Here is a 72,089-nt window from a genome sequence, read left to right as displayed (position 1 = left end):
CGTAGTTAGCAAGCTGGTACCATAGGGGAACCAACCCATTCTATTCCTTTTCTATCTATCAGCAGAGTGCACTATTTTACAAAAGAGTAAAGTGGGTAGGAGTATTAAACAATATCCCAACATGCCACAGTCATACCGATAGTACGTTGAATCTAATTATGTATATTGGTGCCCACCACTATGTGTTACTAGCACACATTCAGAGACTGACTTGTTTCTTGCTGTTGGACACAGGAGTATTTGATGTCCAGGTACTTGTAAGTCCCGACACAGGGGTCTCCAAAAACGAAATTGGATGCCGGCACAACACACTCGCTCTTCCCACCGCATCTGTGTGTTTCAAAGACAGGTAGAGGTCATGAGTTCCTACAGGTACACACTACAGGTTCCAGTACCCTTCTACCACCTTCCTGGTGGTGGTTAACACAACAACCACAGAGTTTCTACAGGTAAACAGCACAGGTTCCAGTACCTTTCTGCCATCTTGCTGGTGGTGGATTGGCTGAGGCAGTTGGTGTCGGTGAGTTGGTTATCGGGGCGCCCAATGGAACACACATCGTGTTGACGACGACCATAGTTGGCACGCTTGATTTGAATCTTACCTCCATCTGAGGGAGATGGGGAAGAGAGACAATGAAAAGGAGAAAGGTGAGGGACAAAGGAGAGCCAAGTATGGGTCTCTATGGTGTAGGCTAGTGATGCTAATCTACAGTAGAAACTATCATAGGTGGTCAGTGAGTATACTGTTCAGCAGTGTGGACTAGCTTACCACATTGCAGTAAAGCATCAGAGCCTTCACATGTGATGCTGATTGCTGCCAGGACAAATAAACAGGAATTACACACCACTCACATTAGCTTGGTTAAGTAGTATCATCATTATTACATACAGTACCTCCATCCGTTAGTGTACAGCAAGCTGCAGCCAGCACTGAAACAACATCACACAGCTAGTTCAGCAACATCTCACAACATATGCACTTGGACCATGAAGGTAGAATTCCGCATTTGAGTTATACCTACTGGATTATAGTCAAGTTGAGCATTTGGTCTCTTATTCCAAGAATGCAATGTGACAATTATATATATTTTTTGATCAATAGAAATTGAATGTACCTCAAATCATATAACATGTACTTCATTTACTCTCAAATACAAACATTTGGTCATACATATTTAAATTCTAATCTGCATCACATACAGAGTTTGTATACTCACATGTGACCACCGTCAGTCTGAACATGCTCATGATGCCAGGTACAGGAGTGGTAGTAACAGAGAAAATGCAACTGATGATATCTAGACTAAATACACTTGGTATTTATGTTATGTGACATGTCCTAATTAAACCAGGTGTATCTATTTGTCTCCAGGTGCACCTCATTGCAATTAGGGGCCGGCGTTTGCTGGTCTATACCTGGCTATTGGGTCAGTCTAATGGAGTTAGATAGAGGACTCTAGGTGGATAAAATCCATTTTGACATGAACATTGCCATTGAGGGCTTCCAACATTTTAAAGTAGTCATCTAGGTGGGGATCTTTGTTAAGGAAGAATCACACGGGCCACATGCAGTCGCAAAACCTTTGAGCATTGCAGATATAATTTTCATGATTAGAGACAATGTATTTCCTGGTCAGTCCCTGGATGGTAGGCCAGATGCTGCTGGAAGTGGTGTTGGAGGGGCAGTAGGAGGCACTCTTTCCTCTGGTCTAAAAAATATCCCAATTCCCCAGGGCTGTGATTGGGACACTGCTCTGTGTAGGGTGCTGTCATTTGGATGGGATGTTAAAACCTCTACCGCTTCTCTCCATCATTTCCGATTTTTAAAATGTTTTACAGCGAAAACACAATATGTATTTCTATTAGCTAACCACAATAGCCAAACACACAACCGCATATTTTCACCATGTTTCCACCGCATAGGTAGCTTTCACAAAACCGACAAAATAGAGATAAAATTAGTCACTAACCAAGAAACAACTTCATCAGATGACAGTCTTATAACATGTTATACAATACATTTATGTTTTGTTCGAAAATGTGCATATTTGAGGTATAAATCATAGTTTTACAATGCAGCCACCATCAAAAATAGCACCAAAGCAACCAGAATAATTACAGAGAGCAATGTGAAATACATAAATACTCATCATAAAACATTCTTGTGAATCCAGCCAATATTTCCGATTTTTTAAGTGTTTTACAGCGAAAACACAATATAGAATTATCTTCTTTGGGATAGGGGGGCGCTGTTTTCACTTTGTAAAAAATCGTTCCCAAATTAAACTGCCTCGTACTCAATTCTTGCTCGTACAATATGCATATTATTATTACTATTGGATAGAAAACACTCTCTAGTTTCTAAAACCGTTTGAATTATATCTGTGAGTAAAACAGAACTCATTTTGCAGCCAACTTCCTGTCATGAAGTGAGTAATCTGAAATCTGGAGCTCTGTTCCAGGGTCAGTTTATTAATTTGCATGTAATCTATGGGTCTACATGCACTGCATACGCCTTCCCCTAGATGTCAGTAAGCAGTGAGAATTGGAATGGTGTGTCTAGGTAGATCTGAGGCTGTATAAAAGCTCTTGGAAACGGGTGTGCAGTCTTTTCAACGTTCGTCATGACGCAAGACAGACCTCAGGATTGCATTCTGAAAAGCTCTCGTTATAGGCGTTAGATATATCCGGCTCTGATTTTATTCGATATAGGTGTTAAAAACATCATAATGTAGTTATTTTAAACCGAGTTTCGGTATTTCATTTGTGCTGCGTTATAGTGAGTTGAACACGTCTTCGCCACATGGCTAATGTTTGCTGCTAATTCCAAAGTTGAAGACGACAATCTACAACCGAGCAACGATTCTTCTGGACAAAGGACAACCCGCACAAGATTCTGATGGAAGCTCATCAAATAGTAAGAACTATTTATAATGTTAATTCGTTGTTCTGTTGAAAAATGTTAAACTATTATTCCGCCATTAATTTCGGTGCGGTCTCGCTTTAACGCACGCTGTATGTCGTAGTAACGTTAATTTTAAAAATCTAACACTGCGGTTGCATTAAGAACTAATGTATCTTTCATTTGCTGTCCAACCTGTATTTTTTAGTCAAGTTTATGATTAGTTATTGATTAGATTAGGTGCCTCTCCCAAGATTTCTCCCGACATTTTGTTTGCAGCTTGGCTACTATTCTCATTGTATAACCACAATTTGTGCCGCTAAATATGCACATTTTCGAACAAACCATTGTGTTTGTGTAATATGATGTTATAGGACTGTCATCTGATGAAGTTTTGAGAAGGTTAGTGAAAAATTTAATATCTTTTGCTGGTTTATTCGCTATCGCTAACGTGCATGAATCAATGCTGCTGTGTGGTTGGTTATTGTAGTAAGCTAATATAATGCTATATTGTGTTTTCGCTGTAAAACACTTAAAAAATCTGAAATATTGGCTGGATTCACAAGATCTTTGTCTTTCATTTGCTGTACACTATGTATTTTTCATAAATGTTTTATGATGAGTATTTAGGTAATTCACGTTGCTCTCTGTAGTTATTCTAGTTGCTTTGGTGAGAGTTGTGATGGTGGCTGCAATGTAAAACTATGATTTATACCTGAAATATGCACATTTTTCGATCAAAACATATGCTATACAATAAATATGTTATCAGACTGTCATCTGATGAAGTTGTTTCTTGGTTAGTGACTATTTATATCTTTATTTGGTCGAATTTGTGATAGCTACCTATGCAGTAAAAAAATGGTGGAGAAAAAAAAGTTGTGTCTTTTGCTATCGTGGTTAGCTAATAGAAATACATATTGTGTCTTCCCTGTAAAACATTTTAAAAATCAGAAATGATGGCTGGATTCACAAGATGTGTATCTTTCATCTGGTGTCTTGGACTTGTGATTTCATGATATTTAGATGCTAGTATTTACTTGTGGCGCTATGCTAGGCTATGCTAGTCAGCTTTTTTACTGATGAGGGTGCTCCTGGATCCGGGATTGGGACCAACTAGAGGTTAGCGTCCCAGATAAAGCTGTCTGTTTTCTGTTTAAATTCATTGTGTAGGGCTCATTTAATATTTTTTCATATAAATACCAATCATTTCTTCTTCACCGTCAGCCCATTTTAAATATGAACTGCATAGTAATGTAAAAGTTGTATTTTTTAAAGATCCAATACGTAATATTGTACACTTCTCATAATTACGTTTTAGTCCAGAGAGTCCAGAAAAGTTATCTAGATCTTCAATGAGACATTACAGGGATCTAGCTAGCAGACTAAATATAAAACTTGAGTAATCGGCATACATGGACACCTTTGTTTCTAAGCCTTGGATTTCTAATCCTCTAATGTTGTTATTTGATATGATTTAATAGCTGACATTTCGATGGCCATAACGAATAGATATGGTGACAGCGGACACCCTTGTTTAACTTCTTTGGGCTGCAAGCCCGAAGCCGGGCACAATATGACAACAGCCACTTCAAGTGCAGGGCGCGAAATTCAAAATATATTTTTTTGAAATATTTAACTTTCACACATTAACAAGTCCAATACAGCAAATGAAAGATAAACAACTTGTGAATCCAGCCAACATGTCCGATTTTTAAAATGTTTTACAGCGAAAACACCACGTATATTTATGTTAGCTCACCACCAAATACAAAAAAGGACAGACATTTTTCACAGCACAGGTAGCATGCACAAAACCAACCTAACTAACCAAGAACCAACCAAACTAACCAAGAAACAACTTCATCAGATGACAGTCTTATAACATGTTATTCAATAAATCTATGTTTTGTTCGAAAAATGTGCATATTTGAGCTATAAATCAGTTTTACATTGCAGCTACCATCACAGCTACCGTCAGAAATAGCACCGAAGCAGCCAGAGTAATTACAGACACCAACGTGAAATACCTAAATACTCATCATAAAACATTTCTAAAAAATACATGGTGTACAGCAAATGAAAGACAGGCATCTTGTGATTCCAGCCAATATTTCCGATTTCTTAAGTGTTTTACAGCGAAAACACAATATAGCATTATATTAGCGTACCACAATAGCCAGAAACACAAGCCATTTACCAGCAGCAAAAGTTAGCGATCGTAACAAACCAGCAAAAGATATATAATTTTTGACTAACCTTGATAGGCTTCATCAGATGACAGTCCTATAACATCAGGTTATACATACACTTATGTTTTGTTCGAAAATGTGCATATTTAGAGCTGAAATCAGTGGTTATACATTGTGCTAACGTAGCATCTTTTTCCCACAACGTCCGGATATTTTTCTGACACTCACATATTCTGACCAAATAACTATTCATAAACATTACTAAAAAATACATGTTGTATAGGAAATGATAGATACACTAGTTCTTAATGCAATCGCCGTGTTAGAATTCTAAAAATAACTTCATTACGACATGCAGTTTACGTTATGGCGAGAGCGTGCCCAAAATCTGGGCGCAAACTACTAGTTCACATGTTCGACAGATATATGAAACAGCATCATAAAATGGGTCCTACTTTTGATGATCTTCCATCAGAATGTTGTACAAGGGGTCCTTTGTCCAGAAGAATTGTTGTTTGGATTTAGAATGTCCTCTTCTCCAGCCAATTAGCACGGAAAGCTAGCAAAGTGGCGCAAAGCTCTCCTTCCTGAACAAACGCAGACAAAGCACAAACGCAGACAACGTCCCGAAAAAATTTCAATAATCTAATAAAACTATATTGAAAAAACATACTTTACGATGATATTGTCACATGTATCAAATAAAATCAAAGCCGGAGATATTACTCGTCTATAACGACAGGTTTACAGAAGGCAATACCAGGTCCCTTCTCGCACGTTCCAGAAAACAGGAAATTGGGGTCACGTCATGCCAAGAGCTTTTATTCGGACTCAGATCATGTTATACACTCCATTTCTTCTTTCACTGCCTGTTGACATCTAGTGGAAGGCGTATGAAGTGCATGTATACTAATAAATATCAAGCACATTTATAGGCAGGCCCTAGAACAGAGCATCGATTTCAGATTCTCCAATTCCTGTCAGGAAGTTTGCTGCAAAATGAGTTCTGTTTTACTCACAGATATAATTCAAACGGTTTTAGAAACTAGAGAGTGTTTTCTATCCAATAGTAATAATAATATGCATATTGTACGAGCAAGAATTGAGTATGAGGCCGTTTGAAATGGGCACCTTTTATCCAGGCTACTCAATACTGCCCCTGCAGCCCAAAGAGGATATGTCGGACGGTAGCGTCCCACCTGGCCAACATCCAGTGAAAATGCAGAGCACCAAATTCAAATACATTACCATAAAAATTTAACTTTCATGAAATCACACATTCAATATACCAAATTAAAGATACACTTGTTGTGAATCCAGCCAACGTCTCAGATTTTAAAAATGCTTTACGGCGAAAGCAAACAATGCTATTATCTGAGGATAGCACCCAGGCTGATGCATGGTCCTAGGGCTCAGGTCCTCCGAGAGATAGGACACAGGACACCGGGGCACCGGGACACAGGACACCGGATAAGACAGGAGAAGTACTCCAGATATAACCAACTGACCCTAGCCCCCTGACACATAAACTACTGCAGCATAAATACTGGAGGCTGAGACAGGAGGGGTCAGGAGACACTGTGGCCCCATCCGATGATACCCCCGGACAGGGCCAAACAGGAAGGATATAACCCCACCCACTTTGCCAAAGCACAGCCCCCGCACCACTAGAGGGATATCTTCAACCACCAACTTACAATCCTGAGACAAGGCCGAGTATAGCCCACAAAGATCTCCACCACAGCACAAACCAAGGGGGGGGGGCGCCAACCCAGACAGGAAGATCACGTCAGTTATTCAACCCACGCAAGTGACGCACCCCTCCTAGGGACGGCATGAAAGAGCACCTGTAAGCCAGTGACTCAGCCCCTGTAATAGGGTTAGAGGCAGAGAATCCCAGTGGAGAGAGGGGAACCGGCCAGGCAGAGACAGCAAGGGCGGTTCGTTGCTCCAGAGCCTTTCCGTTCACCTTCACACTCCTGGGCCAGACTACACTCAATCATATGACCTACTGAAGAGATAAGTCTTCAGTAAAGACTTAAAGGTTGAGACCGAGTCTGCGTCTCTCACATGGGTAGGCAGACCATTCCATAAAAATGGAGATCTATAGGAGAAAGCCCTGCCTCCAGCTGTTTGCTTAGACATTCTAGGGACAATTAGGAGGCCTGCGTCTTGTGACAGTAGCGTACGTGTAGGTATGTACGGCAGGACCAACTCGGAAAGATAGGTAGGAGCAAGCCCATGTAACGCTTTATAGGTTAACAGTAAAACCTTGAAATCAGCCCTTGCCTTAACAGGAAGCCAGTGTAGGGAAGCTAGCGCTGGAGTAATATGATCAAATTTCTTGGTTCTAGTCAGGATTCTAGCAGCCGTATTTACTACTAACTGAAATGTATTTAGTGCTTTATCCGGGTAGCCGGAAAGTAAAGCATTGCAGTAGTCTAACCTAGAAGTAACAAAAGCATGGATTAATTTTTCAGCATCATTTTTGGACAGAAGATTTATGATTTTTGCTATGTTACGAAGATGGAAAAAAGCTGTCCTTGAAACATTCTTGATATGTTCATCAAAAGAGAGATCAGGGTCCAGAGTAACGCCGAGGTCCTTCACAGTTTTATTTGAGACGACTTTACAACCATCAAGATTAATTGTCAGATTTAACGGAAGATCTCTTTGTTTCTTGGGACCTAGAACAAGCATCTCTGTTTTGTCCGAGTTTAAAAGTAGAAAGTTTTCAGCCATCCACTTCCTTATGTCTGAAACACAGGCTTCTAGCGAGGGCAATATTGGGGCTTCACCATGTTTCATTGAAATGTACAGCTGTGTGTCATCCGCATAGCAGTGAAAGTTAACATTATGTTTTCGAATGACATCCCCAAGAGGTAAAATATATAGTGAAAACAATAGTGGTCCTAAAACGGAACCTTGAGGAACACCGAAATGTACAGTTGATTTGTCAGAGGACAAACCATTCACAGAGACAAACTGCTATCTTTCCGACAGATAAGATCTAAACCAGGCCAGAACTTGTCCGTGTAGACCAATTTGGGTTTCCAATCTCTCCAAAAGAATGTGGTGATCGATGGTATCAAAGGCAGCACTAAGGTCTAGTAGCACGAGGACAGATGCAGAGCCTCGGTCTGACGCCATTAAAAGTTCATTTACCACCTTCACAAGTGCAGTCTCAGTGCTATGATGGGGTCTAAAACCAGACTGAAGCATTTCGTATACATTGTTTGTCTTCAGGAAGGCAGTGAGTTGCTGCGCAACAGCTTTTTCTAAACATTTTGAAAGGAATGGAAGATGCGATATAGGCCGATAGTTTTTTATATTTTCTGGGTCAAGGTTTGGCTTTTTCAAGACTGGCTTTATTACTGCCACTTTTAGTGAGTTTGGTACACATCCGGTGGATAGAGAGCATTTATTATGTTCAACATAGGAGGGCCAAGCACATGAAGCAGCTCTTTCAGTAGTTTAGTTGGAATAGGATCCAGTATGCAGCTTGAAGGTTTAGAGGCCATGATTATTTTCATCATTGTGTCAAGAGATATAGTACTAAAACACTTAAGTGTCTCTCTTGATCCTAGGTCCTGGCTGAGTTGTGCAGACTCAGGACAGCTAAGCTTTGGAGGAATATGCAGATTTAAAGAGGAGTCCATAATTTGCTTTCTAATGATCATGATCTTTTCCTCAAAGAAGTTGATTAATTTATTACTGCTGAAGTGAAAGCCATCCTCACTTGGGGAATGCTGCTTTTTAGTTAGCTTTGCAACAGTATCAAAAATACATTTTGGATTGTTCTTATTTTCCTCAATTAAGTTGGAAAAATAGGATGATCGAGCAGCAGTGAGGGCTCTTCGATACTGCACGGTACTGTCTTTCCAAGCTAGTCGGAAGACTTCCAGTTTGGTGTGGCGCCATTTCCGTTCCAATTTTCTGGAAGGTTGCTTCAGAGCTCGGGTATTTTCTGTATACCAGGGAGCTAGTTTCTTATGACAAATGTTTTTAGTTTTTAGGGGTGCAACTGCACTAGGGTATTGCGCAAGGTTACATTGAGTTCCTCAGTTAGGTGGTTAACTGATTTTTGTCCTCTGACGTCCTTGGGTAGGCAGAAGGAGTCTGGAATGGCATCAAGGAATCTTTGTGTTGTCTGAGAATTTATAGCACAACTTTTGATGCTCCTTGGTTGGGGTCTGAGCAGATTATTTGTTGCGATTGCAAACGTAATAAAATGATGGTCCGATAGTCCAGGATTATGAGGAAAAACATTAAGATCTACAACATTTATTCCATGGGACAAAACTAGGTCCAGAATATGACTGTGGCAGTGAGTAGGTCCAGAGACATGTTGGACAAAACCCACTGAGTCGACGATGGCTCCAAAAGCCTTTTGGAGTGGGTCTGTGGACTTTTCCATATGAATATTAAAATCACCAAAAATTGGAATATTATCTACTATGACTACAAGGTCCGATAGGAATTCAGGGAACTCAGTGAACTCAGTGAGGAACGCTGTATATGGCCCAGGAGGCCTGTAAACAGTAGCTATAAAAAGTGATTGAGTAGGCTGCATAGATTTCATGACTAGAAGCTCAAAAGACGAAAACGTCATTTTTTTTTTTGTAAATTGAAATTTGCTATCGTAAATGTTAGCAACACCTCCGCCTTTGCGGGATGCACGGGGGATATGGTCACTAGTGTAACCAGGAGGTGAGGCCTCATTTAACACAGTAAATTCATCAGGCTTAAGCCATGTTTCAGTCAGGCCAATCACATCAAGATTATGATCAGTGATTAGTTCATTGACTATAACTGCCTTTGAAGTGAGGGATCTAACATTAACTTCTTATGGCTGCAAGGGGCAGTATTGAGTAGCCAGTTAAATTGTGCCCATTTCAAACGGCCTCGTACTCAATTCTTGCTCGTACAATATGCATATTATTATTACTATTGGATAGAAAACACTCTCTAGTTTCTAAAACCGTTTGAATTATTTCTCTGAGTGAAACAGAACTCATTCTGCAGCACTTTTCCTGACCAGGAAGTGGAACGTCTGAAATCGATGCTCTGTTCTTCTTCATGCCTATACATGGGCACAAGACCTATTAGTATACATACACGTCATACACCTTCCTCTGGTTGTCAAGAGGCTGTGAGAGAAGAAATGAGGTGATTATCTCGATCTGAGTTGGAACACATCATCTTGGAATCTCGTGTCCACCATTTTCGGTACTCTGAATAGCGCGAGCTGGACAGTGTGATTGCCTTTTGTTTAGCTTCCGTTATAGGCGACTACAATCTCCGGCTTTGATTTTATTTGATACATGTCACCATATCATCGTAAAGTATGTTTTTTCAATATGGTTTCATCAGATTATTGACATTTTTTCGGGAGTTTTGCTGTGTTCCGTTCTCTTCCGTTTGTTGACATGGAGAGTGTCGTGGCACCCGGCTAACGCGCTTGCTAAATGAAGAGGGAAAGTGTCCGTTCTGAATCCAAACAACGACTGTTCTGGACAAAGGACACCTTGTCCAACATTCTGATGAAAGATCAGCAAAAGTAAGACCCATTTAATGATGTTATTTCATATATCTGCCGTAGTCGCCGGCGCCCAAGTGTTTCTGGCTATTGTGCTAAGCTAATATAACGCTACATTTTGTTTTCGCTGTAAAACAGTTGATAAATCGGAAATATTGTCTGGAATCACAAGATGCCTGTCTTTCAATTGCTGTACACTATGTATTTTTCAGAAATGTTTTATGATGAGTATTTAGTTATTTGGCGTTGGTGTCTGTAATTTTTCTGTCTGCTTTCGGTGCAATTTCTGACTGTAGCTGCAATGTAAACTATGATTTATACCTGAAATATGCACATTTTTCTAACAAAACATATGCTATACAATAAATATGTTATCAGACTGTCATCTGATGAATTTGTTTCTTGGTTAGTGGCTATTTATATCTTTATTTGGTCGAATTTGTGATAGACACTGATGGAGTAAATAACTGGTGGAGTAATGAAAAATGGTGTCTTTTGCTAACGTGGTTAGCTAATAGATTTACATATTGTGTCTTCCCTGTAAAACATTTTAAAAATCGGACATGTTGGCTTGATTCACAAGATGTGTACCTTTCATATGCTGTATTGGACTTGTTAATGTGTGAAAGTTAAATATTTTTAAAAAATATCTTTTGAATTTCGCGCCCTGCACTTTGAGCTGGATGTTGTCATAAGTGTACCGGTGCCGGGCTGCCGCCATAAAAGGTTAACTCTTCTTGACAATTCAAAACTCTCTGAGAAATAGCCGCTATATACTATTTTACACCTGGGGTTGCTATCCAGTACTTTTACCCATTTCTAAGAGAATCACCGAAATTGTAAACATCCAGGCATTTTATATATACATTTGTAGTCCGTTAATGCCTGTAGACCCTGAAGGCCAGGCAGGCCAGGCAGCACGCTGTTAGCTAACCTGCCAGCTTAGTGGAGTCTGCCACTAGCATAGTCAGTGTAGTCAGCTCAGCTATCCCCATTGAGACGGGTGTCTGTGCCTCGACCTAGGTTGGGCAAAACTAAACATGGCGGTGTTCGCCTTAGCAATCTCACTAGGATAAAGACCTCCTCCATTCCTGCCATTATTGAAAGAGATCGTGATACCTCACATCTCAAAATAGGGCTACTTAACCTGTTTGGCGTGCAAGCCCGACGTCGGTACACTTATGACAACAGCCAGCTCAAAGTGCAGGGCGCGAAATTCAAAAGTAATTTTTTTAAAATATTTAACTTTCACACATTAACAAGTCCAATACAGCATATGAAAGGTACACATCTTGTGAATCAAGCCAACATGTCCGATTTTTAAAATGTTTTACAGGGAAGACACAATATGTAAATCTATTAGCTAACCACGTTAGCAAAAGACACCATTTTTCATTACTCCACCAGTTATTTACTCCATCAGTGTCTATCACAAATTCGACCAAATAAAGATATAAATAGCCACTAACCAAGAAACAAATTCATCAGATGACAGTCTGATAACATATTTATTGTATAGCATATGTTTTGTTAGAAAAATGTGCATATTTCAGGTATAAATCATAGTTTACATTGCAGCTACAGTCAGAAATTGCACCGAAAGCAGACAGAAAAATTACAGACACCAACGCCAAATAACTAAATACTCATCATAAAACATTTCTGAAAAATACATAGTGTACAGCAATTGAAAGACAGGCATCTTGTGATTCCAAACAATATTTCCGATTTATTAAATGTTTTACAGCAAAAACAAAATGTAGCGCTATATTTGCGTAGCCACAATAGCCATAAAAACTTGGGCGCCCACGACCAGTTCACATGCACGACAGATATATGAAATAACATCATAAATTGGGTCTTACTTTTGCTGATCTTTCATCAGAATGTTGAACAAGGTGTCCTCTGTCCAGATGAGTCGTTGTTTGGATTCAGAATGGCAAATTTCCCTCTTCACTTAGCATTGGCACTAGCCGAGTGGCACAAATCTCTCCAACGTAAACACAGTCAGAGGACGGAACACGGCAAAACTCCCGAAAAAATGTCAATAATCTGATTAAACTATATTGAAAAAACATACATTACGATGATATGGTCACATGTATCAAAAAAAATCAGAGCCGGGGATAGTTGTCGTCCGTTACGGCAGCAAAACAGAAGTCAATCCCACTTCCTTGTCGCGCGCTTCAGAGTACCGGAAGTGGACGGTCACGTCAAAGAAATAGCTTTTATTCCACCTCAGACCAAGATGAACACAAAATTTCTTCTCTCACATCCTCTTGACACCAAGAGGAAGGCGTATGGAGTGTAAGTAGACTCCTAAGTGTCATGACCATGTATAGGCATCAAGTTGAACAGAGCATATATTTCTGACATTGCACTTCCTGGTCAGGGAAAGTGCTGCCAAATTAGTTCTGTTTCACTCAGAGAAATAATTCCAACGGTTTTAGAAACTAGAGAGTGTTTTCTATCCAAAAAGAATAATAATATCCATATTGTACGAGCAAGAATTGAGTACGAGGCCGTTTGAAATGGGCACGATTTCACTGGCTACTCAACACTTTCCCTTGCAGCCATAAGAAGTTAAACAAGGGTGTACACTGTCACCATATCTATTCGTTATGGCCATCGAAATGCCAGCTATTAAATCATATCAAATAACAACATTAGAGGATTAGAAATCCAAGGCTTAAAAACAAAGGTGTCCATGTATGCCGATTTACTCAAGTTTTATATTTAGTTTGCTAGCTAGATCCCTGTAATGTCTCATTGAAGATCTAGATAACTTTTCTGGACTCTCTGGACTAAAACCTAATTATTAGAAGTGTACAATATTACGGATCTTTAAAAAATACAACTTTTACATTACTATGCAGTTCATATTTAAAATGGGCTGACGGTGAAGTAGAAATGATTGGTATTCATATGAAAAAATATTAAATGAGCCCTACACAATGAATTTAAACAGAAAACAGACAGCTTTATCTGGGACGCTAAACCAGACAAGATACAGTGTGCCTATCTATATTTATCCATTTCTGTATTTGTATTTAAACAGGTAAGTTGTCTGAGAACACATACTCATTTACAGCAACAACCTGGGGAATAGTTACAGGGGAGAAGAGGGGGGATGAATGAGCCAATTCTAAACCGGGGATGATTAGGTGGCCATGATGGTATGAAGGACAGATTGGGAATTTAGCCAGGACACTGTGGTTAACACCCCTACTCTTGCGATCAGTGCCATGGGATCTTTAGTGACCACAGAGAGTCAGGACACCCATGTAACGTCCCATCCAAAAGACGGCACCCTACTGCCTTTGGTCATTGGGATATGTTTTAGACAAGAGGAAAGGGTGCCTCCTACTGACCCTCCAACACCACTTGCAGAAGCATCTGTTCTCCCATCCAGGGACTTACCAGGACCAACCCTGCTTAGCTTAGCTTCAGAAGCAAACCAGCAGTGGGATGATGGGTGGTATGCAGGTCTAGCTGGCTATATAATGAATATGAATTGGGTGTTGTGAGATTATTAAATATAAAAGCACTAAACATCTCTAAAATCTTCACTTTGTCAAAAGATTTATTTGAACCCTAAATGGTCCTCAAGTAAAATACTAAGAAAAGTTAATCCACTGTTTAAATAGCGCTTTTGCCTGTGTACAGATTTTGATGTCTCATTTTTGATTGATTGCAAATGATACCTTTTTCTAAGTATCTTTTTCAAACAAGCATTGCAGAGCTGGCTACAATTTAAATTTCATCCACCTGAAAAGATAGAACAAATATTAATGCTGAATTTAAATGTGCTGGTTGATAAAATACCTGTATTTATGGGAAACAGTTTGAAAAGGGTATTTTGTTATTAAATTATATTGTAAATTGGAATGGGTGAGTTGTCTTTTATAGAGTTATCAGAAATATATGGAAAGGTCTGCTCAGTCCAAGATTATAACCAATTGATTACAGCATTACACCAAAAATGGAGGCAGGTGGCAGCAGAAGGAGGTAGGGAAGTGGTCTGTCTGCCCAATTTAACAGGATCAAAACGTGCAGCGGAATAAAAATAGCATAAATAGGAATGTATACCAGTTTCATTTGAGGACCAGGATGTTATGTGCCATACAGATTGCAAAATTGTTGGGAAGAGATTCCTCTCGATGATTCAAGACTTGTGCTTTTCAGCTAATGCAGATTTCGTAGTGAGAATACAGAATCAATTGACCATTTATTTTAGTATTGCCCTCAAGTAGGTTCTCAGGAATAGTTGAAAATGCAAAACATTGATCTAAAATTGACCCTAGATATACTGTTGGAGATCAATTACTAATACTATTAACGTTTTTCCAACAGTCTGTAGAGTCTATTCAATAGAAATGGTATGTTAATCACAGCATAGTTGAAATATGCTGCGTAGAAATCCAAAGTGTGGCCAGCAGAGACAGGTGGGATGGGCTAAGGGAAGCTGAGGGTTGGGATGTGGAATTGGAGACAAGTGGGGGTGAAGTTGCTGGGCAAAGGATAGAATGAGATGTAAAATACATTCCAGATAAAACCAATACATTTGAATGACACTGAGGGGCTGTGTTGATACAGTTAAGGCTTATGCCATGCAGGTGTTTGTACAAATGAATCCTCAGATGGACATGGTGCCATACATGCACTCAAACATTGTTGGCCTGGCTGTTTTTCATGGTTGTTTCTCTTATTTGGTGGTGCATAGGGCAGGGAATAGAATTATTTTATTTCTCAGGGTGGAATGTGATGGTTGAGGGCCAGCTCTTGGATGGCTGTATCAGTCAGGTCCCCCTTTGACATTGTGGGAGATTTGTCGACGTGCCTGTGACCCTGTGTGTCTCTGGATAAGAAGCTGTTAGACTAATGTGATGTAGTTGGGCAGCTTCTCTGGAAGTATGTTTAGTAAGAGAAGAAATAGTCTAGCTGAATTTACACAGTAACAATTGGTTCATGATCCAACCACTTAACTATCCATGTTTGTAGGGTCTACACATTGTATAAACATTTCTCACCCATCCAGGTCTGCTTTGTGACCAGCTTAGCTGGTGATTAATACAAATTAGGACCATTAAGGCTGCTGATGGCATAAGTACTACCCGTCAGTGATTTGAGAGGCAGGTTCAATTGATTTAAAAATTGTTTGACCATCCAGATCACACCGCCTGAGGTGGTCAGGAAAGAGATCACAATGAGTATTAAACTTGTCTACAACTGCCTAAAGGTGGGCACAGATTACAGACATCAAGACAAAGGCACGTTAGCCCCAGGTACAAATGAGACCGGTGAACACCGTGTAAGAGAGAAAACCGGACACATGGTCAGTAATATTGGTGTGACATTTAGTAATATACAAGAGGCAACCAGTATCGTCTTCCAGCCACGTCATTTAATTCAGACCAACAACCAGTTCAGAAATGGTTTAAGAAATGTTTCAGCACAAAATGCACAGGTTTACATTGGTCACTGAAGTAGATTTGGCGGTTGGAGGAAAACAGCACGACCCGATGTAAATGTCCCAGAAGCCTTGTGCATCTTCAGGTTCCCCAGGAAGATATCCTGCAAGACAAACCATCAGTACCAGCATTCTAGTTCCCAGTCATGTGTGCATGAACATATTCAACACTCACATTCAGTAACAGGTGTAAGCCACATCCAAGTACTTGTAGGTTCCGACACAGGGGTTGCCGAATACGGAGTTGGATACCTTGATGATACACTGGCGCTCTCCGTCACACCTGTGTGAAACAGGTAGAGGTTAACATCACAGCAAATGAGTGCCTACAGGTATATGCACACTAAAGGTTTCAGTACCTTTTTGCCATTGTGCTGGTGGTGGATGGGCTGAGGCAGTTGGTGTTTTTGAGTTGTTTATGTGGGCGCCCAATGGAACACACATCGTGTTGACGACGACCATAGTTGGCACGCTGAATATGGATCTCACCCCGATCTGAGGAAGAGAACGAAGAAAAGGATTACCAAATCTGGTTGTTTGTGTGGGCTAGTGACTAACATACGTCACCACATGAATACACCGTACGGTAGTGTTGACCAGCTTACCACATAGTAGTTGAGAATCAGAGCCTTCACATATGATGCTGCTTACTGCAAGGACAACACAGGAGTTACACCACACAAATTAAGACACACATTTTCCTGGTGAAGTGTTAGTGATGGGCACTAATAGGGAATGTTGATTTCAGGTGCATTTTAAACATGTTGGCATGAACTAAAGTATAGAAAGTTATGCGCGTCATCTTCCACCGTTACCTTGTAGTTTCACTTCCTTTTGAACAGTTGGTAAGCTGGTGAAACAGGTCGACCCGCTACACCAAATCTGTATTTCTATGCAGTTTGTGCTGTGCCATCTGTCAGATTAGCTATAGACCCTACCAATCTGTGGGAGTTGCGCTAGCTAGTTACCGTTCACTGAAACATATTCAGTGGTAAACCAGATGAAGTGTGCACAACCATCAAATAAGCTCGAGACACTTCCCTTCCATGTTCTTGCTGGCTAATTGAGCGAGATATGTACATGTAACAAGGAGCAGCAGCAGCATATGAGACAAGTCGAAAAGGTTACTGCAAAAAGGGTCAATGCAGATGGTCAGGGTAGTCATTCAGCAGTTTTATGGCTTGGGGGAAGTGGAAGCCATTCAGGGTCCTGTTGGTTCCAGACTTGGTGCACCCGTACCATTTGTTATGGAGTAGCAGAGACCAGTATGACTTGGGTGGCTCGAGTCTGTATGTAGGGCCTTCAGACACACGTGGTGTCGAGATCCTGATGGCAAGGAGCCCAGCCTGAGTGATGTACTGGGCCGTACACACTACCCTCTGTAGCACCTTGCAGTCAGATGCCATACCTAGTGGTGATGCAGCCAGTCAAAAAGCTCTCAATGGTGCAGCTGTAGAATTGAGGATCGGAGGGCTGATCCCAAATATTTCTAGCCTCCTGGTTGGGAGGGGCTCGGCCCTCCGTTTCCTGTAGTCCACAATCAGTTCCTTTGTCGTCTTGGCACCACACTTCCAGGTCCCTGACCTCCCTATAGGCTACGCTAACTAAAGTTGTTGCCGGCTACATTTTTCAATAACCACAGCTTGTTGGCTAGCTAGGGTTAGTTAGCAGGTGAGGGTGGTTTACACGTTGAGAAACCCATGCACGTATGAAGCGTTGTGGCCATAAGACGGCATTTAATAAAACGTAGTTAGCAAGCTGGTACCATAGGGGAACCAACCCATTCTATTCCTTTTCTAGCTATCAGCAGAGTGCACTCTTTTACAAAAGAGTAAAGTGGGTAGGAGTATTAAACAATATCCCAACATGCCACAGTCATACCGATAGTACGTTGAATCTAATTATGTATATTGGTGCCCACCACTAAGTGTTATTAGCACACATTCAGAGACTGACTTGTTTCTTGCTGTTGGACACAGGAGTATTTGATGTCCAGGTACTTGTAAGTCCCGACACAGGGGTCTCCAAAAACGAAATTGGATGCCGGCACAACACTCGCTCTTCCCACCGCATCTTTGTGTTTCAAAGACAGGTAGAGGTCATGAGTTCCTTTCTGTCATCTTGCTGGTTAACACTAGTCAAGGAGTTCCTACAGGTAAACACAGGTTCCAGTACCTTTCTGCCATCTTGCTGGTGGTGGATTGGCTGAGGCAGTTGGTGTCGGTGAGTTGGTTATCGGGGCGCCCAATGGAACACACATCGTGTTGACGACGACCATAGTTGGCACGCTTGATTTGAATCTTACCTCCATCTGAGGGAGATGGGGAAGAGACAATGAAAAGGAGAAAGGTGAGGGACAAAGGAGAGCCAAGTCTGGGTCTCTATGGTGTGGGCTAGTGATGCTAATCTACAGTAGAAACTAGCATAGGTGGTCGGTGAGTATACTGTAGGGTTGACTAGCTTACCACATTGCAGTAAAGCATCAGAGCCTTCACATGTGATGCTGATTGCTGCCAGGACAAATAAACAGGAATTACACACCACTCACATTAGCTTGGTTAAGTAGTATCATCATTATTACATACAGTACCTCCATCCGTTAGTGTACAGCAAGCTGCAGCCAGCACTGAAACAACATCACACAGCTAGTTCAGCAACATCTCACAACATATGCACTTGGACCATGAAGCTAGAATTCAGCATTGGTCTCTATACTAATACATTTCAGTTATACTAAGTGTATTATAGTCAAGTTGAGCATTTGGTCTCTTATTCCAGGCACAAAATGTGACATTTGTTATATGACTTTGTTTTGAATATTTTTTTGCCCAATAGGAACTGAATGTCCCTCAAATCATATGACATTCTTCTATTACTAACATTTGATCGTATATATTTAAATTCTAATCTGCATCAGATACAGATTTTGTATACTCACATGTGACCACCGTCAGTCTGAACATGCGCATGATTCCAGGTACAGGAGTGGTAGTAACAGAGAAAATGCAACTGATGATAACAAGACCCAATACACCTGGTATTTATGTTATGTGACATGTCTTATTTAACCCAGGTGTATCTCTTTGTCTCCAGGTGCACCTCATTGCAATTAGGGGCCGGCGTTTGCTGGTCTATACCTGGCTATTGAGTCAGTCTCATGGAGTTAGATAGAGGACTCTAGATGGATGAAATCCATTTTGACATGAACACTGCCATTGAGGGCTTCCAACATTTTAAAGTAGCCATCTAGGTGGTGCTTCTTCGTTAAGGAAGAATTACATGGGCCACGTTCAGTCAAAAAACCTTGGATAATTGCAGATATACATTTCATGAATAGAGACAACGTATTTCCTGAATCTACATGTCGGAGAGACATATTTGTTCAAAATAGCATATTGTTATCTGAACCTTCCAAAAGGTTGCATCCTGCTGAACGCACCCCTTTATTCAATCCGGGTCATCAGGAGGGATCAGCCAATTAATTATACTCTTGAGCAAACATTGCATAACTGTATGTGCAGTAAATTGCCTTGAATTGCCTAAATTACCTCTTAAATTCTCAGGGCTGCTGGACAGGTGCCTTGCCCGTCAACGTGCGAGCCCTTTGGGTGTTGCACTTATCAGGCTTTACCGCCACGGTCCAGAAAGGCTGGTCCGAGTGATTTTGTTAATTTATATGTTCCCAGTTGCCACTCCTGTGAAGGGAGACCGCTGCACTTGAAGGCAGTTTGGTGAACCACAGAACCCCAGTACAGGTACTCTACTGTAAACATTATTAAAGTGAACCGTGTTGAATGACTATGTACATATGGCAGCAGTCTCTACGGTACAGGGTAGAGTACCAGTTGGTATCAGCCCAGTACCCTGCTTTTAACAGTGACTAAGATTGGGCAGGGTTCTGGGCGGAGGCCGGCTAGAGGTTACTATTTCAACGTCCGAATGCCTGGAGTAAGAAACTTCTATCTCCAGTTTCTCAGTCTCTTGGGGTTAACTTTGATGCACCTGTACTATCAACTCCTTCTAGATGGTAGCGGGGAGACAAGGCCATGGCTCGGGTGGCTGAGGCCCTTGATGATCTTCTTGGCCTATCTGTGTGTGCTGGAGTGCTGGAGATGTCTTGGAGGCAGGCAGTGTGCCCCCGTTGATGCGTTGGGCTGTCCGCACCACCATTTGGAGAGCCCTGTGGTTGCAAATTCCGGACCAGGCGTTGATACAGCCCTACATGATCGTCTCAATGGTGCACATGTAGAATTTCATGAGGGCCTTAGAGGACTAGCCACATTTCTTCAGCCTCCTGAAGTTGAAGAGGCGCTGTTGAGCTTTCACCACACTGACTCTGTGAATGGACTATTTCAGCTTTATAGTTATAACTTGAAGCTCTTCATCCTCTCCAGTGCGGTCCTGTTGACATGGATGGGGACTAGCTCAATCTGCTGTCTACAGTAGTCCACGATCATCTCCTTTGTTTTGTTGACATTGAGGGAGAGGTTATTTTCCTGGCATCATTCCGTCAGGGCCCTCAAATCATTCCCGTAGGCTGTCTCGTCATTGTTGGTAATCAGGCCTACCACTGTTGTCAGCAAAATTGACGATTGAGTTGCCACGCAATCATGGGTGAACAGGGAGCACAGGAGGAGGCTGAGCACACACCCGTGTGGGGCCCCAGTCTTGAGGATCAGCGTTGCAGAGGTGTTGTTGACTAACCCGCTGGAGTGCCTTGCAGTTGTGGACGGAGTAATTGCCATACCAGGCCATGATGCATCCGCTCAGGACGCTCTCGATGGTGCAGTAGTAGTATTTAGAGAGGAGGCAGCATGGCAACTTTCTTCAGCCACCTTAGAAGGTAGAGACGCTGTTGTCATGTTGGTCCATGACGAGTCCGCAGTGATGTAGTCGCTGAGAAACTTAAAACTTGTGACTCTCTCTACTGCAGTCCCGTTGATGTGGATCCGGGGTATGTTCCCTCCTCGGCTTCCAAAAGTCAACAATCAAATCCTTTGTTTTGCTAACGTTGAGGGAGAGGTTGTCATGACACCACAATGCCAGTTCACATACCTGCTCCCTACAGACTGACTCGTCATTGTTGGTTATCAGGCCTACAACCGTGGTGTTGTGCAAAGCTACGCAGTCATGGGTGAACAGGGAGCACAGGAGGAGGCTGAGCACACACCCCTGGGGGTCACCTGTGTTGATTCAGTGTCTCCTTAAAGCAGGTGGGTACTGCAGCCAAGGACAGGTACAGGTTGAAGATGTCCGAGAAGATGGCCGCCAGCTGGTCAGCACACACTCTGAGCATGCTGCCAAAGATTCTATCTTGGCCAACGGCTTTGTGAGTACCTTCTCTTGAGAGTTTTTCTTCACGTCTGCCTCGGAGAGTGAAAGCACCTGGTCATTCAGAGCAGCAAGAGTTCTCCATGATGACTTGGTATTGTCTACCTCGAAGCGGACATAGAATGAGTTAAGCTCGTCTGAGAGGGAGGCTTTGGTGGGCATGGCACAGCAGGATTGCCTTTTGCAGTCTGTGATAGTCTGAAGTCCTTGACAAGCGATGCAAGTTTGAGGATAGCACCCCAGCTAACAATCACAGACCATCATATTTCAACCCTCCCGGCGCGACACAAAACGCAGAAATAAAGATATAATTCATGCCTAACCTTTGACGAGCTTCTTCTGTTGGCACTCCAATATGTCCCATAAACATCACAAATGGTCCTTTTGTTCGATTAATTCCGTTGATATATATCCAAAATGTCCATTTATTTGGCGCGTTTGATCCATAAAAACATCAGTTCCAACTTGCACAACGTGACTACAAAATATCTCAACATTTACCTGTAAGCTTTGTCCAAACATTTCAAACTACTTTTGTAATACAACTTTCGGTATTTTTTTACGTAAATAATCGATAAAATTGAAGATGGGATGATCTGTGTTCAACACCGGAGGAAAACAATGTGTAGCATGCCTTCTGGTCACGCACCTCTAACTAACAGTACACTTCACTGGAAACTCATTCTGAACATGGCTACTTCTTCATTTCTCAAAGGAAAAACCTCAACCAATTTCTAAAGACTGTTGCCATCCAGTGGAAGCGATAGGAACTACAGGAAGGTCCCTTAAAAATCTGGATTCCCAATGAAAACACATTGAAAAGAGAGTGACCTCAAAAAATAAAATCTGAATGGTTTGTCCTCGGGGTTTTGCCTGCCAAATAAGTTATGTTATAGTCACAGACATGATTCAAACAGTTTTAGAAACTTCAGAGTGTTTTCTATCCAATAGTAATACTAATAATAATATGTATATATTAGCATCTGGGACCTAGTAGGAGGCAGTTTACTCTGGGCACACATCCAAATGTGAAAATGCTGCCCCCTATCCTAGAGAAGTTAATTAACCTGGAAGCCAGATGTATCAATGTGTCGGAGGAAACGCAATTAAACTGGTGACTTGGGTCAAGTAAAGCCCCACCGGCCGAACCCGGGTCTGTAGTAACGTCTCTAGCACTGAGATGCAGTGCCTTAGACCGCTGTACTTATCACGGATATTTTGCTTGTACATGGTCAAGCAGGCTGGATCCTCTTGTGAAGCAGGATACATGTTGGTGATATTTTTGGAAAACTTGCTAAGGCTGCTTTCCATTTTTAGAGAACAGTAGGAGATAAACTCCAATTGGCAATGAATGGAGAAACGTATAACGCCCCACAAACTTTTGACGAATCACATTCACGTTGTCATAATGCGTCAGACGATTGCTAGGCTAATCATCACGCAATGCCTTCTCAAAGTCGAGAAACCTGCCTATTTTCCTCAAAAGTAGATAATGTCACTATTCCAAAGCAATACGATATTATCAAACATCTCGGATTAAAGTTGCAATTTTGCACTTGTTCACGGAATTCATGCTAAAGTTGGGTTTTTCAGCTAGCGCCCAATTGATTCCCATTCACTCCTTGAAGAGCTCTCCTTGTTCCAGAATAGTCCAGAACGCACTGAGCAGGCCATTGACAACATATGGGCAACATACAAAATGGGCATTAAAACTTCTTATGGCTGCAATCCCGGAAAACGGGATCGATATGACAACAGCCAGTGAAAGTGCAGGGCGCCAAAATCAAACAACAGAAATCTCATAATTAAAATTTCTCAAACATACATGTATCTTATACCATTTTAAAGGTAATCTTGTTGTTAATCCCACCAAAGTGTCCGATTTCAAATAGGCTTTTCAGCGAAAGCACCACAAACGATTATGTTAGGTCACCACCAACGCACAGAAAAATTCAGCCATTTTTCCAGCCAGAGACGAGTCACAAAAAGCACAAATAGAGATAAAATTAATCACTAACCTTTGATGATCTTCATCAGATGACACTCATAGGACTTCATGTTACACAATACATATATGTCTTGTTCGATTAAGTTCACATTTATATCCAAAAACCTCCGTTTACATTGGCGCCATGTTCAGAAATGCCTCCAAAATATCCAGAGAAATTGCAGAGAGCCACGTCAAATAACAGAAATACTCATCATAAACTTTGATGAAAGATACATGTTTTACATAGAATTAAAGATACACTTGTTCTAACGAGTCACAAACCCGGATCCGGGATCCCCCCCATCAAAAAAGCTGACTAGCATAGCCTATTCTAAAGCCACAGGGATATCATATAATAAAATGTTCATGAAATCACAAGTCCAAGACACCAAATGAAAGATACACATCTTGTGAATCCAGCCATCATTTCTGATTTAGCAAAAGACACAACTTTTTTTTCCCACCATTTTTTTCCTGCATAGGTAGCTATCACAAATTCGACCAAATAAAGATATAAATAGTCACTAACCAAGAAACAACTTCATCAGATGACAGTCTGATAAAATATTTATTGTATAGCATATGTTTTGTTCGGAAAATGTGCATATTTCAGGTATAAATCATAGTTTTACATAGTTTTGCAGCCACCATCACAACTCTCACCAAAGCAACTAGAATAACTACAGAGAGCAACGTGAATTACCTAAATACTCATCATAAAACATTTATGAAAAATACACAGCGTACAGCAAATGAAAGACAAAGATCTTGTGAATCCAGCCAATATTTCAGATTCTTTAAGTGTTTTACAGCGAAAACACAATTTAGCATTATATTAGCTTACTACAATAGCCAACCACACAGCAGCATTGATTCATGCACGTTAGCGATAGCGAATAAACCAGGAAAAGATATGACATTTTTCACTAACCTTCTCAAAACTTCATCAGATGACAGTCCTATAACATCATATTACACAATACATATATTGTTTGTTCGAAAATGTGCATATTTAGCGGCACAAATCGTGGTTATACAATGAGAATAGTAGCCAAGCTGCCAACAAAATGTCGGGAGAAATCTTGGGAGAGGCACCTAATCTAATCAATAACTAATCATAAACTTGACTAAAAAATACAGGTTGGACAGCAAATGAAAGATACATTAGTTCTTAATGCAACCGCTGTGTTAGATTTTTCAAATTAACATTACTACGACATACAGCGTGCGTTAATACAATGCCAATGGAGTTTCCCCCTCTCCTCAAAGGTATCTCTGGCACTGTCCCACACATTTTGGCAATACACCAACATTGATCTATCCCTCATTGAAATCAAGTCTAAGTGGTAGATCTGTAGTGCGCTAATACAATGATGAGTGACATTTTTGTACACCAGTGTTCAACAGCTGAAAATAGTACTTTTTGGTCTGAAAATATATTTCACTGCAGTTTAGATGATACAATGATGCGACACTATACTTTTGTCAAACTGAAATTAGGCGAACCAGAATATCAGCAACCAGGAACTGGCGGCGTGATCCACACAGTTAATTTTTTATTTATATTATACCATCATTAATATGTCCCGTGGTACTGCTGTGCTCATTCCAAATCAAACCAATGGCCAATAGGAGACCGAATGCGATCGGATCAACATCTAATTGGCTTTCACATAACTCTTACGGAATGTCCACGTGGATGGGGATATTGAACATGTAATCAAAGTTTACTGGGTGACAATTTATTTATTTAATTTTTTTATAAATTTTACCCCCTTTTCTCCCCAATTTTCGTGGTATCCAATCGCTAGTAATTACTATCTTGTCTCATCGCTACAACTCCCGTACGGGCTCGGGAGAGACGAAGGTCGAAAGCCATGCGTCCTCCGAAGCACAACCCAACCAAGCCGCACTGCTTCTTAACACAGCGCGCCTCCAACCCGGAAGCCAGCCGCACCAATGTGTCGGAGGAAACACCGTGTACCTGGCCCCCTTGGTTAGCGCGCACTGCGCCCGGCCCGCCACAGGAGTCGCTGCAGCGCGATGAGACAAGGATATCCCTACCGGTCAAACCCTCCCTAACCCGGACGACGCTATGCCAATTGTGCGTCGCCCCACGGACCTCCTGGTCGCGGCCGGCTGCGACAGAGCCTGGGCGCGAACCCAGAGACTCTGGTGGCGCAGCTAGCACTGCGATGCAGTGCCCTAGACCACTGCGCCACCCGGGAGGCCCGACAATTTATTTTTAACTGAGACAAAATCATTTATAATTGAATTTTTCCAGTACAACATAAGTTTAGCAAATCCCCTTATTGTTTGGGATACCCCTAAATGTAACTTGAGAGGTTATTCAATTCAATTTTCAACAACAATAAAAAAGCAGTTGCTGGCTAAAGAGACAGGACTAACAAGGGAAATACATTCTCTAATGGTACAGGAAGCAAAAAAAGAACTACAGAGATACAAAATAAATTAGAGGAAAAACAAAAAGAAATGGCAGAACTTATTCTAGAACCATCTATTGTAACCTATTTACAAAAATAAAGTTACCTGTGATTCTCCAAATTATATTGTAAAGGAGGAAGCTAAATGATCAAAAGATGGCGCAGACAGAGATGGTCGCCTCGCTTCAAGTCCTTTGGAAATGATGTAGTAATTTGTGGATGAAATTAGGGCACGAGTTGCCTTCCAGAGAGACATTAGAGATTGTAACATTCTATGTTTCACGGAAACATTGCTCACTCGGGATATGTTGTCAGAGTCGATACAGCCATCGGGTTTCTTCATGCGTCGCGCCGACAGAAAAAAACATCTCTCTGGTAAGTGGAAGGGTGGTGGTTTATGAACATACAGTAACTCAAGTCCTTTTGTTCACTTGACCTAGAAATCCTTACAGTCAAATGCCGACCGCATTATCTCCCAAGACAATTCTCTTTGATTATAGTCACGGCCGTGTATACTCCCCCCTTCCCCCGGAAACCATATATCCTCAGGCTGATTTATTGAAGCTGGGGATGTTAGGAAAGCTATTTTGAGAACAAGACTACCTCAATTTTACCAGCACATTGACTTTCGTACCTGCTCGAGCAAAACACTCGACCACTGTTAATCTAACTTCCGCGATCCATACAAGGCCCTCCCCCGCCCTCCTTTCGGCAAATCCAACCAGGACTCCATCTTGCTCATACCGCCCTATAGGCAGAAACTCAAGCAGGATGTACCCGTGACTAAAACCATTCAACGCTGGTCTGACCGATCGGAATCGACGCTTCAAGATTGTTTTGATCACGTGGACTGGAAAATATTCCGGGAAGCCTCAGACAATAAAATCGATTTATACGCCGACTCTGTGAGTGAATTTATTAAAATGTGCATTGGAGAGGTTGTACCCAGTGTTACTATTAAAACCTACCCCAACCAGAAACTGTGGATAGAAGGCAGCTTTCGCGCAAAACTGAAAGCGCAAACCACCGCATTCAACCATGGAAAGAGGTCGGGGAATAAAGCTGAATATAAACAGTGTAGTTATTCCCTCTGCAAGGCAATCAAACAAGCAGAATGTCAGTATAGGGACAAAATGGAATCGCAATTCAATGGCCCAGACAAGAGACGTATGTGGCAGGGTCTACAGGCAATTACGGACTACAAATGTAGCCATAAAATGCCTGGATGTTTACAATTTCGGTGATTCTCTTAGAAATGGGTAAAAGTACTGGATAGCAACCCCAGGTGTAAAATAGTAAATAGCGGCTACTTCTCAGAGAGTTAACCTCTTTGGGCTGCAGGGGCAGTATTGAGTAGCCTGGATAAAAGGTGCCCATTTCAAACGGCCTCGTACTCAATTCTTGCTCGTACAATATGCATATTATTATTACTATTGGATAGAAAACACTCTCTAGTTTCTAAAACCGTTTGAATTATATCTGTGAGTAAAACAGAACTCATTTTGCAGCAAACTTCCTGACAGGAAGTGGAAAATCTGAAATCGATGCTCTGTTCTAGGGCCTGCCTATAAATGTCCTTGATATTTATTAGAATACATGCACTTCATACGTCTTCCACTAGATGTCGACAGGCAGTGAGAGAAGAAATGGAGTGTATAACTTGATCTGGGGTCGAATAAAAGCTCTTTGTATGACGTGTCACCAGTTTCCTGTTTTGCTGGAGAGCGCGTGAAGGGACCTGGTTTTGCCTTCTGATAAGCTGTCGTTATAGACGACTAATATCTCCGGCTTTGATTTTATTTGATACATGTGACAATATCATCGTAAAGTACGTTTTTTCAATATAGTTTTATTAGATTATTGAAATTTTTTCGGGACGTTAGGCGTGTTGCTTTGTCTGCGTATGTTCAGGAAGGAGAGCTTCGCGCCACTTTGCTAGCTTTCCGTGCTAATTGACTGGAGAAGAGGACATTCTAAATCCAAACAACGATTGTTCTGGACAAAGGACCCCTTGTACAACATTCTGATGGAAGATCGTCAAAAGTAGGACCCATTTTATGATGCTATTTCATATATCTGTCGAATATGTGAAATAGTCGTTTGCGCCCAGATTTTGGGTACTCTCTCGCTATAACTAAGCTGGATGTCGTAATGAAGTTATTTTTAGAATTCTAACACGGCGATTGCATTAAGAACTAGTGTATCTATCATTTCCTATACAACATGTATTTTTTAGTAACGTTTATGTATAGTTATTTGGTCAGAATAGTTGACTGTCATAAAAATATCCGCACATTCTGGGAAAAAGATGCTACGTTAGCACAATGTACAACCACTGATTTCAGCTCTAAATATGCACATTTTCGAACAAAACATAAGTGTATGTATAACCTGATGTTATAGGACTGTCATCTGATGAAGCTTATCAAGGTTAGTCAAAAATTATATATCTTTTGCTGGTTTGTTACGATCGCTAACATTTGCTGCTGGTAAATGGCTTGTGTTTCTGGCTATTGTGGTAAGCTAATATAATGCTATATTGTGTTTTCGCTGTAAAACACTTAAGAAATCGGAAATATTGGCTGGAATCACAAGATGCCTGTCTTTCATTTGCTGTACACCATGTATTTTTCAGAAATGTTTTATGATGAGTATTTAGGTATTTGATGTTGGTGTCTGTAATTACTCTGGCTGCTTCGGTGCTATTTCTGACGGTAGCTGTGATGGTAGCTGCAATGTAAAACTGATTTATAGCTCAAATATGCAAATTTTTCGAAGAAAACATAGATTTATTGAATAACATGTTATAAGACTGTCATCTGATGAAGTTGTTTCTTGGTTAGTTTGGTTGGTTCTTGGTTAGTTAGGTTGGTTTTGTGCATGCTACCTGTGCTGTGAAAAATGTCTGTCCTTTTTTGTATTTGGTGGTGAGCTAACATACGTGGTGTTTTCGCTGTAAAACATTTTAAAAATCGGACATGTTGGCTGGATTCACAAGATGTTTATCTTTCATATGCTGTATTGGACTTGTTAATGTGTGAAAGTTAAATATTTCTAAAAAATATATTTAGAATTTCCGCCCTGCACTTGAAGTGGCTGTTGTCATATTGTCCCGGCTTCGGGCTTGCAGCCCAAAGAAGTTAACTTCTTGACAATAGGGGGTGCTGTTAGCACTTTGTAATAATTTCGTTCCCAAATTAAACTGCCTCGTACTCAATTCTTGCTCGTACAATATGCATATCATTATTACTATTGGATAGAAAACACTCTCTAGTTTCTAAAACCGTTTGAATTATATCTGTGAGTGAAACAGAACTGGACTTAGAGCAATTTTCCTATGTGGATGTGAGAATGTAGAATTCTGCAAGCTGCTCTGAGATCTGTTTATAAATCTGCCTGTCTTCTATTGGTTGAGATGCACTGCATACGCCTTCCCCTGGATGTTAGCGAATAGTGAGACTTGAAATGGAGTCTACGTAGATCTGAAAGGTTATAAATAGCTTGGCAAGGAAGTGTCTGGTCTTTTCCCTCTTCGCTCTGACGCACGGAGGACCTTGGCATATCGTACTAGAACCTTCGGTTATAGCTCTTAGAAATATCCGGCTGTGTTTTTATTCGATATAGGCGTTAAAGACATCATAATGTTGTTATTTTAAACCGAATTATATCAGTTTATGTCAGTATATTGTGATTTTCGGGTATTTCTTTTTGTGGCGTTCTAGTGAGTTGGGTATCTCTGGCTCACATGCTAATGTTTACTGCTAATTGCAACGTTGAAGACGACATTCTACAACCGAGCAACGATTATTTTGGACAAAGGACACCTTTCCCAAGATTCTGATGGGAGTTCATCAAAAAGTAAGAACTATTTATGCTGTTAATTCGTTGTTCTGTTGAAAAATGTAAAATGCATAAGCCGCCATTAATTTCAGTGCAGCCTCGCTTTAACGCACGCTGTATGTTGTAGTAACGTTAATTTTAAAAATGTAACACAGCGATTGCATTAAGAAATAATTTATCTTTCATTTGCTGTCCAACCTGTATTTTTTAGTCAAGTTTATGATTATTTATCGATTAGAATAGGTGCCTCTCCCAAGATTTCTCCCGACATTTTGTTGGCAGCTTGGCTACCTTTCTCATTGTATAACCACGATTTGTGCCGCTAAATATGCACATTTTCGAACAAACTCTATATGCATTGTGTAATATGATGTTATAGGACTGTCATCTGAAGAATTCTGAGCAGGTCAGTGAAAATATTTATATATTTTGGTGGTTTATACGTTATCGCTATTTTTGGCTTGAATCAATGCTGTTGTGGTTTGCTATTGTGGTAAGCTAATATAACGCTATATTGTGTTTTCGCTGTAAAACACTTAAAAAATCTGAAATATTGGCTGGATTCACAAGATGTTTGTCTTTCATTTGCTGTACGCTGTGTATTTTTCAGAAATGTTTTATGATGAGTATTTAGGTAATTCACGTTGCTCTCTGTAGTTATTCTAGTCGCTTTGGTGAGAGTTGTGATGGTGGCTGCAATGGTAAACTATGATTTATACCTGAAATATGCACATTTTTCGAACAAAACATATGCTATACAATAAATATGTTATCAGACTGTCATCTGATGAAGTTGTTTCTTGGTTAGTGGCTATTTATATCTTTATTTGGTCGAATTTGTGATAGCTACTGATGCAGTAAAAAAATGGTGGAGTAAAAAAAGTGGTGTCTTTTGCTAACGTGGTTAGCTAATAGATTTACATATTGTGTCTTCCCTGTAAAACATTTTAAATATCAGAAATGATGGCTGGATTCACAAGATGTGTATCTTTCATCTGGTGTCTTGGACTTGTGATTTAATGATATTTAGATGCTAGTATTTACTTGTGACGCTATGCTAGGCTATGCTAGTCAGCTTTTTTACTGATGGGGGTGCTCCCGGATCCGGGTTTGGGAGGAATTAGAGGTTAAACAAGGGTGTCCGCTGTCACCATATCTATTCGTTATGGCCATCGAAATGTCAGCTATTAAATCATATCAAATAACAACATTAGAGGATTAGAAATCCAAGGCTTAAAAACAAAGGTGTCCATGTATGCCGATTACTCAAGTTTTATATTTAGTCTGCTAGCTAGATCCCTGTAATGTCTCATTGAAGATCTAGATAACTTTTCTGGACTCTCTGGACTTAAACCTAATTATGAGAAGTGTACAATATTACGTATTGGATCTTTAAAAAATACAACTTTTACATTACTATGCAGTTCATATTTAAAATGGGCTGACGGTGAAGTAGAAATGATTGGTATTCATATGAAAAAATATTAAATGGGCCCTACACAATGAATTTAAACAGAAAACAGACAGCTTTATCTGGGACGCTAAACCAGACAAGATACAGTGTGCCTATCTATATTTATCCATTTGTATATTTGTATTTAAACAGGTAAGTTGTCTGAGAACACATACTCATTTACAGCAACAACCTGGGGAATAGTTACAGGGGAGAAGAGGGGGGATGAATGAGCCAATTCTAAACCGGGGATGATTAGGTGGCCATGATGGTATGAAGGAAAGATTGGGAATTTAACCAGGACACTGTGGTTAACACCCCTACTCTTGCGATCAGTGCCATGGGATCTTTAGTGACCACAGAGAGTCAGGACACCCATGTAACGTCCCATCCAAAAGACGGCACCCTACTGCCTTTGGTCATTGGGATATGTTTTAGACAAGAGGAAAGGGTGCCTCCTACTGACCCTCCAACACCACTTCCAGAAGCATCTGTTCTCCCATCCAGGGACTTACCAGGACCAACCCTGCTTAGCTTAGCTTCAGAAGCAAACCAGCAGTGGGATGATGGGTGGTATGCAGGCCTAGCTGGCTATATAATGAATATGAATTGGGTGTTGTGATATTATTAAATATAAAAGCACTAAACATCTCTAAAATCTTCACTTTGTCAAAAGATTTATTTGAACCCTAAATGGTTCTCAAGTAAAATACTAAGAAAAGTTAATCCACTGTTTAAATAGCGCTTTTGCCTGTGTACAGATTTTGATGTCTCATTTTTGATTGATTGCAAATGATACCTTTTTCTAAGTATCTTTTTCAAACAAGCATTGCAGAGCTGGCTACAATTTACATTTCATCCACCTGAAAAGATAGAACAAATATTAATGCTGAATTTAAATGTGCTGGTTGATAAAATACCTGTATTTATGGGAAACAGTTTGAAAAGGGTATTTCGCTATTAAATTATATTGTAAATTGGAATGGGTGAGTTGTCTTTTATAGAGTTATCAGAAATATATGGAAAGGTCTGCTCAGTCCAAGATTATAACCAATTGATTACAGCATTACACCAAAAATGGAGGCAGGTGGCAGCAGAACGAGGTAGGGAAGTGGTCTGTCTGCCCAATTTAACAGGATCAAAACTTGCAGCGGAATAAAAATAGCATAAGAATGTATACCAGTTTCATTTGAGGACCAGGATGTTGATATGTGCCATACAGATTGCAAAATTGTTGGGAAGAGATTCCTCTCGATGATTCAAGACTTGTGCTTTTCAGCTAATGCAGATTTCGTAGTGAGAATACAGAATCAATTGACCATTTATTTTAGTATTGCCCTCAAGTAGGTTCTCAGGAATAGTTGAAAATGCAAAACATTGATCTAAAATTGACCCTAGATATACTGTTGGAGATCAATTACTAATACTATTAACGTTTTTCCAACAGTCTGTAGAATCTATTCAATAGAAATGGTATGTTAATCACAGCATAGTTGAAATATGCTGCGTAGAAATCCAAAGTGTGTGGCCAGCAGAGACAGGTGGGATGGGCTAAGGGAAGCTGAGGGTTGGGATGTGGAATTGGAGACAAGTGGGGGTGAAGTTGCTGGGCAAAGGATAGAATGAGATGTAAAATACATTCCAGATAAAACCAATACATTTGAATGACACTGAGGGGCTGTGTTGATACAGTTAAGGCTTATGCCATGCAGGTGTTTGTACAAATGAATCCTCAGATGGACATGGTGCCATACATGCACTCAAACATTGTTGGCCTGGCTGTTTTTCATGGTTGTTTCTCTTATTTGGTGGTGCATAGGGCAGGGAATAGAATTATTTTATTTCTCAGGGTGGAATGTGATGGTTGAGGGCCACCTCTTGGATGGCTGTATCGGTCAGGTCCCCCTTTGACATTGTGGGAGATTTGTCGACGTGCCTGTGACCCTGTGTGTCTCTGGATAAGAAGCTGTTAGACTAATGTGATGTAGTTGGGCAGCTTCTCTGGAAGTATGTTTAGTAAGAGAAGAAATAGTCTAGCTGAATTTACACACTAACAATTGGTTCATGATCCAACCACTTAACTATCCATGTTTGTAGGGTCTACACATTGTATAAACATTTCTCACCCATCCAGGTCTGCTTTGTGACCAGATTAGCTGGTGATTAATACAAATTAGGACGATTAAGGCTGCTGATGTCATAAGTACTACCCGTCAGTGATTTGAGAGGCAGGTTCAATTGATTTAAAAATTGTTTGACCATCCAGATCACACCGCCTGAGGTGGTCAGGAAAGAGATCACAATGAGTATTAAACTTGTCTACAACTGCCTAAAGGTGGGCACAGATTACAGACATCAAGACAAAGGCACGTTAGCCCCAGGTACAAATGAGACCGGTGAACACCGTGTAAGACAGAAAACCGGACACATGGTCAGTAATATTGGTGTGACATTTAGTAATATACAAGAGGCAACCAGTATCGTCTTCCAGCCACGTCATTTAATTCAGACCAACAACCAGTTCAGAAATGTTTCAGCACAAAATGCACAGGTTTACAATGGTCATTGAAGTTGATTTGGCGGTTGGAGGAAAACAGCACGACCCGATGAAGATGTCCCAGAAGCCTTGTACATCTTCAGGTTCCCCAGGAAGATATCCTGCAAGACAAACCATCAGTACCAGCATTCTAGTTCCCAGTCATGTGTGCATGAACATATTCAACACTCACATTCAGTAACAGGTGTAAGCCACATCCAAGTACTTGTAGGTTCCGACACAGGGGTCGCCGAATACGGAGTTGGATACCTTGATGATACACTGGCGCTCTCCGTCACACCTGTGTGAAACAGGTAGAGGTTAACATCACAGCCAATGAGTGCCTACAGGTAAATGCACACTAAAGGTTTCAGTACCTTTTTGCCATTGTGCTGGTGGTGGATGGGCTGAGGCAGTTGGTGTTTTTGAGTTGTTTATGTGGGCGCCCAATGGAACACACATCGTGTTGACGACGACCATAGTTGGCACGCTGAATATGGATCTCACCCCGATCTGAGGAAGAGAACGAAGAAAAGGATTACCAAATCTGGTTGTTTGTGTGGGCTAGTGACTAACATACGTCACTACATGAATACACCGTACAGTAGTGTTGACCAGCTTACCACATAGTAGTTGAGAATCAGAGCCTTCACATATGATGCTGCTTACTGCAAGGACAACACAGGAGTTACACCACACAAATTAAGACACACATTAGCCTGGTGAAATGTTAGTGATGGGCACTAATAGGGAATGTTGATTTCAGGTGCATTTTAAACATGTTGGCATGAACTAAAGTATAAAAAGTTATGCGCGTCATCTTCCACCGTTACCTTGTAGTTTCACTTCCTTTTGAACAGTTGGTAAGCTGGTGAAACAGGTCGACCCGCTACACCAAATCTGTATTTCTATGCAGTTTGTGCTGTGCCATCTGTCAGATTAGCTATAGACCCTACCAATCTGTGGGAGTTGCGCTAGCTAGTTACCGTTCACTGAAACATATTCAGTGGTAAACCAGATTAAGTGCACAACCATCAAATAAGCTTGAGAAACTTCCCTTTCATGTTCTTGCTGGCTAATTGAGCGAGATATGTACATATAACAAGGAACAGCAGCAGCATATGAGACAAGTCGAAAAGGTTACTGCAAAAAGGGTCAATGCAGATGGTCAGGGTAGTCATTCAGCAGTTTTATGGCTTGGAGGAAGTAGAAGCCATTCAAGGTCCTGTTGGTTCCAGAGTTGGTGCACCCGTACCATCTGTTATGGAGTAGCAGAGACCAGTATGACTTGGGTGGCTCGAGTCTGTATGTAGGGCCTTCAGACACACGTGGTGTCGAGATCCTGATGGCAGGGAGCCCAGCCTGAGTGATGTACTGGGCCGTACACACTACCCTCTGTAGCACCTTGCAGTCAGATGCCATACCTAGTGTCGATGCAGCCAGTCAAAAAGCTCTCAATGGTGCAGCTGTAGAATTGAGGTTCGGGGGGGGCTGATACCAAAAATGTTTTGCCTCCTGGTAGGGAGGGGCTCAGCCCTCCGCTTCCTGTAGTCCACAATCAGCTCCTTTGTCGTCTTGGCACCACACTTCCAGGTCTCTGACCTGCCTATAGGCTACGCTAACTAAAGTTGTTGCCGGCTACATTATTCAATAACCACAGCTTGTTGGCCAGCTAGGGTTAGTTAGCAGGTGAGGGTGGTTTACACGTTGAGAAACAAATGCACGTATGAAACACGTTGTGGCCATAAGACAGCATTTAATAAAACATAGTTAGCAAGCTGGTACCATAGGGGAACCAACCTATTCTATTCCTTTTCTAGCTATCAGCAGAGTACACTCTTTTACAAAAGAGTAAAGTGGGTAGGAGTATTAAACAATATCCCAACATGCCACAGTCATACCGATAGTACGTTGAATCTAATTATGGATATTGGTGCCCACCACTAAGTGTTATTAGCACACATTCAGAGACTGACTTGTTTCTTGCTGTTGGACACAGGAGTATTTGATGTCCAGGTACTTGTAAGTCCCGACACAGGAGTCTCCAAAAACGAAATTGGATGCCGGCACAACACACTCGCTCTTCCCACCGCATCTGTGTGTTTCAAAGACAGGTAGAGGTCATGTATTCCTTTCTGCCATCTTGCTGGTTAACACTAGTCAAGGAGTTTCTACAGATAAACACAGGTTCCAGTACCTTTCTGCCATCTTGCTGGTGGTGGATTGGCTGAGGCAGTTGGTGTCGGTGAGTTGGTTATCGGGGCGCCCAATGGAACACACATCGTGTTGACGACGACCATAGTTGGCACGCTTGATTTGAATCTTACCTCCATCTGAGGGAGATGGGGAAGAGGGAATGAAAAGGAGAAAGGTGAGGGACAAAGGAGAGCCAAGTCTGGGTCTCTATGGTGTGGGCTAGTGATGTTAATCTACAGTAGAAACTAGCATAGGTGGTCGGTGAGTATACTGTAGGGTTGACTAGCTTACCACATTGCAGTAAAGCATCAGAGCCTTCACATGTGATGCTGATTGCTGCCAGGACAAATAAACAGGAATTACACACCACTCACATTAGCTTGGTTAAGTAGTATCATCAGTATTACATACAGTACCTCCATCCGTTAGTGTACAGCAAGCTGCAGCCAGCACTGAAACAACATCACACAGCTAGTTCAGCAACATATGCACTTGGACCATGAAGCTACAATTCAGCATTGGTCTCTATACTCCAGCATTTCAGTTATACTAAGTGTATTATAGTCAAGTTGAGCATTTGGTCTCTTATTCCAGGCACAAAATGTGACATTTGTTATATGACTTTGTTTTGAATACTTTTTTGCCCAATAGGAACTGAATGTCCCTCAAATCATATGACATTCTTCTATTACTAACATTTGATCGTATATATATTTAAATTCTAATCTGCATCAGATACAGATTTTGTATACTCACATGTGACCACCGTCAGTCTGAACATGCGCATGATTCCAGGTACAGGAGTGGTAGTAACAGAGAAAATGCAACTGATGATAACAAGACCCAATACACCTGGTATTTATGTTATGTGACATGTCTTATTTAACCCAGGTGTATCTCTTTGTCTCCAGGTGCACCTCATTGCAATTAGGGGCCGGCGTTTGCTGGTCTATACCTGGCTATTGGGTCAGTCTCATGGAGTTAGATAGAGGACTCTAGGTGGATAAAATCCATTTTGACATGAACATTGCCATTGAGGGCTTCCAACATTTTAAAGTAGTCATCTAGGTGGGGATCTTTGTTAAGGAAGAATCACACGGGCCACATTCAGTTGCAAAACCTTTGAGCATTGCAGATATACATTTCACGATTAGAGACAATGTTTTTAATTATTCTACATCTCGGAGAGAAATATTTGTTAAACACAGTATATTTTTTTTATAACCTTCCAAAAGGTTGCATCCTGCTGAATGCACCCCATTATTCATTTCCCCATTATTCATTATACATTGCCACGAGCATACCACCCTGCATACCACTGCTGGCTTGCTTCTGAAACTAAGCAGGATTGGTCCTGGTCAGTCCCTGGATGGTAGACCAGATGCTGCTGGAAGTGGTGTTGGAGGGCCAGTAGGAGGCACTCTTTCCCCTGGTCTAAAACATATCCCAATTCCCCAGGGCTGTGATTAGGGACACTGCTCTGTGGTCATTAAAGATCCCATGGCACTTATTGTGTTAACCCCGGTGTCCCGACTAAATTCCCAATCTGGCACCCAAACCATCACGGTCACCTAATAATCCTCAGTTTACGATTGGCTCATTCATCCCCCTCCTCTCCCCTGTAACTATTCCCCAGGTTGTTGTTGTAAATGAGAATGTGTTCTCAGTCAATTTACCTGGTAAAATAACAGATAAATTAAAATGATTCAATCAGGAGGGATCAGCCAATTAATTATACTCTTGTGCAAACACTGCATAACTGTTGGTGGCAGTGAATTGCCAGATTTGGCTTCATACAGTCCCTTTTCAAACAAAACACTCTGTTGCGCTGTGCATCCTTTTAGTGTCTTTGCCAACTCATAGAAATTATAGAAGAAAATTGTCTAATTTAATAAAATCAATATTGTCTCTATTATCTCTAATGTATTTACATTTGTTATTTAATTTGAATGGAGTTGCCCGTGCGATCACGTTCGCCATAATGGAACACAAATAACGATGATATACTGTGACTATCATTCTCTATGGTCAGATCCCCATAATTTGTTGTTCTGGTGGCTGAGTGTGTGTCCTCTTCCTCTCAACGGTCAATTCTCAGGGCTGCTGGACAGGTGCCTTGCCCGTCAACGTGCGAGCCTTTTGGGTGTTGCAGTTATCAGGCTTTACCGCCACGGTCCAGAAAGGCTGGTCCGAGTGATTTTGTGCATTTATATGTTCCCAGTTGCCACTCCTGTGAAGGGAGACCGCTGCGCTTGAAGGTAGTTTGGTGACCACAGAACCCCAGTACAGGTACTCTACTGTAAACATTATTAAAGTGACCCGTGTTGAATGACTATATACATATGGCAGCAGTCTCTATGGTACAGGGTAGAGTACCAGGTGGTATCAGCCCAGTACCTTGCTTTTAACAGTGACTAAGTTTGGGCAAGGTTCTGGGCGGAGGCCGGCTAGAGGTTACTATTTCAACGTCCGATGGCCTGGAGTAAGAAACTTCTATCTCCAGTTTCTCAGTCTCTTGGTCACAGATTTGATGCACCTGTACTATCATCTCCTTCTAGATGGTAGCGGGGTGAACAGGCCATGGTTCGGGTGGCTGAGGTCCTTGATGATCTTCTTGGCCTTCCGGTGACACCTGGTGCTGTAGATGTCCACGAGGGCAGGCAGTTTCCCCCGGTGATATTTTGGCCTGACTGCACCACCATCTGGAGAGCCCTGCTGTTGCAATGGCCATAACAGATGGTGATGCACTCAATTGTGCCAAATTTCTTCAGCCTCCTGATATTGAAGAGGCGCTGTTGCGCCTTCACCACACTGTCTCTGTGAATGGACCATTTCAGGTTGACAGTGCGGTTGTGAGGCCTGTTGGATATACTGCCAACTTCTCTACGTTGGAGGCGGCTAATGGTAGAGAAATTAACATTCAATTAACTAGCAGCAGTTCTTGTGGACGTTCCTGCAGTCAGCATGCCAATTGCATGCTCCTTCAAAACTTGAGACATCAGTGGCAATGTCTTTTGTGTGTCAAAGCTGCACATTTTAGAGTTACCTTTCATTGTCCCCGGCACAAGATGCACCTGTGTAATGATCATGCTGTTTAATCAGCTTCTTGACATGCCACACCTGTCAGATCAATGGATTATTTTTCCAATGAGAAATGCTCACTAACAGGGATGTTAACAAATCTGTGCCCAAATTTTTTGAGAAATATGCTTTTTGTGCAATTTCTGGGATCTTTTATATCAGCTCATGAAACATGGGACCAACACTTTACATGTTGCATTTACATTTTTGTTCAGTATTATGAACATGCAGTTCTCAGCAGCAGCAGAATAGAGAGAGATCCTCTGCGTCTGACATTTGGGTTAATGCCAGACTGAGCAAAATGTAGATATTGTGTTATAAGTCGCAATAATTAACTAGGCTATTGAATCACCAAGACTTATTATACATAATTTATTATAAATGATTGATACATACCTCCTCTCAGTCAGCAAAAATCTTCTAATGGTATCATGAAACATAGGCTAGTCCCTTCAATTGATTGAAATATGTTTAAAAAAAGGAACAATTAGCTAATTTCCAATGTCAGTAGTTTTATTTGGCATGACCCATAATGAAAAATAGTTTTTACTTAAAACCTCTCTCGGGTACGTGAGACGGTAGCGTCCCACTTCTTCAACAGCCAGTGAAACTGCAGGGCGCCAAATTCAAAACAACAGAAATCCCGTAATTAAAATTCCTCAAACATACATGTATTTTACACCATTTTAAAGATACCCTTGTTGTAAATCCAGCCACAGTGTCCGATTTCAAAAAGGCTTTACGACGAAAGCAAAACAAACAATTATGTTAGGTGAGTGTCTATTCACAGAATAACACAGCCATTTTTCCAGCCAAAGAGAGGATTCACAAAAAGCAGAATTAGAGATAAAATTAATCACTAACCTTTGATGATCTTCATCAGATGAAACTCATAGGACTTCATGTTACACAATACATGTATGTTTTGTTCGGTAAAGTTCATATTTATATCCAAAAATCTGAGTTTACATTGGCGCCTTACGTTCAGAAGTTCCAAAACATCCTTTGATTTTGCAGAGAGCCACATCAATTTACAGGAATACTCATAATAAACATTGCTAAAAGATACAACTGTTTTGCATGGAATTTTAGATGCACTTCTCCTTAAAACCTCTTGTTAATAGGGGGCGCTGTTTTCACTTTGGGAAAAAAACGTGCCCAAATTAAACGGCCTCGTACTCTGTTCTAGATCATACGATATGCATATTATTATTACTATTGGATAGAAAACACTCTGAAGTTTCTAAAACTGTTTGAATTATATCTGTGAGTAAAACAGAACTCATTTGGCAGCAAACTTCCAAACAGGAAGTGAAAATTCTGAAAATGGGGCTCTGTGTCAGGCCTTGCCTATTCAATTGCCTTATATTTATGGATCTGTATTCACAATTTTTTCCAAAGTGAAAACAGCGCCCCCCTATTCACAAGAAGTTAATGAGACTGGAGTATTATTTTTTTTTCATGTCCACAAACTAAGCAGCAATTAAATTTCATTTTAAGTGTCTAAAGCATTGATAAGATTACTAAAAACTAAAGTGGTTGCTGTAATAGTACAATGCCCAGGCCTAAACCCTGATTGAAGTGGTTGCTGTAATAGTGCTGTGCCCAGGCCTAAACCCTGATTGAAGTGGTTGCTGTAATAGTGCTATGCCCAGGCCTAAACCCTGATTGAAGTGGTTGCTGTAATAGTGCTATGCCCAGGCCTAAACCCTGATTGAAGTGGTTGCTGTAATAGTGCAATGCCCAGGCCTAAACCCTGATTGAAGTGGTTGCTGTAATAGTGCTATGCCCAGCCCTAAACCCTGATTGAAGTGGTTGCTGTAATAGTGCTATGCCCAGGCCTAAACCCTGATTGGTTTACATTCAAAATAAATGTTCCAGATAACAAAAGGATTCTAGAATCTTAGCTAAACAAGGAAGACTTGAAATGGGGGAATAATGATTAAGATCAGTGCTATCTTGCCCTTATGGAGTGGCAGCGCAAGAGCTTATTTCCATACTTCTGGAGTATTTCCTGATATCAATGTTAAATAAAATACAAAAATTGGGGTAACTGAGCCGGCAATGATGGGTGCTGCACACTTAAGCAGACCAGGATGCAATTGGTCGGCCCCTGTGGATTTCTTGTTGTCTATTGCTAGCAGAGCCAGGACTTATTTTTCTGTAAATAGCCTAAAGGAAAAGCTTTGAGTATAATTTCTCTGATCATTCAGCAAGTTTCCACTATCAGCATCCAGACCGATATTGTGAATGTGCTTAGAAGTGGCTTAGAAGTTTTTGCAAAGAGACTGCCTGCTGAAATAAAATTGTGATTAAATGAACTTGGCTAGCAACAAGTCGTTATATATTTCTTGTACTTTATGCTATTTGTCTTATGACTCCTGCATGCTTTGTTGATTATGAACTTGTTTACACGGACTCTTGGCCATGTTCTGTTATAATCTCCACCCGGCACAGCCAGAAGAGGACTGGCCACCCCTCATAGCCTGGATCCTCTCTAGGTGTCTTCCTAGGTTCAGGCCTTTTCTAGGGAGTTTTTCCCTAGCCACCATGCTTCTACACCTGCATTGCTTGCTGTTTGGGGTTTTAGGCTGGGTTTCTGTACAGCACTTTGAGATATCAGCTGATGTAAGAAGGGCTTTATAAATACATTTGATTTGATTTGATTCTTGGCCTCCCATCCTATTCTAACCACCTCTCGCTGGCTTTGTATTCATGTTACCTGATGAAATTGCAGTACAATATGATCTGATGAACATTCAAAAGTCATAAAATAATAAACATTGCAGAGCTCTCCATGCCGCTCCCTGATTGTATTACTGCTGATGATATCTGGAAATGTGCATGTACACCCTGGCCCATCTACTGTCGCTAGCCCCAATTCTGACTTGTGCTCTGAAATCTTTTTCATTGATTTCTGTTCTCGTAAAAGCCTGGGGTTTCTGCACGTTAACAGTAGAAGCTTATTAACTCAAATTGGTAAATTTAAAGTGTGGGTTCACAGCCCCAATCCAGATGTGTTGGTCATTAGTGAGACGTGGTTAAGAAAGAGGGTTTTGTACACTAATGTTAACCTTTCTGGTTAAAACCTTTTTCGACAAGACAGATCTTCCAAAGGTGGTGGAGTGGCAATTTTTACCAATGAACACCTTCAGTGCCCGGTTGTCTCCACCAAGTCTGTCCCCAAACAATTTGATTTGCTGCTTTTAAGCATTAAACTTTAAAAAAGCTCTTTATTGATTGTTGCTGTGTGTTATCGTCCACCATCAGCACCATCAGTACCCTACCTGCCCTAAGCTCTCTCCTGGTCACTTACACTAAGTATGCATTTATCCTGCTAGTGACTTTATGGAGCAGTTCTCTCTTTGTGGGTCTAACACCAATATGTTCTGGAAAAGGGTTAAAGACCTGGAGAATAAATCCTCCTTCCTCACAGCTGACCATGTCCCTTTATGTTGATGATGTGGTTATTACTGACAAGGAGCACATGGCTGAGCTATTTAATCACCAATTCATTAAGTCAGGATTCCTATTTGACTCAGCCATGCCTCATTGCCCATCCCAAATGTCCTCATCTCCCCACGTCTTCTAATGCGACTGAAGCTCCTTTCTCTTTTTCTCCTGCCCCGCTACAAAGTTTCTCCCTGCAGGCAGACACTGAGTCTGAGGTGCTAAAGGAGCTCCTTAAACTTGACCCCCCAAAAATATCTGGGTCAGATGGTTAAGATCCTTTCAACGTTAAGGTCGCTGCCCCTATCATCGCCAAGCCTGTCTCTGACCTTTTTAACATCTCTCCTCTCTTGGGAGGTTCCCATTGCTTAGAAGGCAGCCACAGTGTGTCCTTTATTTAAAGACGGAGATCAAGCTGATCCTCCCATTTCTATTGGGGACCTTTAATATTCTGTTAAAGGTCCCCAAAGCAAACACATCCCTGGGTCGCTACTCTTTTCAATTCGCTGCAGCTGGCAGTGTTTAGATCTATACAGTTGAAGTCAGAAGTTTAAATACACTTAGGTTGGAGTCATTAAATCTCGTTTTTCAACCACTCCACAAATTTCTTGTTAATTAACAAACTATAGTTTTGGCAAGTCGGTTAGGACATCTACTTTGTGCATGACACAAGTAATTTTTCCAACAATTGTTTACAGACAGATTATTTCACTTATAATTCACTGTTTCACAATTCCAGTGGGTCAGAAGTTTACATACACTAAGTTGACTGAGCCTTTAAACAGCTTGAAAAATTCCAGAAAATTATGTCATGGTTTTAGAAGCTAATTTTCTGATAGGCTAATTTAAATAATTTGAGTCAATTGGAGGTGTACCTGTGGATGTATTTCAAGGCCTACCTTCAAACTCAGTACCTCTTTGCTTGACATCATGGGAAAATCAAAAGAAATCAGCCAAGACCTCAGAAAAAAAATCTGGTTTATCATTGGGAGCAATTTCCAAATGCCGGAAGGTACCACGTTCATCTGTACAAACAATAGTACGCAAGTATAAACACTATGGGACCACACAGCCGTCATACCACTCAGGAAGGAGATGCTTTCTGTCTCCTAGAGATGAACGTACTTTGGTGCGAAAAGTGCAACTCAATCCCAGAACAACAGCAAAGGACCTTGTGAAGGTGCTGGAGGAAACAGGCACAAAAGTATCTATATTCACAGTAAAACGAGTCCCATATCGACATAAGCTGAAAGGCCCCTCAGCAAGGAAGAAGCCACTGCTCCAAAACCGCGATAAAAAAGCCAGACTACGGTTTGCACATGGGGACAAAGATCGTACTTTTTGGAGAAATGTCCTCTGGTCTGATGAAACAAAATAGAACTGTTTGGCCATAATGACCATTGTTAAATTTGGAGGAAAAAGGGTGAGGCTTGCAAGCCGAAGAACACCATCCCAACTGTGAAGCACGGAGGTGGCAACCATCATGTTGTGAGGGTGCTTTGCTGCAGGAAGGACTGGTGCACTTCACAAAATAGATGGCATCATGAGGTAGAAAAATTATGTGGATATATTGAAGCAACATCTCACAACTTCAGTCAGGAAGTTAAAGCTTGGTTGCAAAAGGGTCTTTCAAATGAACAATGACACCGAGCATACTTTCAACGTTGTAGCAAAATGGCTTAAGGACAACAAAGTCAAAGTATTGAGTGGCCATCACAAAGCCCTGACCTCAGTCCCATAAAATATTTGTGGGCAGAACTGAAAAAGCATGTGCGAGCAAGGAGCCCTACAAACCTGACTCAGTTACACCAGCTCTGTCAGGAGCAATGGGCCAAAATTCCACCAACTTATGGTGGGAAGCTTGTGGAAGGCTACCCAAAATGTTTGACCCAAGTTAAACAATTTGAAGGCAATGCTACCAAGTACTAATTGAGTGTATGTAAACTTCTGACCCACTGGGAATGTGATGAAAGAAATACAAGCTGAAATAAATAATTATTTCTACTATTATTCTGACATTTCACATTCTTAAAATAAAGTGGTGATCCTAACTGACCTAAGACAGGGAATTTTTACTCTGATTAAATGTCAGGAATTGTGAAAAACTGAGTTTAAATGTATTTGGCTAAGGTGTATGTAAACTTTCGACTTCAACTGTATATATATTTTTGATCCCAGCTCCTGACCCCTGTCATGTCTTTGGCATTATTAAACTGAAGACTTATTTTTATCAAATATATTCTCTGTTATTATTATTACGTGATTAAACTAACTTAATCGTGTAAATGTAATTAACTAGGAAGTCAGGGCACCAAGGAAAATATTCAGATTACAAAGTTATAAATAATTTTCCTACAAGTCGATATGGTTACAAGGAAATGATAGGGGAATGTGCCCTAGTGGGCTAAACTGGCATAGCGGCTTGTTAGACAAAGGGACTGAGAAGGGTGCGAAAGATGACAGACACTACAAAGTTGATAATTATAACAATTGAAATTCTAATCCTTTGCACATGAACGCTCATTCGGGAATAATTGAAATCAATATATATGTGTATGCTCAGTGTGTCGTCGTGATCCCTGTTGGAAAGTTTGTATCTGTTGGAGAGTTTGTCCGCCCTCTCTCTCTGCCGTGGTTAGAATGGATAGTTCAGAGTAACATTCAGCAATGTTGTTATAGAATAGATGTTTCGGCAATTGTCGGTCTTCGCATTTACGGGTACATAATTTCTAGCTGCAGACTAGTAATTAGTAGTAATTAGTAGTAATTAGTATTGAAGAGTAGCTCTTATTCTGTCGGATCGATAGTCTCAGAGTTTAACCATATGGTATGGTTAAGAATTCAGCAATCTACTCAAACCTTAGCCGTCTCGGTTATCGAGGTAAACTGGTCTGAAGGGAACTCCTCCTGGTGGGGATTATATTCGTATCAGTAGAAAGGGGCTGTCCCATGACGCCAGATCAATGTCTGTATTCATGGGGCGGGCCAATGATTTAGTTCAACTCCAAAGAGAATTGGAGTTTCCTTCATTAAACAGTTTAAAATCACATTACATAAGTGCACAAATAGTTTCATCTTTACTCGTTCATTTTATACAACAATTAGATGCAAGTTGAGACTGTATAAACAGAGTTCTGGTAATGTGGCTGTATTGTCTTTCCTGAGGTCACCAAATAGTACAAAACGGAGCAGTTTGTAGCTGGCTACTTCACCGACCGTTTATACCTTCTCCGGTACATGGATATTGTTCAGTTCTCAAGTTCTGTGATGTGGAAGAAGTTCCTTTGTTCTCTCTATGAAAACTCACTCTCTCTATACTCTGGCCATGAGGAGAGAACTCCTCAAGGAATTTATGACCTGCCTAACAGAGCCTGTTGGTAGGGGGTGAGAGAGAGAGGGAGTTGGTGCAGAGAGAGGGGGATGGTACTCGCTGTCCCCAAAGAGGGCAATGTCATGACACCCCGCAGGAAGCCTTTTGGTAGGCCGTCATTGTAAATAAGAATGTGTTCTTAACTTCTCTGGGATATGTGGGACGCTAACGTCCCACTTGGCCATAAGCCAGAAAAGAATTTGCGCGCCAAATTCAAATATATTACTATAAAAATCAATATTTCATGAAATCACACATGAAAGACACCAAATTAAAGCTACACATGCTGTGAATCCAGCCAACATGTCTGATTTCCAAAAAGGATTTACGGGGAAAGCACACCAAACAATTATGTTAGCTCAGTACATAGCCACAGAAAAACACAGCCATTTTCCCAGCAAAAGATAGTAGTCACAAAAAGCAGAAATAGAGATAAAATGAATCACTAACCTTTGATGATCTTCATCAGATGACACTCATAGAACATCATGTTACACAATACATTTATGTTTTGTTCGATAATGTGCATATTTATATCCACAAATCTCGGTTTACATTGGCGCCATGTTCAGAAATGCCTCCAAAATATCCGGAGAAATTGCAGAGAGCCACGTCAAATAACAGAAATACTCATCATAAACTTTGATGAAAGATACATGTTTTACATATAATTAAAGATACACTTGTTCTTAATGCAATGCTGTGGAAGATTTCTAAAAAACTTTACGTAAAAAGCACACCATGCAATAATCTGAGACGGCGCACAGATAAAAACAACATTTCTCCGCCATGTTGGAGTCAACAGAAATACGAAATTACATCATAAATATTCCCTTACCTTTGATCATCTTCATCAGAATGCACTCCCAGGAATCCTAGTTCCACAATAAATCGTTGTTTTGTTCGATAATGTCCATTACTTATGTCTAAGTAGCTACTTTTGCTAGCATGTTTAGTGCACATGTCCAAACGCTCGCGCAGATGCAGGCAAACTTGGACGAAAACTTCAAAAAGTTATATAACATGTCGAATAAACTGGTCAAACTTGGTAGAGAATCAATCTTCAGGATGTTGTTATCATATATATCCAATAACGTTCCAACCGGAGCATTCCTTCATGTCTGTAGAAGTTGTTGGAACGCAAGGCGATATCATGAGGAAAGCGCATGACCAGGAACTGGCATTCTGCCAGACCAATGACTGAAACACCTCCCATCCGGCCCCACATCACACTAGAGGCTTCATTCCACGTTCTACAGACTGTTGACATCTAGTGGAAGGCGTAGGAAGTGCAAACAGATCCATATCTTACAGGGAATTGAATCGGCGACGAGTTGAACATTGACCAGTCTCAGAATTCTCACTTCCTGTTTGGATTTTTCTGAGGTTTTTGCCTGCCATATGAGTTCTGTTATACTCACAGACATCATTCAAACAGTTTTAGAAACTTCAGAGTGTTTTATATCCAATAGTAATAATCATATGCATATATTAGCATCTGGGACAGAGTAGGAGGCAGTTCACTATGGGCACGCAATTCATCCAAAAGTGAAAATGCTGCCCCCTATCATAAAGAAGTTAATAGATATGCATCCACAGACAAGCGCTTAAAGATAGTAGCTTACATTTTCTGGCGAGGGATATGGATTTCAGTAAAGACACAGAGAAATATTTTTTTATGAAAATGGCCACTCTACCACCTCTACCCTGTCTGTCAGCCCTGAACACAATATAACCCTTAAAATTTCATATCAGAGTACAGATTGTCCCCAGAGATCCAAGTTTCTGTCAATACCAGAACGTCTGGATTCGTCTGCAAAGGCCAGATCTGGATGTAATCCAATTAAGGAAGTAGGTAAGCTTCTAATGTTCAGATGCATCAACCCAAGTCCTTTACAATTTTTAAAGTTACCTGAATCTCCAACTCAAACAAGCTACGCTCAATAAGCTGATGCAGGCCTTGTCTGATGGTTGATATTGATATAGTTTGTATGGCTATTAGATTGCATAGAACTGCACCATTTAGTATCTCCCTATTAGCATTAGGCCACAGCCAATGGCAATATGAGGAACTTTCAGAGTAACCAATGATGGAATGTTATAGACATACATGGGTTTTGGTTGCTGTCGTGCAACAGCCGAATCCTTCTACAGGTATTGAAGTTTATGGAATTCACATTTGAACTGAAAGCACTGGGGGAAGTCATACAGCAGCATCATTAATATGGATACAATGGTCAATGGAAAACAGCTGAAATTTGTTTAAGGGAACGTTAGCTCTCATTTCAGAGTTTGATGCGACTGGGTTAGCTTTTATTAGCTGTTTATTTCTAAAATTCCCATTACATGCTTGGATAGGAATATAACCCTTGAGGTTCCAATAGGTTCTATATAGAACCCTAAATAGCCATTTCTTCTGAGGGTAGATCACTTTCGTTCCCAGTTCCGATTCTTTTCCTCTAAAAATGTAATTATTTTATTGTTTTTTGTTCTGTTCCCTGAACCGTTTCCAACCCCTGCTTTGGACTAGGGCCCCCCCATCTCCAGGGTGTCAATGGAAGTAGAAGCGGAGTACCTCATGTCATCTCTGAGCCTGAGTAGAGATTGGATGTTGGGTTTATTGTTCTTAACAGAAGAAATAAGATGTTTTTTGTTTAGTGTTATATTTTTGTGTGTGTTGTTGCTAGTTTGTATGGATTTTTTTCTCCCAAAACCACACAATGTATCCGTTTCGTAGGATCTTTTTTATATTCATCCCACACAGAATGTGGTAGCAATACACCTTTTTGGGGTGTAGTCTACCAATAAACCAATAATAATAATAAGAAGAAGAAGTCTACAGATCCCCCATGATGTGTGTTAGAGCCGATTTGGACATATCTGTATAAAAGACAGAATGGTAAAGAGGAAAGGAAGCCACTACAATGTGAATATGAAACTGGTTACATTTTTCCAGTCGCATCTTTCAGCTTTTTACCAAAACAGAAGGATCTTGACCTACTATGGCTAAATGATAGTACAAAATGACGCTTCCTATTCCACAAAATTATTTAAATCATATCTTACTCCCATTACACAAGTTGGTCTTGACCTTGACACAATCAGGGCATCTTGTTATGAATGAGTTTAGGAGGATTCAGATATTTTCTTCCCAATAACAATAACAAAAGCACACACACTTGTTTTTGTATACATGAGGACATTTTTCTTACGTCATTTTATTACAGTTTGATGCCACATAATGAACACCACAATCACGGGGGGTTCTGACACGTTTTGTTTTCATAATGTAATCAAGCCGTGAGCCCTTCGTAATACAATGCTCATTTCATCGTGTTTCATTCTCATCCTGTCTTATCCTGCCCATTTGGTTGTTCAAATTGTAATTTTTGGGAGAATCACTTCATATGAAAACATTTTTTTTGGAAGAAATGATTGTTGTAGTGTTGTTAATTTACACACCACATCGGTCTAATGGGCGTAAAAAGGACAATATGGAGAACATCAACGGGCACAGAGGAAAACAGAATAACATTGTATTCACCGTTGACTGTGATTTGATGGAGGTCCTGAACATTTTCTACAGGAACACACCTACTCTTATCTGTCCTCTGCTGCTAGTGTGCTAGGTGAGGTGGGTTGTTGTAATGTGTTGGGACATTTATTTTTTTAGTCTCCCCGTCAGTTCGCTCAGCAAGGAAACAAACAATCTGGTCGTGCTCACTGCACATCCCTTTCAATTCCATTAACCCGCACAACCCAGGAGCTCTCTGCTACCTAAAGGTGTCAAGGACAGGAGTAATGCGATCAAGGCTAGGGCTCAACCCTAAATCAGGCATTTTCTTTCAACAGACGAACAGAAATACCATTCTCTCTCTCTCTCTCTCTCTCTCTCTCTCTCTCTCTCTCTCTCTCTCTCTCAATATGTCCGAACTTTATTTGATTGGTAATTTTCTGCATTTACAAGGTAATGAAGATGTCATCAAGGCAAAGGGTGGCTAATTTGAAGAATCTAAATATATTTTGATTTGTTTATAGTTTTTTTTAAATTACTACATGATTTCATATGTGTTATTCTCAAAGTGTTGATTTCTTCACTATTATTCTACAATGTAGAAAACAGTAAAATTAAGAAAAAGCCTTGAATGAGTAGGTGTGTCCAAACATTTGACTGTCACTGTATATAAATGGCCTCATTGCCAAAATCCCAAATTATCCGTTTAAGGCGCATACAGACAGGCAGCGGTAAACACAACTGAATAGCAAAAAAATCTGCCTACCGTGCATAGGGACCAGCTGTCCTGGTTGTTGTCCATTGCTTGATTGCTTGATAAGATTAACTCTGCTCATTGGTCAACCATGTGAGGCGGCCTAGTTAAATATAATATCATTGTTGAATTTGACATCGAACATCCTTTTAAACATCTTTCAATTAAAATAAAAGAGGTCCTATTTTCTATGCTCTTCAATGTTACATACTAATATAATCTTGATTGTGAAGTAAAACTTTCACCTTTCAACTTTCCAAAGGTTAAATCATACAGATGTAGGGCATTGCTGTCGTTTTGGCGGTGTCGGAGGTGGAACTGCGTTAGAGATCTCATATCCAAAAGCGGCTCCTGGCATTATACCTAAAGGCGCTTACAGACAGGTTGCGGTAAGAAGTGAAGGTGTCATAGACTTCAATGGGAGTAGCACTCGCAAGCAGTTTGCAAGCGGCACGGTTCAAAATATAAATATTTTTTATTTAACCTTCATTTAAATAGGCAAATCAGTTAAGAGCAAGTTCTTATTTACAAAGACGGCCTACCCCAGCCGACGCAAGGAAAATTGTGCGCCACCCTATGGGACTCCCAATTACGGCCGGTTGTGATACAGCCTGGAATTGAACCAAGGTCTGTAGTGATGCCTCTAGCACTGAGATGCAGTGCCTTAGACTACTGCACCACTCGGGAGCCCATATATAAAAACATTTCTTCATTATTGTAATGAAATCTTAATTTTAAAAGGTGTATTGTATTTTGACCTTTAAATGCCAATGCCAAGCAAGAAATAAACATGTTGAGTTGTACCTACTTTTGATAACAAAAAGTAACATTTTATTTTCATAATATAAAACTAGCCTTTGAATGAAAAATATGAGTTATTCTAAACTGCAGAAGTTGAAATGGAAACAGAAACAAGTCATGACAAAAACAACAACATAAAAGATTAGCTATATTGTGCTAGTTCTTATGCAAAACTGGGTTGAATGGAAATGACTTGTGTCTGAACCCGGGAACCTCTGTGAAGCAGCATATTTGTGGACAACAGCAGTTCCAATATTTTGGACCAGGGCACTTTGATCTGATGTATCCCCATGCTCTGAATGCAAAGTAGGCCCCGGCGTGTCTGTCAAGTAGAGCACACATTCCCTGTTGGCTAGCTTGGCTAGTGCAGAAAAACATGTAGCAATCTTGGAGAGAAAAATATACAGACAAATCCACTCACACTGTTTTATTAGAAGACATTGAAAGTTACATAGGCCTATGTCTCTGTCAGATAACACACTTCCAGCCTTAACATGAAATGTCTATAGATTTTTACATCAGACAAATTTATCTAAAATAGATGGTGTAGTTAAGAGTGTAGGGTGTTTGTATAAACCATGAACACCCACAGTGTTCTCAATGTAAGGTTACCCAATAGTCATACCATCATGGAGTGGTAATACGATTATCTGGCAATATCACTCACCTGTATCCTCTTCTCACATCCCAACAGTACGCTAACATGGGACTCTCTCTTGTGGTTCTCCATATATCTGTGATTTTACGGCCCTTTCTCACTCCCGTCTGCCTTTCGTACAGTAAATGTTCAATTATGACTAGCTGTGGTGAGTGAACTGTGTTAGAGAGCGAGAGAGAGTGACACACACTTATCCTCCAGGATGAAGCATGTATACTCTCTACTGGGGATATCACTGAGAGATAAAAGGTCCAGGGCTGTCCTGAGGCATGGTCTGTCAACCTGATATATACAGTAGTATGGTCTGTCAACCTGATATATACAGTAGTATGGTCTGTCAACCTGATATCTACACAGTAGTATGGTCTGTCAACCTGATATCTACAGTAGTATGGTCTGTCAACCTGATATATATACAGTGATATGGTCTGTCAACCTGATATCTACAGTAGTATGGTCTGTCAACCTGATATCTACAGTAGTATGGTCTGTCAACCTGATATCTACAGTAGTATGGTCTGTCAACCTGATATCTACAGTAGTATGGTCAGTCAACCTGATATCTACAGTAGTATGGTCTGTCAAGCTGATATCTACACAGTGATAAGGTCTGTTAACCTCATATATACAGTAGTATGGTCTGTCAACCTGATATATACAGTAGTATGGTCTGTCAACCTGATATCTACAGTAGTATGGTTTGTCAACCTGATATCTACAGTAGTATGGTTTGTCAACCTGATATCTACACAGTCATATGGTCTGTCAACCTGATATCTACAGTGATATGGTCTGTCAACCTGATATCTACAGTAGTATGGTTTGTCAACCTGATATCTACAGTAGTATGGTCTGTCAACCTGATATCTACAGTACTATGGTCTGTCAACCTGATATCTACACAGTCATATGGTCTGTCAACCTGATATCTACAGTGATATGGTCTGTCAACCTGATATCTACAGTACTATGGTCTGTCAACCTGATATCTACAGTAGTGTGGTTTGTCAACCTGATATCTACAGTAGTATGGTCTGTCAACCTGATATCTACACAGTCATATGGTCTGTCAACCTGATATCTACAGTGATATGGTCTGTCAACCTGATATCTACAGTAGTATGGTTTGTCAACCTGATATCTACAGTAGTATGGTCTGTCAACCTGATATCTACAGTAGTGTGGTCTGTCAACCTGATATCTACAGTAGTGTGGTTTGTCAACCTGATATCTACAGTAGTATGGTTTGTCAACCTGATATCTACAGTAGTATGGTTTGTCAACCTGATATCTACAGTAGTATGGTCTGTCAACCTGATATCTACAGTACTATGGTCTGTCAACCTGATATCTACAGTAGTATGGTCTGTCAAGCTGATATCTACAGTAGTATGGTCTGTCAACCTGATATCTACAGTAGTATGGTCTGTCAACCTGATATCTACAGTACTATGGTCTGTCAACCTGATATCTACAGTAGTATGGTTTGTCAACCTGATATCTACAGTAGTATGGTCTGTCAACCTGATATCTACAGTAGTATGGTCTGTCAACCTGATATCTACAGTACTATGGTCTGTCAACCTGATATCTACAGTAGTATGGTCTGTCAAGCTGATATCTACAGTAGTATGGTCTGTCAACCTGATATCTACAGTAGTATGGTCTGTCAACCTGATATCTACAGTACTATGGTCTGTCAACCTGATATCTACAGTAGTGTGGTTTGTCAACCTGATATCTACAGTACTATGGTCTGTCAACCTGATATCTACAGTACTATGGTCTGTCAAGCTGATATCTACAGTAGTATGGTCTGTCAACCTGATATCTACAGTAGTATGGTCTGTCAACCTGATATCTACAGTACTATGGTCTGTCAACCTGATATCTACAGTAGTATGGTCTGTCAACCTGATATATACAGTAGTATGGTCTGTCAAGCTGATATCTACAGTACTATGGTCTGTCAACCTGATATCTACAGTGATATGGTCTGTCAACCTGATATCTACAGTACTATGGTCTGTCAACCTGATATCTACAGTAGTATGGTTTGTCAACCTGATATCTACAGTACTATGGTCTGTCAACCTGATATCTACAGTAGTATGGTTTGTCAACCTGATATCTACACAGTCATATGGTCTGTCAACCTGATATCTACAGTAGTATGGTTTGTCAACCTGATATCTACAGTACTATGGTCTGTCAACCTGATATCTACAGTACTATGGTCTGTCAACCTGATATCTACAGTACTATGGTCTGTCAACCTGATATCTACACAGTCATATGGTCTGTCAACCTGATATCTACAGTGATATGGTCTGTCAACCTGATATCTACAGTAGTATGGTCTGTCAACCTGATATCTACAGTAGTATGGTCTGTCAACCTGATATCTACAGTAGTATGGTCTGTCAACCTGATATCTACAGTACTATGGTCTGTCAACCTGATATATACAGTAGTATGGTTTGTCAACCTGATATCTACAGTAGTATGGTTTGTCAACCTGATATCTACAGTAGTATGGTCTGTCAACCTGATATCTACAGTACTATGGTCTGTCAACCTGATATCTACAGTAGTATGGTTTGTCAACCTGATATCTACAGTAGTATGGTCTGTCAACCTGATATCTACAGTGATATGGTCTGTCAACCTGATATCTACAGTAGTATGGTCTGTCAACCTGATATCTACAGTAGTGTGGTCTGTCAACCTGATATCTACAGTAGTATGGTTTGTCAACCTGATATCTACAGTAGTATGGTTTGTCAACCTGATATCTACAGTAGTATGGTTTGTCAACCTGATATCTACAGTAGTATGGTCTGTCAACCTGATATCTACAGTAGTATGGTTTGTCAACCTGATATCTACAGTACTATGGTCTGTCAACCTGATATCTACAGTACTATGGTCTGTCAACCTGATATCTACAGTAGTATGGTTTGTCAACCTGATATCTACAGTACTATGGTCTGTCAACCTGATATCTACGCAGTCATATGGTCTGTCAACCTGATATCTACAGTGATATGGTCTGTCAACCTGATATCTACAGTACTATGGTCTGTCAACCTGATATGTACTGTAGTATGGTCTGTCAACCTGATATCTACAGTAGTATGGTCTGTCAACCTGATATCTACAGTACTATGGTCTGTCAACCTGATATGTACTGTAGTATGGTCTGTCAACCTGATATCTACAGTAGTATGGTCTGTCAACCTGATATCTACAGTAGTATGGTCTGTCAACCTGATATGTACTGTAGTAAGCCTGTGGATTGAAAAAGATGTCCCAAAGTATGTAAGATTCTCAGTTCTTTCATTTGCATGTTACATACAGATCAACTTCCGCAGCTGTGAAGCTTACAGAGTTGATTTATTTAACATTATCTAACAAGTATTTCACTGAGAACATATTATCTTTAACAGCAACGATCTGGGGAAGAGTTACGGGGGGGGAAGAGAGGGGATCAATGAGCCAATTGGAAGCATAAGAATAGAAGAAAGTCGTATACATCACGACAGGGACATTTTCCAACAGTCAGGTGGTACTCTTCTCTCTGGTTTAGCCAATGGGGACCCTTAAGCCCAATGGCAGCAAGTGGAAACACTTCCTGCAAAGGGTGCAGTCCTTGGGGTGAGATGTTTAAACCAAGGTCCTGACCTTCAGTGGTCAGGACATTTTACATTTTAGTCATATAGCAGACACTCTAATCCAGAGTGATTTACAGTTATTGCATTCACCTTATTAAGAGGACCACATATCACAGTCATAGTAAGTACATTGTTTCCTCAATTAAGCAGCTATCAGCAAAGGCAGAACTAGTGAGGTTGGAAAAAGTCAAGTGTGAGTGTTAGTTCACTAAAGGTTAAAATGTGTTTTTATTTGGAGGGGGTGAGTATTTAAGATACAATACGACGAGGTATTGTTTCAGATGTTTTTCAGAAGATGGGCAGGAACTCTGCTGTCCTGGTTACAGGGGGCAGCTGATTCCACCATTGGGGTGCCAGGACAGAGAAGAGCTTGGACAGTAGACATCACATGGCACGTAGCAAAAGGAATGGTATTAACCCATTGGCTTAGCCAGTAGGGTCAAATGGCTATTTGAACGAGGCTTAAATCAGTGAAAAAAGAGGAAGTCCTGTTAGACCAAGTATCAAACTCCACGGAGAACCGAGTGTTTGCGGGTTTTTGATCCTCCCTTGTACTTGGTTGATGAATTAAGGTCACTAATTAGTAAAGAACTCCTCTCACCTGGTTGTGAAGGTCTTCATTGAAAGGAAAAACTAAAAACCCGCAGACACTAGGCCCTCCGTGGAATTAGTTTTGACACCCCCTGTGTTAGACCTTAAACAAGGTCAGTTTCTGTCTGTGGCTAGATTACAATGTTCCACAGTGGTTTCAGAGGTTGCAAGATACTGCAAACCTTGGATATGGAAATATTGGCTGCTGAAATTGAAATGGTTTTGTGACAAGCAGAGAGCAGGCTGCGTGAGGCTTATCTAGCCTTGTTGTAGAACTTGGGATTCCATTACATTATACAGGCAGAAACTTTCTACTGTTCACCAGCAGTTTGGTTTGGCTCTTTGGAGCCAGCGTTGCCTGGGTCGTGTTCATTAGCATGCAACGGAAAACAGTTATTAGTGTTTCTTATTGCACAAGTCCCTCTCCTTTTTCAGTCTGTTTTCTTCTGTTTGATGCCTAGTGAATACTACCCTAGTATCCTCAGTTATGCATAGACAAGTGTTCCCTTTCCTGTTGCATTTCCTTTGGTTCTGGTAATCGACACTAGCGTAACAGGTTGCATGACTAGCGTACTGTAGAGATTTAGATGCACATGTGTGTTTAGCTTTAGAGGAAAACAGTTCCGAATATAACTGCTGTTCCCTGAAGGAGGGAACGAGGTATTACATACTATGGGAGGCAATGACCAATCACCAGAAGAAAACTGAAGATGTGTAGTAGATTTGTGATTTTGTCGCTTGCACGTCAATATCAGACTGGGCATTTGTAATTAAACATCACAACAATGACAACAATAGTACAATATATAATAAATTAAAGTACCTGATGATAGACACAAGGAAGAATATTAGATCAAATCAGGATTGGAGACAGGATTGTGTAGTGGCACTGCTCTGGGGAAGGGTACCAAAACATTTCTGCAGCATTGAAGGTCCCGAAGAACACAATGGCCTCCATCATTCTTAAATGGAAGAAGTTTGGAACCCTTAATTTGAAAAAATGTCTAAAAACCTGTTTGCTTTGTCATTATGGGGTATTGTGTGTTGATTGATGATGAAAAAAAAACAATTTAATTAATTTTAGAATAAGGCTGTAACGTAACAAAATGTGAATGTGGCTAAAAAATATCTTGCAAGTAAATCCAAATGTTCACTAAAGAGCTCTGAAAGGGAGAAATACCTTTAACCTGACACCAACCCTCAAACACACTGCACTTATATGTATGCAACCTTCTCGGAGACAGAGCACGCGCCGACCGTGTAGTCGTAATTACGATTGAAGGTAAACCCCTAGCAATCCAATTCAACATTTCAGGGGCCAAACCCACAGATCCCATATCTGCGGTTGCGGGTGCCAAACTCTCCCATGTGCCTGCGACAATAGATCCCGATGACACGGAACCCTCCACCGGTCCTCGACCAACATGCAAATGATCTCCGGGAATCAGGGTTGTCTTGGCCAACGGGGAGCCACCAGAATCAACAACAGACCCTCCTGACGGACCCTCTCCACGGTGTCCTGAATAAGGTCACCTGGAGGAAATGCAGAGTGCAGGGTTCGAGGCCACTGATATGCCAAAGAATCCATTCTCAATGAATTGCCTATATCCCTCATTGAGAACAACAGATGACAATCTGTGATTTCTCGCAATGCGTGAAGATATACGTTGGCCCTGCCGAACCGGTCCCATATCTGGGCAACCACCTCGTGGTGCAGTCTCCACTCTGTAGAGATAGGACCCCTCTTGGAAAGTAGATCTGCACCAACTTTAAGAGATTCTGGAAGATATGTCGCCTTGAGCAACAGGAAATGCGAACTGCTACATACAAGCAGACAACAGGCCAGGTTTAGGAGAGAGATAGACTGCGTCCCCCCCTACCTATTGATGTACTCCAACACCGACCTGTTGTCGAACCTTACCAACACATCCTGGTCCTCCAACATCGAAAGGAAACGCCTCAGCGCTAGCAAATAGTCAGTGGCTCTAGGTAATTGATATGCAGTGCCCTTTTGCGCTGTTGCCCAAATCCCTCTTTTCCGAGTGGCCACACACAGCACTCCCCATCCCGGTAAGGATGCGTCTGTCACGATCACCCTGCAACAATAGTCACTGGTTCCTCGAAGGAGTCAACGCCCTGAGGCATGACAGGGATACCTTGAGCAGTGATGAGATGTGTCCAGATGCTAAGCAATCACCCTGCGCTGAAACAGGTGCATCAACAGAAGTCCCAGAGGTACAACAGCTATCATAGAGGCCATCAGACCCAAAAACTGCAGGCACAAGCTAAAAGCACAGAGTGCCCTAGCTGAAACCGTGCAAGACAGAGCCGGAATGCGACCCACCTCTGTTGGGACAAAAACACATGATTCAGAACCGAGTCCAGAATGAGACTCGGAAACATTTCTTGTGATTCACTAGGAACCTCAGCGTGGGAGTGTGGAGATCCACCTGTTCCCTCGACTCCGCTATGACCGGGCAATCATCCAGATAGGCCAATACTCTGATCCCACCGCACTGGAACCAAAGCCGCCACCACCAGCATGGAAAAGTTGAATGGCGATAGGGAGAGTCTGAAAGGAAGGACTACACCCTCGAAATAACACCCTCCGAAACGTTCTGTGGGGAGGATGTATAGCGACATTAAAATACACATCCTTCAGATCTGTGGCGTGAACTAATCGCTAGCACACACCGACTGCAATAGCCAGCAAAGTGTGAGCATTTTAAACTTGCAAACTTTGAGGTGCAAGTCAAGGATGGGACACAACGCTCCAGCGCTAATGGGAACTAAGACGTATTGGCTGTACCAACCACTCTGTACTTCTGAAAAGGGGACCACTCAAATAACCTGCTTTTGAAGGAGAGAGGAAATAAAACAGGAGCTAGGACCTCGGGACCATTGATGTAATGACACAACGAAAAGGAGGAGGACACATAACGAACTGCAGACCGTACCGCCGTCCCCATTACCCATAGTGAAACTGTGCATGCCCGCCATTGGACAGAGCATGTTGCCAGTCTCCCACACATTATCTCCTGAAGGGGGAGACAGCCACCCTGAGGACTTAGATGATTATTTTGTTTTGTCATGCTTGTTTTCATATCCCCCACTCTTGACAACCCTATGTCTGAATGTGGGGAATGAACAGTGTTTGTTATGTCCACGCTTGGACGATACCGCACTCTCGATACCTGTGAACACAGAGGAACCTTGGGTAGAAACAATGTGCTTTTCATTCTGGAACTTGGATACTTCAGCAACCAGTAACTTGAAACCATTGACCGAGCCACCAAATGCTTTGGGATGAGGGTGTCGAGAACACGCCCTCTCCCGCGGCCTCAAGCTAGGTCTGCTTCGTCCCCTGCGCCGTGTAAGAATTTGCTTTCATCCCGCTATCCTTCGGCCGAGCATGGGGCCTGTGCCAAGACGTTTGCAGCTGCCCAGAATCACTAAGACGGTCAAAAACCGACCTCAAAGCTGCTCCCTCGCCAATGGCAACCCGCCTCTGGCCTGGACCCTTTCTTTCATGCCTCAGCAACTGCCGAGCCTCCCCCACGAAGGATTTTCATGGAAAAGGACTCGTAAGAGCTGGGTCCTGTTTTTGTTTCTCCTCAAAACGGGCCTGTAAGTACTCCAAAGCTTAGCCAAACAACCTTTTTTGGCGAAACTGGCTCATCTAAATACATTGGCTTGTCCCTCTCAGGAATCCGGGACAACTTCAACCAGAGGTGGCGCTGAGTCACAGCCAAGATAGTTCAGTGGAACAGACGCAGCATATAAATCAGCCGTCACGTGGATTTGGTGGAGATTATCTGAAACCGGCTTCCAAGGTCCTATTCAGCTATATAATACATCTGCAGCATTGTGACCACATGAACACCCTCAGCACAGTACACTGTCTCCAGTTGATCCTCCAAGAACCGGCACTGTTTATTTGGTAGCACAGTGCTAAGATTAGACTCATTTTTTAGCCTCTGGAGATAAGTAACTCGCCAGCTTTCCATTCAGAGGTGTTGTGTAAACAAGCCCCTCTACCTCCATACTTTCTACATATGTCACACCCTGGCCTTAGTTATCTTTGTTTTCATTATTATTTTAGTTAGGTCAGGGTGTGACATGGGGAAGTATGTGTTTTGGTTTGTCTAGGGGTTTGTAGGTTTAATGGGGAAATGTCTGTTCTAGGTGTTTGTATGTCGATGGCTGCCTGGATTGGTTCTCAATTAGAGACAGCTGTGGTTTATTGTCTCTAATTGGGAGCCATATTTAAGGCAGCCATGGGCATCATGTGTTTGTGGGTAATTGTCTATGTTGAACGTTTGTTGCTTGTCAGTACACTTACGTTATTTAGCTTCACGGTCGTTTGTTGTTTTGTTAGTTTGTGTATAGTGTTCGTTTTGTGTTTTCTCTCTCTTCTCAATAAAAGAAGATGTATTTTCCACACGCTGCGCCTTGGTCCAATCTTTCTCAAGAAGACGATCGTGACAGAATTACCCACCAACCAAAGACCAAGCGGCATGGGAGAGCTCAACAGCGAAACCAGGACTCGTGGACATGGGAGGAAATATTGGACGGAAAAGGACCCTGGGCTCAACCAGGAGAATATCGCCGCCCCAAAGCTGAGCTGGAGGCAGCAAAAGCAGAGAGGCGGCGATATGAGGAGGCAGCACGGAAACAAGGCTGGAAGCCCGTAAGTCAAACCCAAAAATTTCTTGGGGGGGGGCTCTCGGGTAGTTTAGTTGGGTCAGTCGGGAGACGTGAGCCAACTCCTCCTGTTTACCGTAAGGAGCCGGTAAGGGCGGATTTGGAGGAGAGTGACGCAGAGACAGTAAAGGAGTTAATGGAGAAATTGGAGGAGAGAGTTATGAGGGATGTATTGGTTTGGTGCATGAGGCACGGCATCCGTCCGAATGAACGTGTTGGTGATTTAATGTCACCGGGAACAGCTCTCCATACTCGTCCTGAGGTGCGTGCTAGCCGTCTGGTTAAGACAGTGCCTACAGCACGCACAAAGCCTCCTGTGCGTCTCCAGAGTCCTGTGCGTCCTGTTCCTGCTCCCCGCACTAGCCTTGAGGTGCGTGTCTCCAGTCCAGTACCACCAGTGCCTACACCACGCACCAGGCTTCCAGTGCGTATCCAGAGCCCTGTTCCTCCTCCACGCACTAGCCCTATGGTGCGTGTCTCCAGCCCAGTGCCTCCAGTCCCGGCACCACGCACTAAGCCTCCTGTGCGTCTCCAGAGCCCTGTACGCACTGTTCATTCTCCCCGCACTCGCCCTGAGGTGCGTGCCCTCAGCCCGGTACCTCCAGTTCCGGTACCACTCACCAGGCCTATAGTGCGCATCGAGAGTCCAGTGTGCCCTGTTGTTGTTCCCCGCACTAGCCTGAAGGTGCGTGTCCTTAGCCCGGTACCTCCAGTTCCGGCACCACGCACCAGGCTTCCAGGGCTTCTCCAGAGCCCTGTACGCACTGTTCCTTCTCCCCGTACTCGCCCTGAGGTGCGTGCCCTCAGCCCGGTACCTCCAGTTCCGGTACCACGCACCAGGCCTATAGTACGCCTTGAGAGTCCAGTGTGCCCTGTTCCTGTTCCCCGCACTAGCCTGAAGGTGCGTGTCCTTAGCCCGGTACCTCCAGTTCCGGCACCACGCACCAGGCCTACAGTGCGCCTCAGCTGGCCAGAGTTTGCCGTCTGCCCAGCGGCGCCTGAACTGCCCGTCTGCCCAACGGCGCCTGAACTGTCCGTCTGCCCAACGCCGTCTAAACTGTCCGTCTGCCAAGCGCCGCATGAACTGCTCGTCTGTATTGAGCCTTCAAAGCCGCCCGTCGGTACTGAGCCTTCAAAGCCGCCCGTCTGCCATGAGCCTGCAAAGCCGCCCGTCTGCCATGAGCCTACAGAGCCGTCCGCCAGACAGGAGCCGCTAGAGCCTTCCGCCAGACAGGAGCCGCTAGAGCCTTCCGCCAGACAGGAGCCGCTAGAGCCTTCCGCCAGACAGGAGCAGCCAAAGCCTTCCGCCAGACAGGATCAGCCAGAGCCTTCCGCCAGACAGGATCAGCCAGAGCCTTCCGCCAGACAGGATCAGCCAGAGCCTTCCGCCAGACAGGATCAGCCAGAGCCTTCCGCCAGACAGGACCAGCCAGAGCCGTCAGCGAGCCATGACCAGCCAGAGCCGTCAGCGAGCCATGACCAGCCAGAGCCGTCAGCGAGCCATGACCAGCCAGAGCCGTCAGCGAGCCATGACCAGCCAGAGCCGTCAGCGAGCCATGACCAGCCAGAGCCGTCAGCGAGCCATGACCAGCCAGAGCCGTCATCCAGCCATGACCAGCCAGAGCCGTCATCCAGCATTGAGCCGTCATCCAGCCAGGATCCGCCAGAGCCGTCATCCAGCCAGGATCCGCCAGATCCGTCAGCCAGCCATGAGCAGCCAGATCCGTCAGCCAGCCATGAGCAGCCCAGCCAGGATCCGCCAGAGCCGTCCAGCCAGGATCCGCCAGAGCCATCCAGCCAGGATCCGCCAGCCAGTCCGGAGCTGCCGTCCCTCAGTCCGGAGCTGCCGTCCCTCAGTCCGGAGCTGCCCCTTATCCTGGTGCTGCCCCTTATCCTGGTGCTGCCCCTTATCCTGGTGCTGCCCCTTATCCTGGTGCTGCCCCTTATCCTGGTGCTGCCCCTTATCCTGGTGCTGCCCCTTAGTCCGGTACTGCCCCTTAGTCCGGTGCTGCCCCTTAGTCCGGTGCTGCCACTTAGTCCGGTGCTGCCCCTTAATCCAGTGGGGTTAAGTTGGAGGGTGGTCATTTGGAGGAGGCTACGAAAGCGGGTAGTGACTATGGTGGGGTGGGGACCACGACCAGTGCCAGAGCCACCACCATGGACAGACGCCCACCCAGACCCTCCCCTAGACTTTATGCTGGTGCGCCCGGAGTTCGCACCTTAAGGGGGGGGTTATGTCACACCCTGGCCTTAGTTATCTTTGTTTTCATTATTATTTTAGTTAGGTCAGGGTGTGACATGGGGAAGTATGTGTTTTGGTTTGTCTAGGGGTTTGTAGGTTTAATGGGGAAATGTCTGTTCTAGGTGTTTGTATGTCGATGGCTGCCTGGATTGGTTCTCAATTAGAGACAGCTGTGGTTTATTGTCTCTAATTGGGAGCCATATTTAAGGCAGCCATGGGCATCATGTGTTTGTGGGTAATTGTCTATGTTGAACGTTTGTTGCTTGTCAGTACACTTACGTTATTTAGCTTCTTTGTTGTTTTGTTAGTTTGTGTATAGTGTTCGTTTTGTGTTTTCTCTCTCTTCTCAATAAAAGAAGATGTATTTTCCACACGCTGCGCCTTGGTCCAATCTTTCTCAAGAAGACGATTGTGACAACATAAATGAATATCGCCAGTCTGAGGTGAATACCAGGGACAGGAGGTAAACACCTTCCCCCAAACCTGGAGGAACTGCGGGGCAAAATACGGCCAATCAACAACCAGGTAATACGACACTGCTCCACCAACATACAGTGCCGTGCAAAAGTATTCTTCACCCTTGGCGTTTTTCTAATTTTGCTGCATTACAACCTGTCATTTAAATAGATTTTTATTTGTATTTAATGTAACAGACATACACCAAAAAGTCGAAATTGGTGAAGTGAAATGAAAAAAATTACTTGTTTCAAAAAATTGAACAAAATAAATGGAAAGAGGAGCGTGCATATGTATTCACCCCTTTGCTATTAAGCCCCTAAATAAGATCTGGTGCAACCAATTACCTTCAGAAGTCACATAATTAGTTAAATGAAGTCCACCTGTTTGCAATCTACGTGTCACATGATGTGTCACACGATCTCAGTGTATATACACCTGTTCTGAAAGGCCCCAGAGTCTGCAACACAACTAAGCAAGGGGCACCACCAAGCAAGCTGCACCATCAAGACCAAGGAGCTCTCCAAACAGGTCAGGGACAAGTTGTGGAGAAGTACAGATCAGGGTTGGGTTATCAAAAAATATCTGAAACTTTGAACATCCCACGGAGCACCATTAAATCCATTATTAAAAAACGGAAAGAATATGGCACCACAACAATCTGCCAAGAGAGGGCCGCCCACCAACACTCACGGACATGGCAAGGACCTGACAAATTAATCAGAGGCAACAAAGAGACAAGTGATAATCCTGACGGAGCTGCAAAGCTCCACACTAGAGATTGGAGTATTTGTCCACAGGACCACTTTAAGCCATACACTCCACAGAGCTGGACTTTACAGAACAGTGGCCAGAAAACAGCCATTGCTTAATGAAAAAAAATAAGCGAATACCGTGGGAGACTCCCCAAAGATATGGAAGAAGATACTCTGGTCAGATGAGACTAAAATTGAGCTTTTTTGGCAATCAAGGAACAATTTTTGGCAATCCGTACGCCAGCGGAACCCTTCCAACATGAAGGAGTTGGAGCAGTTTTGCCTTGAAGAATGGGCAAAATCCCAGTGGCTAGATGTGCCAAGCTTATAGAGACATACCCCAAGAGAGACTTGCAGCTGTAATTGCTGCAAAAGGTGGCTCTACAAAGTAGTGACTTTGCGGGGTGAATAGTTATGCACGCTCAAGTTTTCTGTTTCTTGACTTATTTCTTGTTTGTTTCACAATCAAAAATATTTTGCATCTTCAAAGTGTTGTGTTAAACAAATGATACAAACCCCCCAAAAAATACATTTTAATTCCAGGTTGTAAGGCAACAAAATAGGAAAAATACCAACGGGGTGAATATTTTCGCAAGCCACTGTACATAGCGGACACATATAACAGTACACGTATAACAGTACAGTATCTTCATGTATTCTCTATGGGTATGAGAAACAAGTAATGTTCCCATAGATGTTGTAGCTAGCTGTGCCTGCCAGCAGCCAACCCCTCCTGTTGTTAGACAGTCTGTCAACGTCAACAACGTGGGAAGAAGCAGAGAGCAGGAAGGAGGAGATGAGCCAGTAAAACACTCTATTAAACCCAGGAAATATATACTCTCAGCCTGTGTCCCAAATGGCATTCTAGTCCTTATGTAGTGAGCTACTTTTGACCAGGGCCCAGAAGGAATAGGGTGCCATTTGGGATGTACCTCAGAGTTGATTTTTACTTCACAGTGGATTCCTGCTGACACAGTGGGTTAAAAGCTTGGTCAGAAATGGAGGTGTCTGATGAAATCCCACCAGTGAATAGATGTGCAGATTAGCAGCAGACTAGGCTCCAACCCACGAAAGATGAAGGATTGATTTATGGATTTTTATGTCAAAGCAGATTAAAACAGTGGTTCAAAGACATTAATGATAAACAAAAACCAATATGATCCAATAATCTTCCTATTTTTTTTTTTTAATCTGTTAAAGTTGAAGCCAGTATAGCAGTCAGATGAAGAGTACAGATCTGCTGGTTATGTGCTTTACAAATGAGGTTATTGTAATGAAACTTCTGTACTTTCTTTGCATTATGAAAGGTGTTTTGAGTTCTCAATAAGGACGACCTGGAACGCGCCTATTCAGACCTGGCTAGGTGGGACTGGTAAATAGTGCATTGTCAGCCAAACCATTAATGGTTCTAAACCACTTGTAATCTACAGTATACCACATATTGTTACAATCCACTTTTCTAGAATTTATTCAAACCTATTCAAACAGACTATTTTTTTTATACTTTAGTTTAGGGAGTGCTGAAGAGGACATTTTATTTTTATTTTGTTTTTGTTTTTTCTCTGCCTTTCTTCTCCCTTCAGAAGTAGCTGACTGTGTGTGTGGGTTGTGAAGATAAATTGTTTGCTACATGCTCCTTTAAATCAAAGGCGAATGGAAGGCAGTGCTTTAATGGCAGTGCTTTAATCATATTTCACGCCGACCTCACTTATCTTGGTGGCCTGTTGCTTAAGATCTGTCACTGCTGCTATATCTGCCCTGATGCTACAGGCCCTCTCTCCAAAACATACATTCACACTCCAATGTTTGGTCCAAACGTGAAGAGCACAACCGAGCTAAGGCATCCTTCATATTGAAAGTATTTTTAAATACCTATTATTGTTATGGTATGTTCAAGGGATCTAATTTAAAAACTCTTGCTTTAATATTTTGGCATTAGCCGTTTCGGATTATTTCGATACTGCCATAGTAATGTTTACGCAGTGCCTTTTTTTACAATATTCATCTCGGGTCCACTTCTAATTCTGATAAGATAAAGCATACTACCTGTGAGGGGGCTCGCCCTGGAAGTACTGTAGGCTTTTATACGTTACCCGTGACCAGTCTGTGAGTTAATTTGACCATTGGAAAAATTGTTTCTGCATAAATACTGCAATGTGGGTTTGATTGAAATGAGCCCTTGGACTCGGATGGTGTTAACCTTGCTTTGAACAGAAACCATGTTGTGTGTTTTTCCATTTATACCTGCCTCCCCTCTGGGCGATCCATCATAGATGTGATAGATGTGTTGTAGGTTACATTGTACTCTTGATGTGTGGCACATGCTGACAGGACTGTAAAAAGCTGATAGAGTGAAGTATTTTCATCTTTCCAATTCACATTTTAAGCGGAACAGCACTGAGGATGGAGCTGTTGGCTGGCTTTCAAATTAGGGAGGCATGTAATGTATAGTCGAGAAACAATGGTTGAACTTTGCAGTGTGCTGACTTCAACAGTGTTGGGAAAAGTATACGATTTATCTCAGTTTGAAGTTTGGGAGAGCAGATGGTTGTGTTTTTTTTTTTTTAAATAGAAATGGTGTTTAGAACCGCAACAATGTCAGTGGCAATTCATAGAAAGTTTAGATAAGAAAGCACATCAAGTGAAGTTGAATTTTTTTATTTTAGCTGGAACAAAATAACCCCCCCCCCCCAAAAAAAACAAAACGAAACTAAATCAAACAACTTCTCTATTTAAAAAATGAAACAGGCTCAAGGGGAACCTGGGAGGGCTGGTCTTCCAGCGCCAGTCTTCAGATGTAAAATCCTTAAGTTCCAAGAACTTTTCTACCGCAGCCACAATAAAGTCTAGTTTCTTAGACTTCTTTGAGACTTGTGCCGCTAAGTTTATAACTGTGACAATAAACACCACATAATCAACCATTTTAATAACAAACAGGGTATCTTTTGACTGGCAGCAAACATTTACTACAAGCTGTGGTGCGTCCGCTACCATATCTTCACTAGACACACTTGTTTTCTCAATTGGTTTGATCGTCTCCGCATAGGAGCTTCCCCATTGACCGCTCTAACTGTTGCCACCTCAATCCCCTTCACCCTTACAGGGAACTCCAGGAACTCAGGATCATGATCCCCAGCACAATTGCAGCACCGTCGTCCTTCTACACACAGTTTGTCAATATACTCTGTCCTTCTACACACAGTTTGTCAATATACTCTGTCCTTCTACACGCAGTTTGTCAATATACAATGTCCTTCTACACACAGTTTGTCAATATACTCTGTCCTTCTACACGCAGTTTGTCAATATACAATGTCCTTCTACACACAGTTTGTCAATATACTCTGTCCTTCTACACACAGTTTGTCAATATACTCTGTCCTTCTACACGCAGTTTGTCAATATACAATGTCCTTCTACACACAGTTTGTCAATATACTCTGTCCTTCTACACACAGTTTGTCAATATACTCTGTCCTACTACACGCAGTTTGTCAATATACTCTGTCCTTCTCCACACATTAGAAACATGGCCAAATCCTTTCCAATTCTTAAACAGCAGTGGTTTGGGGACGAAAGCTCTTAAAGCTTATCATAACCAATCTTCACATGCGTTGGTGTTTGCTCTTTATCAAAAAAACAACAGGACCGACGGACTTTCTTAATTTCCTCCATTCACCCAGCGGGTCAGACGTCGGGTACCAGCTACACCAGGAATTATCCTCAGGTATTCAACCTGAACATCTGTCGTCACAAACTTTCTCACTCGTAATTATTCACATATCATTCAGGATTATCCGTAATCATGGTAGTATCCACATTAATGTAGTGTTTAGAAACATATTTTATTCTTATTTACAATATAAGGGACTTCCAAATGACACAATACAATATTTATCATATATTTCTACTGTGCAGACACAGCCAAATCAAACAGCAAATGCATACAACACATGTGTAGAGTTACAAGCTTGATGTGGTAATTGCGTGCTATGAATATGGGACCAAATACTTAACTTTTTACTTCTTTTAATACATATGCAAGTGAATTTGTCCCAATATTTTTATTACGTACAACAATTGCTGTAATTTCTAAACGGTTCACCCGATATTATTGACAGTATTTTCAAATTAAAACTGACAGTCTGCACTTTAACCTCATAGTCATTGTATCATTTCAAATACAAAGTGCTGGAGTACAGAGGCAAAAACAATACATTTGGAGGTCACTGTATAAACCACTACTTTAAAAAAAATGACCAAGCACCACCCCATTCCACATTCCACGGCCTGGGAGGACGGGACTATTTCGTTCAACACACCTTATTACTCTTATGCAGTGAAACCTCATACACTCAAGTACTTCTCTGCAGCTGCCACCACAACATCTATTCTCTGGGATTGATGTTCCATTTCTGCAGTACATTTGATAACCATGGCAATGAATGCTAAGAAGCCAACCTTACTGAAGCACAAATTCATATCACTCTGTTTTGGCCTAGACCTGGTACTCACCCTTTACCCATCATCCTCTACTCTTTTCACTGCCTCAGCATATGACACATTCTGTTCTACCCTGACAACCTCAACCTGTCTCTCTTGCTCTGGGCACTTCTTATCCCCAGCAACATGGGCACCCCCCACAATCGACATATAGTTTTTTCCACCTACACTACACATTCCTTTATCCCATGCCCTCCTGCACACATTTCACATCTCGGAATCTCCCTCCTCCGCAGTTCTGCAACATGACCATAAACTTGGCATCTAAAACACCTTAGTGGGTTCGGCACAAAAGCTCTCACTGCATAACTGACATTTCCTAACGTTACTTTATTAACAGGTAAATACTCTCAGTTCTCAGTTTCATCACGCTCGCCACCAGGTTTGCGTCGCACCAAACGGCGGGCATCACAGAATTTTCAATTTCAGTTGCTCCATCTCAACACTTAACGACACCCCAGTAATCACTCCTTTCAAAAGCACCCTGCTCTGGAGAGCTAAGCAAGTCTCAGGTCTTGTCCCTAGTCACGTGATGCAAAGCGCCTGCGCCCTCTGGACCGAAGATGAAGGTAGTCCACTTTGAGCTACCTTCACCAATTTAACAGTACCCAACCTGTTTTCTACCCAGCCTGAGACTACATATGGATCAGCCAAAAGGCAGGGATCCACTTTCTCCAAAAATGTCACATCCACTGGGCCCGAATGTAAGGCGTGCGTGCTGGCAGTAGAGAAGTCAGGCGCAGGAGAGCAAAGACTGTGTTACAACGGTGCAGTTTAATGATAAAAATCACCGTAAACAATATATACAATGGGACAAAAACCCCAGACATAACGTGCACAAGCACTTACAATAAACAATACCAGACAAGGACGTGGGTAATAGAGGGTTAAATACACAACATGTAATTGATGGAATTGAAACCAGGTGTGTGGGAAGACAAGACAAAACAAATTGAAAATGAAAAGTGGATCGGCAATGGCTGGAAGACCGGTGACGTCGACTGCCGAACGTCGCCCGAACAAGGAGAGGAACCAACTTCGGAGGAAGTCGTGATACCAAATCATCATTTGCATGACCATTGGTGTGAAGCTCGGACTCGGAAGTCCTCACGACACCTGCCATCAACAGGTAATTCATCCTCACTCTCGTCAGGTTCAATTTCTGAGCCATCAGAGACAGCAGACTACGGTTTGTCCTTTGCACCATTCTTCCTCAACACACATGTCCCCACTTCGCTCGGCTCTCCTCCTCCTTGCTGTCCATAACAACGTCTATCCGTTCACCAAGCACTTTCTGTGCATTCATCCGCTGTAATGCTTGCAGATCATGCACTAATGGCGTTTCTCCAAAACCCAACTTCTGTTCGTTTGCCCAATTTACAAGTCTGGCTACCTCTGGCCTCTCCTTGCTTCTCTTCTATTGTTACATGTTCGGGGCTGCATGTCTCAGAGGAATATCTCCAACCATCAACCGCTGTGTCTCACAAAAACACATGTGAAGCAAGCACTTGTCTCCTGGTGCTGATTTTTCAACGAAGTGCTTGCTGTCATTCAACAAGAAACAAGTCGTTTTCATGCACATTTGTTCTCTTGAGAAATAATGCACCAAACATCTTAGATGTAAAATTGTGTGACTAAGACCCCCTTGGCAAAAATGTCAAACTTATTTACAGATTTATTGAGTTATCTTAGATTAATTCTGACTATTTTGAGGAAGTGTATACTGGATACAGCATCTCAAGAGGGACAAAGTACTATTGCTGCTTTTTTTCAGTTTTTTCAAGTGAGGTTCTTTAAAGGGAGTATGCAAGGCACAGACGTTCACGTCACCTAGCCGAGTTCTGCTACGAGCAAACCAAACCCAGTATACAGACGCATTAATAAGACCCCACAGTCGAAAGGTGAGACTCTCACGAACACTTAACGTAAACTCACGTAAACTCGTACATCGCCTTGGTCAATACAATTGACCTTATTTTAGTGCCCCAAAATCGTAATACTTCCAGATCAACTGTAATTTCAATACCATTGTAAAGCACAATTTCTCCCCTTTCCAACAGAATTCATGCCGAGACCTTCACGCTGCCCCGTTTCTGCATAATTCAAGAAGGCAATGAGCTCCTTCGGGTCTTTTTAAAAATGGCAGGTGGGGAAGCAAAACTAATGCGTTATAGTGAGAAGGAGAGATGTCGTGTGGGAAAATTGCTTTTATCACTCGATCTGTCCAACTTATCACCTTATCGCCTCTAAAATGTAAATAAAACACTATAAAGAGTTTATATAATGTGTCATTACATACCTATTTGAAGGTTTGTGTCGAATTTGAATCGGGTTTTTAGGGCGGTGCTAAAGTGATCTTAGAAGTAAAAAGCGGCTTTGAGAATGATGATCGCGTAAAAAATGACTAGGTATACCCCCCTTACCCCCGTCACTGTCCATTTCTTGTTTTTAAACGATGAGATAAGTGCTACACCTGGTGGAGAGAGATTGTAAGACAGAAATAGTTGCTTTATGCATGCTGTACGTTACGACATGACATGTCAAGATGTAATGGAGGGTCAGTTTTTTAAACTTTTCTCCAATACTATAGAGCCATTACCATGTCGATCAACGCTTGAATAGAAACCTAGTTCACACCCCAGATTTTAACGTCAACACAGTCGCTACAGTCCCATTAGTTTTCTTTGTAGCCTCGTTTGATTGTCGCGGTTACGCACATTTGTACGGAACGGGGTGAGTTTACATTACATGTCAGTTGTTTTGCTCTAGGATGCCCACAAGCCTCACAAAACTCACCAGAAGATAGCCCGGTACCAGTTTAACATTTTTATGGAAGTATTTATGGAAGTAGTGGCAAAAACAAGGGGTAAATATGGGTTAAATAGGGGTTAAATAGAGGTTAAATAAGTGTTAGATATGGGTTAAATAATGGTTAGATATGGGTTAAATATGGGTTAAATAGGGGTTTGATATGGGTTAAATATGGGTTGGATATGGTTAAATAGGGGTTAGATAGGGGTCAGATAGGGTTTAGATGGGGTTAGCTATGGGGTAAATAGTGGTTAAATAGGGGTTAGCAATGGGTTAAATAGGGGTTAGATATGAGTTAAATAAGGGTTAAACAGGGGTTAAATAAGAGTTAAATATGGGTTAAATAACAGTTAAATAGGGTTAGATATGGGTTAAATAAGAGTTAAATAGGGGTTAGAAATGGGTTAAATAGGGGTTAGATATGAGTTAAATAATTAAATAGGGGTTATATATGGGTTAAAATTCAAAATCGAATAGCTTAATGATCTTTGATATGACCATTTTAAAAACCTCTTAATGATCAGACCCTTTTTTTTAAATTTTTGCCTAAAATGATATACCCAAATCTAACTGCCTGTAGCTCAGGAACTGAAGCAAGGATATGCATATTCTTGATACCATTTGAAAGGAAACACTTTGAAGTTTGTGGAAATGTGAAACTAATGTAGAAGAAAATAACACTTTAGATCTGGTAAAAGATTATAGAAATAAAAAAACATGCGTTACATTCTGTCATTTTTTTCATTTAAAAAAATCATATTTGAAATGCAAGACAAAGGCCATACTTTCAGATAGGAGTCTAGATGTAATTTAGATGTTGGCCACCAGATGG

The 72,089-nt window shown here is 41.7% G+C and overlaps 2 protein-coding genes and 1 pseudogene across 2 annotated transcripts in view; all 3 read right to left on the bottom strand.

The window, feature by feature from the left end:
* LOC120064670 (L-rhamnose-binding lectin CSL3-like) overlaps positions 1–1,248 on the bottom strand; it is a 2,802-nt gene extending 1,554 nt beyond the window's left edge. The window contains exons 1-5 of the mRNA XM_039015294.1: positions 1,218–1,248; positions 895–930; positions 770–814; positions 473–608; positions 212–330 (exon numbers count right to left, since the gene is read on the bottom strand). Of these exons, the coding sequence (XP_038871222.1) occupies positions 212–330; positions 473–608; positions 770–814; positions 895–930; positions 1,218–1,248 (367 nt within the window). The remainder of the gene's footprint in view (positions 1–211; positions 331–472; positions 609–769; positions 815–894; positions 931–1,217) is intronic.
* Positions 1,249–16,280: 15,032 nt separating this feature from the next.
* Positions 16,281–19,072, bottom strand: LOC120064669 (annotated as a pseudogene).
* A 14,820-nt stretch (positions 19,073–33,892) lies between these two features.
* Positions 33,893–36,680, bottom strand: LOC120064916 (L-rhamnose-binding lectin CSL3-like). The gene is made up of 8 exons (XM_039015506.1): positions 36,650–36,680; positions 36,310–36,345; positions 36,185–36,229; positions 35,895–36,030; positions 35,674–35,792; positions 34,321–34,365; positions 34,075–34,210; positions 33,893–33,998 (listed from the first exon to the last, which is right to left on the bottom strand). Exons 1-8 carry the CDS (start codon positions 36,678–36,680, stop codon positions 33,893–33,895), a joined length of 654 nt encoding a protein of 217 aa, XP_038871434.1.
* Between the last annotated feature and the right edge of the window lie 35,409 nt (positions 36,681–72,089).

The sequence above is a fragment of the Salvelinus namaycush genome, chromosome 20 (genome assembly GCF_016432855.1).
Source record: "Salvelinus namaycush isolate Seneca chromosome 20, SaNama_1.0, whole genome shotgun sequence".
NCBI lineage: Eukaryota > Metazoa > Chordata > Actinopteri > Salmoniformes > Salmonidae > Salvelinus > Salvelinus namaycush.
Note: the sequence above shows the minus strand (reverse complement) of the source record. Positions and strands in the feature narration are given on the sequence as shown.

Bases quoted from the DNA above. Each gene is read 5' to 3' on its own strand.
- LOC120064916 (XM_039015506.1), bottom strand. From the start codon at position 36,680: ATGCGCATGTTCAGACTGACGGTGGTCACAT. The intron at 35,793-35,894 runs GTACTGGAACCT...TGAAACACACAG, and splicing joins ACCAGCAAGATGGCAGAAAG to ATGCGGTGGGAAGAGCGAGT. The intron at 34,366-35,673 runs GTCAGTCTCTGA...TTGTCCTTGCAG, and splicing joins TGTCCAACAGCAAGAAACAA to TAAGCAGCATCATATGTGAA.